At 41.5% G+C, this 57,739-nt stretch overlaps 2 protein-coding genes and 1 pseudogene across 2 annotated transcripts; 1 reads left to right on the top strand and 2 right to left on the bottom strand.

Moving 5' to 3' along the window:
* Positions 1 to 448: 448 nt before the first annotated feature.
* On the bottom strand, positions 449 to 18,649 carry LOC100977193 (chondroitin sulfate N-acetylgalactosaminyltransferase 2-like; annotated as a pseudogene).
* Positions 18,650 to 28,581: 9,932 nt separating this feature from the next.
* Positions 28,582 to 46,355, top strand: XKRX (XK related X-linked). Its single transcript, XM_003810396.5, has 3 exons — positions 28,582 to 30,136; positions 35,046 to 35,314; positions 42,975 to 46,355. The coding sequence occupies exons 1-3, from the start codon at positions 29,763 to 29,765 to the stop codon at positions 43,718 to 43,720; spliced, it is 1,389 nt and encodes a 462-aa protein (XP_003810444.1). The 5' UTR covers positions 28,582 to 29,762; the 3' UTR covers positions 43,721 to 46,355.
* Positions 46,356 to 46,471: 116 nt separating this feature from the next.
* On the bottom strand, positions 46,472 to 47,600 carry LOC117977604 (ribosome biogenesis protein NSA2 homolog). Its single transcript, XM_034949807.3, is given in 3 exon segments — positions 46,472 to 47,224; positions 47,227 to 47,253; positions 47,256 to 47,600. Coding segments are annotated over 3 exon segments (777 nt in total). The 5' UTR covers positions 47,350 to 47,600; the 3' UTR covers positions 46,472 to 46,568.
* Between the last annotated feature and the right edge of the window lie 10,139 nt (positions 47,601 to 57,739).

The raw sequence follows: 57,739 nt of genomic DNA, 5'->3' as shown, positions 1-57,739 counted from the left end.
TTAAAAACAGATTTTCAGGAGGCTAAGCAACAGTAAGTTAAGGAGTTTTTATTTCTACCTTTCTCTTGATTGATTGATTGAGGATTTCAGATGTGTCAAATAATTATCCTCTGCTTCAGTGGAAAAGGATTCTTCAAGCTATCAAATCAAGCACGCTGACTCAGGGGTGGGCAGATGAAGATACCTGTCCACACACTATGCTCATAGCACTCCATCTCCTCTGTAAGAATGTGCTGCTCTTCACCCAACAGCAGCCCAGCACATTCCATCCGCTCCACCTAGATGCAATCAGGACACCATGCAATCCCACACACAATCAGAACATGGGCACCAGGTAGAACTAACTCAAAACAACTTTTGGGACAAATACGAGATTTTAATTTGTCAATTATTCCATAGTGCAGTATTTTCACAAAACAGAGACTTTGTGTTGAAACATTTGTTTTTTTCATCTCTCATCAAGTTGAACTGCTAAAGTAATGTCAGAAAGGAAAAATAAACATGTCTTCTCCAAAAGAGGCACTGCATCCGGAAGTGGAATTAAGGCTAAATAAATAGTGCTGGTTTGCGGTTCACACAGTAACGCATTAATTATGATTTCAACCAACAGCTTGCTGTTTGTCCTGTATGCCTGTTTATGAAGATGCGTCTCTATTCCCTCCCTGAAGACCAGCATTCCCAGGTGGGAGTGAGAGGCCTCATTTATGGCTTTAGACTGGATGCACATGCGGTACTGCTCAGGGGTCAGCTCATCAGCACAGCGTTTTTCAGGCCAGAGGTGGAAAAGACCAGTAATCGGAGTCCAAATCACAATGAGGTCACCATGTAAGTATTTTTGATAAAGATGAACATCTTCTCCACCCCAACCTTTCACTTCCATGTCAAATCTACCAATGATCAGGAAATCAGATCGATACTGACAAGTCATTCCAAAGCCAAAATCTCTCCAAAAGCCAGAATCCTTTTTGTGAACCAGCTGCTGCTCCACAGGTGATGGCACTTCCTCGTTGGCATAAACAATGGCAGGATTGTAAAGACTGAACACCACAGGGTAAAACACCTTCTTACCAGGCTCAGCATTTAACTGTCAGCTGTTAAGGAATTCGGCTGAGAAATAGATATCAACATCACAGAAAAACATAAAGACCTCTCCCTTGTCCCAAGCTCGGGCACCCACATTTAGTCCTCATCCATGATTAAATTCTTCATTCAATGAGACCACAGTGTAATTGTGAAAATTAGACTCACTTGTGACAAATTCTAGGCTAGACTTGACTTTAGACAGTCCTTCGTTACCAAAATACACTACTGTGAGATGAATCTTGTCTTGATGAATACAAACCTCCCTGAAGTTCTGCATAAACTGTACAAGTGCTTCAGTTCTTTCAGCAAGTGGCATAATGATATTAATAATAATTGATCTAATGATGTCAATCATCTTGCTCTTCACTTTCATGAGAGGTCCAAAAGGGCGGAAGAGGGTCACATGTCTATATTCCATAAAATCTGCTTTCTTAAAAAAGAGTTCATACTGCATGCCCTTATCTCCAGTCTAACCCTCCTATCCACTCCCCTCACCTCTAACTTCTGACAACCAATAATCTGTTCTCTAATGACAGTGTTGTCATTTCAAGACTGTCATATAAATGGAACCATCCATTTTAGTTTAGTTTTGGTTTGGTTTGGTTTTTGCTTTAGAGACAGGGTCTCACTCTGTTGCACAGGCTGGAGTGCAGTAGGGCAATAACAAAAAAATCATAATTTTTTAAAACTTTTATGTGAAGTACAGAGGTATACATGCAGGATGTGCAGGTTTGTTATATAGGTAAACATGTGCCATGGTGATTTGCTGCACAGATCATCCCATCACCTAGGTATTAAGCCCAGCATGCATTAGCTATTCTTCCTGATGCAACTCCTCCCCCCACCTCCTCCCACATGTTCCCAGTGTATGTTGTCCTTACCATGAGTCCATCTCTCATCATTTAGCTCCCACTTATAAGTGATAATATGTGGTATTTGGTTTTCTGTTCCTACATTAGTTTGCTGAGAATAATGCCTTCCAACTCCATCCATGTCCTTGCAAAGGACATGATCTCATTCCTTTTTGTGGCTGCATAGTAGTCCATGGTGCATATGTACCACATTTTCTTTATCCAGTCTATTATTGATGGGCATTTAGGTTGATTCGATGACTTGGTGCAATCACTTTTGAGGCTGGCTTTTTTCATTCATCGTAATGGCTTTGAAATTCATCCAAGCTGTTGTGCGTATACATGGTTTGTTTTTATTGCTGAACAGTATTCCATTGTATGGATATACCCACAGTTTATTCTGTTCTTTGAAGGGCATTTGGATTGTTTCCCAATGTTTGTCAATTATAAATAGAGCTGCTATAAACATTCATATCGAGGATTTTTGTTTTTGCTTTTTTAAAAAGAAAACTCTTTATTTATTTATTTTTGAGACAGAGTCTTGCTCTGTCACCCAGGCTGGAGTACAGTAGCATGATCTCAGCTCCCTGCAACCCCCACCTCCCAGGTTCAAGCTATTCTCCTGCCTCAGCCTCCTGAGTAGCTGGGATTATAGGCGCCCGCCACTATGCCTGGCTAATTTTTTTATTTTTAGTAGAGACAGGGTTTCACCATGTTGGCCAGGCTGGTCTTGAACTCTTGGCCTCAGATGATCCACCCGCCTCGGCCTCCCAAAGTGCTGGGAGTACAGGCATCAGCCACTGAACCCAGCCACTCTTTGTTTTCAAATAATTATAGATTCACAGAAAGTTGTAAAAATAGTATAAGGAAGTCCTATGTACCCTTCACCCAGTTTTAGCTAATGGTAATCACTTGTGTAACTATAGTACAATATCAGAACTATGAAATTGGTATTGATAAAATGTACAAACTGTATTCAGATTTCACCAGTTTTGCATGTACTCATTTGTGTGTATATAGGCCTATGCATTTTTATTATTTTAAAACAATTTTTTTTCTTTTCCTGTCCACGCCCACACCAGTGGCCAGGAAGCAGGCTGCATTTTTTAAAATAACAGTTTTATTGAGACAGAATTCACATATCATACAATTCTCCCATTTAAAATGTGCAGTTCATCGTTTTTTAGTATATTAAAGAATTTTGCCTCTATCGCTGCCAGTAATTTAAAAACATTTTATCACTCCCCCCGTGCCCCAAACTCTGTATCACTTAACAGCCACTAGCCTTTTTTCCCTACCCTTGCCATAGACAAAAGGAATCTACTTTCTGTTTCTATGGATTGCCTATTTTGGACATATCATATAAATGGAATCATACAATATGTAATCTTTTGTGACAGGCACTTTTCACTTAACAGTGTTTTGAAAATTCATCCATGTTGTGGCGTGTTTCAGTAATTTCTTTTTTACTGCTGAATAATGTTCCATTGTATAGATATACCACATTATGTTTATTCATTTATTAGTTGATGGACATTTGGGCTGCTTTCATTTTTTGGCTATTATGAATAATGCTGTGATGAATATCCATGTACAAGTTTTTTATGGGCATATATTTTCATTTCTCTTTGTTATATACCTACGAGTGGAATTGCTAGGTCATATGTTAACTCCATACTTAACCTTTTGAGGAACTGCCAGATCAGTTTCAAAGCAGCTGTATTATTTTACAATCCCACCAGCAATGTATGTAGGTTCCAATTTTGCCACTTTTTTTCTTTTTTTTGAGACAGAGTCTCACTCTGTTGCCCAGGCTGGAGTTCAGTGGCACAATCTTGGCTCACTGCAACTTCTGCCTCCCAGGTTCAAGTGATTCTCCTGCCTCAGGCTCCCAAGTAGCTGTGATTACAGGTGCCTGCCACCACACCTGGCTAAGTTTTGTATTTTTAGTAGAGATGGGGTTTTACCATGTTGGCGAGGCTGGTCTCAAACTCCTGACCTCAGATGATCCGCCCACCTTGGCCTCCCAAAGTGCTGGGATTACAGGCGTGAGCCACTGCGCCCGGCTGTCATTTTGATTTTAGCAATCCTAATGGGCATGAAGTGGCATCTAACTGTGGTTTTGATTTGCGTGTTTCTGATGTTTAATATGATATTGTACATCTTTTCATGTGTTTATTGGCCATTTGTACATCTTCTTTGGAGAAATGTCTATTTCAGCCTTTTGTTCATTTGAAATTTGGTAATTTGTCTTTTTATTTTTGAATTTTAAGAGGTTTTTTTTTTTTTTTTTTTTTTTTAGAGTCTCACTCTGTTGCCCAGGCTGGAGTGCAGTGGTGCGATCTTGGCTCACTGCAACCTCCATCTCCTGGGTTCAAGTGATTCTCCTGTCTCAGCCTCCTGAGTAGCTGGGATTACAGGCGCATGCCACCACGCCTAGCTAATTTTTCTATTTTTAGTAGAGACAGGGCTTTGCCATGTTGGCCAGGCTGTTCTTGAACTCCTGACCTCAGGTGATCCGCCCACCTCGGCCTCCCAAAGTGCTGGGATTACAGGCATGAGCCACCACGCCCGGCCTTAAGAGGTATTTATTTATTCTATATATTCAAGTCCTTTATCAGATATATGATTTGCAAAAATTTTCTCCCATTATGTGGGTTGTATTTTCACTTTTTTGGTAGTATTATTTGCAGCAGAAAAGTTTTTAATTTTGATAAAGTCCAATTTACCTTTTTTTTTTTTTTTTTGCTTGTGCCTTTGGTCTCATATCTAAGAAACCACTGCTTAATTCAAGTTCATGAAGATTTATGCCCGTTTCTTCTTAGAGTCTTAAAATTTTATCTCTTACACTTGAGTCTTTCATCCATTTTAGTTTAGTTTAGTGTTTTTTGTTTGTTTGTTTGTTTTGTTTTTGTTTTTTTAGACAGTGTCCCACTTTGTCGCACAGGCTGGAGTGCAGTGGTGCAGTCATAGCTCACTGCAGCCTTGAACGCCTGGGCTCAAGTGATCCCCTGACCTCAGCCTCCAGAGTAGCTGGGACTACAAGCATGTGCCACTATACCCGGCTGATTTTCAAAACATTTTTTGTAGAGACAGGATCTCACGATGTTGCCCAGCTGGCCTCAAGTGATCCTCCCCTTGGCCTCCCAAAGTGCTGAGATTACAGGTGTGAGACACCATGCCCAGCCCTGTCATCCATTTTCAATTAATTTTTGTATGTGGTGTGAAGTAAGAGTCCAACTTAATTATTTTGCAGGTGGATATCCAGTTGTCCCAAAATTCTGTGCAGTTTTAACACGTGCATAGATTTGTGTAACCACCATCAAAATAAAGATATAGGACTTTTTGTAACCACAAAGATCCTCCTACCTCTGTATAGTCACACTCACCTCTTCTCCTCCCATGTCCCTAAACTTGGCAACCATTAATCTGTTCTCCATCTTTGTAATTTCATCATTAAGGATGTTATATAAATGGAATCTTTTGAGATTGGCTTTTCCACTCAACATAATTCCCTTTAGATCCATCTAATTTGTTGTGTGTATCAGTAGGGTTTTTTTTGTTTTGTTTTGTTTTTAATGTGTGTTGATTCTTTGAGAGTTTCTACATAAACAGTCATGTTGTCTGAGGATAGGGATGATTTTATTTCTCCCTTTCCAATATTTATTCCTTTATTTCATTTTTCTTGCCTTATTGAGCAAGTTAGAACTTCCAGTACTATGTTGAATCACCGTGGTGAGAAGCACACATTCTTGCCTTTTTTTCTGATCTTATGGAGAAAGCATTGTCTTTCAACTTTTTTTTTTAATGGAGGCCAGCGACCCCCATGCCACTGCCACTGCCACCCCTAACCTTAAGTATGATGTTAGCTCTAGTTTTTTGGTGGATATTCTTTACTAGGTTAATGAAGTTACCTTGTATTCCTAGTTTGCTAAGAGCTTTTATCATGAATGGATGTTGAATTTAGTCAAATGCTTTTTCTACATTGTTTGATATGATCATGTGGTTTTTATTTTTAAGCCTGTTGATAGGTGGATTACATTGATTTTCAAATATTGAACCAGACTTGTATACCTAGAATAAACCACAATTAGTTGTGAGGTATAATTATTATTATTATTATTATTTTTTGTACTGTCTTTGTCTGATTTTGGTCTCAGGGTAATACTGGCCTCATAAAATCAGTTGGAATTCCCTCCCTTTTTCTGGCAAAAATTATGAAGAATTTGTATTAATTCTTTAAATGTTTGGCATAATTCTTAGTGAAACCATCTGGGCCTGGAGATTTTTCTTTTAGGAATTTTTAAACTATAAGTTTAACTTCTTTAATGGTTATAAAGCTATTCACAAATTATTTATTTTGTATTGGATGAGTTGTGGTAGTTTGTGCTTTTTGAGAATTTGGTCTATTTAATCTAAGTTATCAAATCTATCCATGCAGAGTTGTTCATAGTATTCTCTTATTATCCTCTTTTATTCCTGATATTGGTGAATTGTGTCTTCTCTGTTTTTTCTTTGTCAGTCTTTCTAGAGGTTTATCAATTTTATTGATTGTTTTCCGCAAAGAATCACCTGTTTGTTTCAGTCATCATCTGTATGGTTTTTCTGTTTTCAACTTCCTTGATTTATGCTCTTAACATTGTTACTTCCTTTCTTCTGTTTGCCTTGCTATTGTTGTTCTAGTTTCTTAAGGTGAGATGGGTACTTAGATTATTTGTTTGAGTGTTTTCCTTTTCTTCTTTTTCTCCCCCCCCCACCCCCGGGGGATTCTCTTTAATTTAATTTAATTTTTAATTTTACAATCGGGGGTACATGTACAGGTTTGTTACATGGGTATATTGCATGATGCTGAGGTTTGGGCTTCTAATGATTCTATTGCCCAAGTGGCAAATGTAGTACCCAATAGGTAGTTTTTCAACCTTTGTCCCCCTCCCTCCCTCTGTCCTCCTTTTTTTTTTTTTTTTTTGCGATGGAGCCTCGCTCTTGTCGCCCAAGCTGGAGTGCAATGATGCGATCTCGGCTCACTGCAACCTCCACCTCCTGGGTTCAAGCGATTCTCCTGCCCTAGCCTCCCTAGTAGCTGGGATTACAGGCGCCCACCACCATGCCTGGCTAATTTTTTGTATTTTTAGTACAGACACGGTTTCACTATGTTGGTCAGGCTGCTCTCGAACTCCTGACTTCAGGTGATCCGCCCGCCTTGGCCTCCCAAAGTGGTGGGATTACAGGTGTGAGCCCCCGCACCCAGCACTGTCCTCCTTTTTTCTAATGTAAGTGTTTAGTCCTATAAATTTTGTTGTCACCACTGCTTTAGCTGCATTCCATACATTTTGATATATTGTATTTTTATTCTCATTCAGTTTTATATATTTTTTAAATTTCCCTTGAGACTTCTTTGACCTATGGTATATTTATGTGTGTTGCTTAATTTTCAAATGTTTGGAGATTTTCCCATTGTCTTTTAGTTATTAATTTCTAGTTTAACTTGTGCTCAGAAAATATACTCTATGGCTTTAGTTCTTTTAACATAGTTTCAGTCCTTTTGTTTAGGTTTATTTTATGACCCAGGATATGATCTGTTTTGGTGAAGATTCCATGTGCTCTTTAAAAGAACATCTGCTCTGCTGTTGGTGGGTGAAATATTCTGTAAATGTCAATTAGACCTTGATGGTTGATGGTGGTGTTCAGTCCTTCTATATCCTTTTTGATTTTGATCTGTTATTTGTTGAGAGAGAAATGTTACAAGTTTTAAATACAATTGTGGACTTATCTATTTGCACTTTCCTATCTATTAGTTTTTGCTTCATGTATTTTGCAGTCTGTTGTTTGGTGCATATAATTCCATTTTCATTTATTTATATAGGTTATGAATATATATTTTATATGGATATTTAAGTGGTTGTTCTAATTATTGCATTATACATAAGTAATTTACCACAGTCTTCTACTGTCAACATTTTAACCTTTGGGAAGTTTTCAGCTATTATTTTTTCAGAACTTTTTCAGCCCCCTAGTCTTTCTATTTTTCTGCTGGAACTCCAGTGATATGAATGTTCTGTTTTTCTTCATTGTCCTTTAGGACCCTGAGGCTCTGTTCATTTCTTTTTAGTCTGTTTTCTCTCTTGTTCAGATTGGGTAATTTTTGTTGCTCTATATTCAAGTTCACTGATTTTTTTCTTCTGTCATATTCATTCGGCTATAGCCCATCCAGTGAGTTTTAAAATTTTTATTGTTTTATTTTTTAATTCTAAAATTTTCATTTGGTTCTTTTTTATATGTTCTGTTTCTTTGCTGAGACTTCTTTTCATTTGTTTCAAGCATACTTTAAATTGCTTGTTGAAGCATTTTTATAATGATTGCTTTAAAATCCTTGTCAGATCATTCCAACATCTGTGTCAGCTCAGCACTGGAGTCTATGGATTTTATTTTCTCATTCATGTTGAGATTTTTCTGATTCTTGGTATAAGTGATTTTCTATTGTATTTTTGACATTTTAGGTATTGTGTTGTGAGACTAAACATCTTATTTCTGGCTGGGCATGGTGGCTCACACCTGTAATCCCAGCACTTTGGGAGGCCGAGGTGGGCAGATCACCTGAGGTCAGGAGTTTGAGACCAGCCTGGCCAACATCTAGTGAAATCCCGTCCTACTAAAAATACAAAAATTAGCTGGGCATGGTGGTGCACGCCTTATAGTCCCAGCTACTTGGGAAACTGAGGCAGGAGAATCACTTGAACCAGGAAGGCAGAGGTTGCAGTGAGCTGAGATTGCACCACTCTACTCCTGCCTGGGCGACAGAGCAAGACTCCGTCTCTCAAAAAAAAAAAAAAACCAAAAACATCCTGTTTCTTTTTCCTTTTTTGCAGGCAGTCACCCTGGGTTAAATGTGGTGTGCAGGTCTGTGTTGGAGTGGATATACAGCTCTCTGCTGGACCCTGCTGACACTGGCAAAAGTGAAGCACCTTGCCCCATCTTGTTGCCAATGGATGGAAGTGAAAGTTTAGTTCCCCACTCAGCCTTGCAGATACCTCCCTGGCAAAAGCATAGAACTGACTCACATCACTTTGTTGCTGCTGGGTGAGATTGTAAGTTCTGCTCCCTGTCGGGCCTTGTTGACTGACACAGGGATTAGAGAGAAGCAGAATACTGCCACACTGTTTTGTTTTACCTTGTTGGCACTGTGGGGAAGGAGGGAAGTTCACCTCATTGCCAGACCCCTTCCAGGTGGGGGAATGCGGAATGGAGGGATGACTTGCACCAACTCATTGCTGTCAGGTAGGGATGGCCCCACTAATACTACCCCAGTGGGGAAAGTGGAGGGCCATCTAGCACCACTTCTCATAGCCTGGTTCCACCTCTTTGCTACTGGGGAGATAGGGTGGAAGTTCACTCCTGTTTGGTCCTGCTGATACCACCCCTGTGGGGGAGGCGCAGGGCCTAGTTGCCCTGCCTAACTGCTGCCATATGGAGGCAGACATGGGTATCTCTGTTTGGCACAGCTGACACCACAGGGAAGGGGGAAATTTTCCTTTGATGTTTGATTAGGGTAGAGTGGATAATATCAAAAAGATTTTCTCTTCTGCTAGGCCACCCTTTTCCTAGTCATTTAACTAAAGGAAACAGAAAGGGGCTCTTTTTTGGGTCTGGGCCTATTGGCAGTTTCAGGTTGCAGGCTTCTCCAGCGCCCCATCTGGGATTTATGGTAGACAGCTCATTAGTGTAGTGTTCTTTAGGTCCTAAGGTCTCTAGGTAATCCACCTTGTCCTTTCCACCTTTCAAAGTCTTCCCATGCTTGATTGTTTTTACATCAAGGTTTTCTGTTTTATTTTAAGAGGGAGGAGTAGTGAGAAATGGGTCATTGATTTTTTTAAAAAGATACTTAATTCTTTCTACTTTCTTGGGTTATGCTATTTTGTTACTTACCTGTATTTTTGAGGTGACTGTTTAGTGCATTTATTGTCAATGAAAATAATTCATGTATTGGCTGGTCGTGGTCACTCACGTCTGTAATCCCAGCACTTTGGTAGGCTGAGATGGTTGGATCACTTGAGTTCAGGAGTTGAAGACCAGCCTGGGCAACATGGTGAAACCCTGTCCCTCCAAAAAAAAAAAAAATACAAAAATTAGCTGGGCGTGGTGGCTTGTGCTTGTAGTCCCAGCTACTTGGGAGGCTGAGGTAAGAGGATGGATTGAGCCCAGGAGGAGGAGGTTGCAATGAGCCAAGATCATGCCATTGCACTCCAGCCTGGGCAAAAGAGCCAGACCCTGTCTCAAAAAAAAAAAAAAAAATTCATGTATTATCAGTTGAAATACATTTGAATATATTGGAATAAATAAGTGAATGTAATGCTGCAACTTTCTTATGAGTACCACTTTAGCTGCATAGTATAGGTTTTGATGGGTTCTGATTTTCCTGCTGATTATTTTTACAGTTTGTAATTTCTGTTTTGATTCTCTGTTTAACTCAAGGGTTATTTAGAAGACTGTTTTTCAAATGCCAAGTGGATAGATGATAAGCAGAGCTGCGCTTTGTGCCTGTAGATTTCCACATAAGCCCAGGCAGGCCCTCAGAGAGCTAGGGTTTTCCTGAAAAGCTTTCATGTACAAATGAGATTGGAAATTTGGTTCCCTGCTATTTTTTTCCCTATCTTTATTCTTCAGGTGTTTATTGTATACTCATTATATGCAATAAGTCTAAGTTGCTTTCCTTTGATGAGGAGGAAAAGAAAGTTAATACATAGTTCCCACCCTTCAGAAGTGTAGTATTTAATTAGCGTGATGATATGTATACACAAAGCAGTTAAATAGTAGTACTTGACAATAGTGACTAATTTACTCACCACGGGAGTTCATACACAAGGAAAATCAGTGGCGGCTAAAGTAATTGGGGGAAAGACCTGTTGGAGGAGGGAGAAGTATTTGAGTTGGACCTTAAAGGGTAAGTAAGATGTAAATATGCACAGAGGAAATGAAAGGATGTTGCTGGCTGAGAAACTGGCATATCCAAAGGCTACCATGGTAGGGAAATGGGAAAGCTAAATTAGGTTGGCAGTGGAAGATGAATTCAGTTTTAGTTGTGTTGGGTTTTAGATGATATAGGACATGTAATGGGGAGATACTCTGGAAATTATTGATCTCCATTTCGTGATAAATTAGTTGAGCTTAACCTTGTCCAAAACAGTAGTCTGTTCTCTCTTGGCTTGGTCAGAGGAATACAGTGTTCTGGTTTGGATGTATTTTAGTTGAATATATGTGTCACAGGTGGTGTACCAGGTATCTTCTACTTAACCCTCCTGAGCTACTCTTCACCCTTTTATACCCTGCTCTGTGCTGCCAGAGAACAAACTATGTGGATTACATCAGTGAGTTCCTTTCCCATTTTTGGCTTCTGGTAGGGTTTGAGCAGTGGAGATCCCTGGCAGGACATCACAGGAAGGGAAGAAATTGAGGTCAGGGTGTGTATTTCTGGCTTCCTCCTTGCAGGATTGCCTCAGGCTAGCTACTGTCCCTTAACTAAAGGTCACAGCTTTCTCGTGAGGACTCTCTGTATCACATTCTTCTTTTTTCTTCTATGTGTTTCTCCCCTCATCCTCTTGTGCATTGGGTAGTAATGGCCCCAAGTTATGCATTCTCTCTCTCTGCTGGTTTTCCTACACCCTGCCCACACCTTTGTAGATAGTCCTTTTGTTAAACTTTCCACCAATTATGCTAATTTGAATGTGCCATCTGTTTCCTGCTGGGACCCTGACTGATACAGATGAGGTCTCAATTTTCAAAGAATTAGAATCCAATGAAATAAGCCTAACAAAATATGACTAAATGTGATTCAATCTGTCTCTCTCTGATTAATGTAGGCTCTTGCAGTGCTTTCAGATAATCATTCTGAACTGCAGTCTTTAGCGTATAGATGTGTTGAGAGTGACAGTTCATGGAATATTAATAATAAGTAGCATTTATTACTTACTTACTCTTTCCATGCACCATGCTAGGCTTTTTTTTTTTTTTTTTTTTCTTTTTAGACGGAGTCTCACACTGTTGCCCGGGCTAGAGTGCATGGCACCAACTCGGCTCACTGCAACCTCCGCCTCCCCGGTTCAAGCAATTCTCCTGCCTCAGCCTCCCGAGTAGCTGGTATTATAGGCACCCACCACCATGCCCAGCTAATTTTTTGTATTTTTAGTAGAGACAGGGTTTCACCATGTTGGCCAGGCTGGTCTCGAACTCCTGACCTCAGGTGATTCGTCCGCCTAGCCTCCCAAAGTGCTGGGATTACAGGCGTGAGCCACGGTGCCTGGCTGCTAGGCATGTTTTTATGTGCGTCGTTTCACTTAATCTCCACAGCAACCCTAGGAAGTGGTAATTGTATCTCTCTCTCTCTTTTTTTTTTTTTTTTTTTTTTTTTTGGAGACAGAATCTCGCTCTTTTGCCAGGCTGGAGTGCAGTGGCACGATCTCGGCTCACTGCAACCTCTGCCTCCCGGGTTCAAGCAATTCTCCTGCCTCAGCCTCCCTGTTTATCTCCTTTTTATGGGCAAGGAAACTAAGGCTCAGAGAGATTAAATAGCCTACTGAGATTTCATAGCTAAAAAACAGTGGAACTGGGATTGAAATTCAGGTCTGCCTGACTGCATAGCTCATGTTCTAAAATAAAAATGTGGTCTTCAGATTAGCAGCATTGGAGAGCTTGTTAGAAATGTAGAGTCTCAGGCTTTACCTCATGCCTACTAAATTAGAATCTGCATTTTAGGAATATCCCAGGTGATTCACATTCATATTAAAGTTTGAGAAGCAGGGCTGGGCACGGTAGCTCATGCCCATAATCCCAGCACTTGGGGAGACCAAGGCAGGCAGATCACTTGAGTTCGGAAGTTTGAGACCAGCCTGGGCAAAATGGCAAAACCTTGTCTCTACAAAATAAACTGTGTGTGTGTGTGTGTGTGTGTGTGTGTGTGTGTGTGTGTATCACCCAGGTGTGGTGGTGCATAACCTGTAGTCCTAGCTACTTGGGAGGCTGAGGCAGGAGGATCACCTGAGCCCAGGAAGGTCGAGGCTGCAGTGAGCCACGCTCACACCACTGCACTCCAGTCTGGGTGACAGAGCAAGAACTTGTCTTAAAAAAAAAAAGAAAAACAAAAGAAAATTTGAGAAGCAATACTATAAACCATGTTGTTATTACAGTCTGCCTATTACAGACTGCTATAGAAAGTTCTGTTTGATTGATGCTGGGTACAAAGAGCATTTACCCTTCTATGCTCTTTAACACTGATGTCATATGGCTTTCTAGCTGGAATCTGACAAGCCAGTGCTGCCATTTTTGAGACAAGGGCATTGAGATTCAGTTGGGAAACTAACTTGGTGAGAGATGCCAGGAAACAGCATGAACTGCTGTTGTTGTGGAAAGGAGAGCTTGGCCTCAGGTCACTGCCAGGAATTTTTTGTGGTTGGAGTTCAAGGATGCACCATTAACTGCTGTGCTTAGAAACTCCCAAATTCATGTATACTTGGCTAGTTCTCAGAAAAACTGGTGCATTCAAAAAGTTTTATTTGGCTGGGCATGGTGGCTCACGCCTGTAATCCCCGCACTTGGGGAGGCCGAGGTAGGTGGATCACCTGAGGTCAGGAGTTCGAGAACAGCCTGGCCAACATGGTGAAACCCCATCTCTACTAAAAATACAATAATTAGCTGGGTGTGGTGGCGGGCGTCTGTAATTCCAGCCACTTGGGAGGCTGAGGCAGGAGAACCGCTTGAACCCAGGAGGCGGAGGTTGCAGTGAGCCGAGATCACGCCATTGCACTCCAGCCTGGGTGACAAGAGTGAAACTCAGTCTCAAAAAACAAAACAAAACAAAAACGTTGATTTAATGTCCTTGGACTCTCCTTTCTAGTGTTCACTTCCCACCCTCATTTCATAGTCACTACCTCTCCTCCATGTCCATCATGTCACCCTTTTCTTGTTTCTGTTGATACCTGCTTTAAGAAAGCATATCAGATGATAAATCTATGAAAAGTGCTCTATCTCACTGGTAATGAGGGAAATTCAAACTAAAACCACAATGAGATACTACTGCACACCCATCAGAAGAGCTCAAATGAAAAAAGACTGACATTACCATGTATTGGTGAAGATGGGGATTTATTGGAACTTTTGTACACTATTGGTGGTTATATAAATTGGTACAACTGCTCTGAAAAGCTATTTGGCAGTGTCTACCAAAACTGAACTTAGGCATACCCCAATGACCAAGTAATACCACTCCTAGATATTTAACCAAGAGAAAATCTCCCACATGTGCATAAGGATACACGTATATATGTAGATGTCCATTGAAGGATTTTGTTTGAGACAGTAAGAAACGAAAAGCAACCTAAATGATCATCAACAGAATGAATACATCAACTATGATGTATTCATCTGATGGGATTCCATACAGCAGTTAAAATGAATGAATTATAGCTGTATGTAGCAACACAGAACTATAGCAAAATATATGAAAACCATACTGTTGGCCAGGCACGGTGGCTCACGCCTGTAATCCCAGCACTTTGGGAGGCCAAGGCGGGCGGATCACCTGAGGTCAGGAGTTCGAGACCAGGCTGGCCAACATGGTGAAACCCTGTCTCTACTAAAAATACAAAAATTAGCTGGGCATGGTGTCAGGCACCTGTAATCCCAGCTACTCGGGAGGCTGAGGCAGGAGAATCGCTTGAACCCAGGAGGCGGAGGTTGCAGTGAGCCGAGATTGTGCCATTGTACTCCAGCCTGGGAGACAAGAGCAAAACTCCATCTCAAACAAAACAAAACAAAACAAAACAAAACAAAACAAAACAAAACAAAAAACACACAAAAACACAGAAACATACTGTTGAGGAAAAAAGGTGAAAAAGTTATAGAAAATTCTGTATAATAGTATTAACGTAAAGTATAAAAACATAAAACAATATCCTATTATGTTATAGGTTATATTATTTGTGGTACATGCATAGATAGTAAAAGGAAAGTTAAGAAAAATATTTATGTTTATGGTACATGCATAGATTTAATGTTTATGGTATGCATATAGAGAGTAAAAGGAAAAGAGCTCTCAATAAATACACACACACACATACACACACACACACAGTCAGTCAGTTGCATAACTAGGATGAGAAGCCAGTTTTCCTTATTCTTCCTTAGTCTAACAAAATCTAAATGGTCTGCATGGTCATTAACTTGGCTTCTTGTCTCCTGTAGCTAGGCTTTGTATAGCTCAGAACATGTTATGGGAGCATGGTGAGTTTGGGGGGAGTGGAGTTAGTATCTCTTTTACATGAAGGCAGGGGGCAAGGTTGCTATAAACTTTTTTTTTCCACATTCAGACCCCCTGTCTACTGGCCAGGAATGCTGAGTTTCACCTGATTAAGGGTATCAGTAAACAAGGTAATATGAAACACTAGTAAGCTGGTGACAGTTCGAACCTAAAGCTGAACTCCTCTAGCACTTCTCAGTCATGTTTGACTAGCTCTGGCAGGAGCTGCTGGACACAGAGATAAACCCAGAGAACCAAAAAGCTATAAATGGCCTCCAGTGTGATTAAAATGGACTATTGGCATAGTAGTTGGATCAAAATTCTAAGTTCTGAACAACATAGGTTTTCATGTACAGGGTCTACAGGGTATAGGATAAGACAAAATTCTGGAAAATGAAAGGCAGTATATGGCCCCTGCTCTCCCAGATTGACTGTGGTTACTTTTTTCTCAATTACCTAATAATTGCCTTTAAATTCCCCAGGCTGTTAAGACCCCGAAAATCTACCAGAGGGGTATGTGAGATAGAGTAAGAAAGAGAGTTTTAGAAGGGCAGGCAAAAAGGAGGAAAATAAAAGAGGAGACTCTCTTGAATGTGTTGTTTCTGTTCTTTGATGATCTGACCTGCTGTTTTTTATGCATTTGACCTAGTAATGACTCATGAGGAGAGCCTCGGAAGATGTTTGGGTTCTAGTCCTAATACCTCTATTTCAGTGACCTTGAGCAGATCAGTTAACTTCTTTGAACTTCATATACCTCATCTGTAAAATGGAGATAATAATAGTATGCTGAGTGATAAGCCGGGCGCAGTGGCTCATGCCTGTAATCCCAGCACTTTGGGAGGCCGAGGCGGGTAGATCACCTGAGGTCAGGAGTTCAAGACCAGCCTGGCCAACATGGTGAAACCCCATCTCTACTAAAAATACAAAAATTAGCCGGGTGCGGTGTGTGTGCCTGTAATCCCAGCTACTCGGGAGGCTGAGGCAGGAGAATCGCTTGAACCCAGGAGGCGGAGGTCGCAGTGAGCCAAGACCAAGTCTCAAAAAAAAAAAAAGAAAAGAAACGCTGAGTGATATTTACATTTGAAACCCATCTTCTGAGCTCCTTATTTTTACTGGAAATGGGAATCAGAGTTTAAGAAGAAATTCCATCACTTTTTGTTCTCAGGATACATATTTAGTTAAGTTCACAGGAAGCAATGTTTATAGGGAGAATATGTAAGAAGGTAGCTGCAGCTGTGACAGCCACAGCAGACTCTTTATGCTTGTCCATTAGAACTTTCTGTCATGTGGACATCTTCTATATCTGTGCTATCCATACATGTGTGGCTATTGAGCACTTGAAATATGCTAGTGCTCTAGTGTGACTGAGGAAATGAAATTTTAATTTTTTTTTTTAAGACAGAGTCTGGCTCTATCACCCAGGCTGGAGTGCAATAGCGCAATCTCGGCTCACTGCAACCTCTGCCTCCTGGGTTCAAACGATTCTCCTGCCTCAGCCTCCCAGGTAGCTGGGATTATAGGCGTGCACCACCACGCCTAGCTAATTTTTGTATTTTTAATAGAGATGGGGTTTCACTATATGTTGGCCAGGCTGGTCTTGAACTCTTAACCTCAGGTGATCCACCCACCTTGGCCTCCCAAAGTGGTAGGATTACAGGCATGAGCCACCACACCAGGCCTGAAATTTTAATTTTATTTAATCTTAATTAGCTTAAGTTTAAATAGCCCTATGTAGCTTGTGGCTACCCTAATGGACAGCTCTAGCTGCCCTGAAAAAGCCATCATTGTTATTAGGGAAGCAAGGCATATACTCTGGAGACCAGTTAAATACCAAAAGAATTGGGGTCAGACAGTAGAGACTTAATTATTCAGAAAACAAATATCCACTGGGCCGGAGAATTTAAAGAGAGTCTTATAAAGTAGGTGAAACTTGGGCTTGAGCTAGAGGGATGTACAGTGGATAGGAGAAAAGAAGGCAAGAGGTTATTCTGATGGGTTGGAGGGGGTGGGCAAATGTTTGCAGTTAAAAAATATCTCCTACATGAGAAGTTTGAGGACAATGACTATTCTAAAATAGAGCACTCATATTGGGAGTTAGGCGTGTTTGGGCCAGGTCATGGACAGTCTTGAATGCTAGCACACAGAGTTTGGGCTGTCCACATAGGCTGATGTTTTGCCAGGCTTGCTTAAAACATAGATTCTCAGGCCCCACCTTGACCTACTACATCAAATTTTCTGGGTTGGAGCCTAAGAAATCAGTATTTTGAGCAAGCTCCCCAGATGTTGATGATGCACATTCAAGTTTGAGATCTATTAGATAGACAGAAAGGAGCCCATGGGAGCTTTTGCTGAAGGGAGTGATGTGATAATAGCAGTATCTTTGGAAGCTCAATAGGGTGGGACAGTGTAGGATGTAGAAACTAGAGTAAGGAAACCAGTTAGGTGACTGTTAAAGTAGTTCAGATATGAACTTCACAAATTCAGATTTTCTTTCTGGCTGGTACCCTTGGAATTGTCAAATTGACTCCTAAAATTTCCCTGCAGGCCATATTTTAATTTTCAACACAATTTGTTTGCTGTTTTAAATGACTAGGGCCCAGGGACCAAAGCCTGACTTCCTTGGTTCAAATCCGAGCTCTACTACCTAAGTGATTTTAGCTTAGACAAGTTTTCATAACTTTTCTGCGTTTCAACTTCCTTTTCTATAAACTGGAGATGATTATAGCTCCTAAATCATAAGGACATTACAGGTGTTAAATTAGATCATAAAGGGCTCACAACAGTACTTGGCACATAGTAAGCACTCAATAAATGTTGGTATTAATATTATTTAAACTAAAGAGCCCCTTAGTTTATTACAATTTGTATAATAGTTAAAACCAGTCAATTACCTTTCACACACACAAAAACATGTTAAATGTGCCCATTTGGTATGTTAAAACTGAGTGCTAGGCTTTTTGCTGAATGAGTTGTATTTCAAAGCATAGTGCTTCAGTTAATTTTATATATGATTATCCTTCATAAAATAAGTCTAAACAGGATGAATTGTTTTTCCCACTGATTGTGTTAATCTGTGATTAGTTCTTGGCTATGAATGATATATCTTTTTAAACTTTGTCCTTTTTAGATTGCTACTAGCTTTCAGTGGATGCTATTTGTGATATTTATTTCTGAAGAAAAGAATGGACACTCTTTTGCTCTTCAGGGGGACTGATAGTGGAAATAAAATTTGATTTGTTATCTGGGCATGTGGCCTGGTGTCAGCTGATCCCATGACTTACCCTGGAGGTGTGGCAACAGGTTTCTGAAGGGGTGAGAAAGTCTCTTCAGGTGCCTTACTTGGGAATACGTGAACTTCCGGTTGCTGCTTCACTCTTCTTCCAGGCCTCACTGACACAGAGGCTTCTAGCCTCTCCAGTTTCCTTTGCATTGTCAGCTGCCTGAAGCAGCTCTCAAGATGCACCTGCAAGTCAAGGGCGGGGAGGGAAGGAAACAGCTAAGACCCACGATAGCTACCTACACACTTCTGAGCCAGGCTGAGCCAAAACATTGCCTCAAAATCTTCTTTCTGCTTTAAGAAACAAAGTCACTCCTAACTTTGATCTCTTAGGTTCTGTTAGATAGTTGAAAAAGAGAGGTCTATGGCACAGTTGGTTAAGATTCTTTTTTTAATGTTTTGACAAGATTAATACATATATTCCCTGCCATCTCCCTAGTTGTCCATTTCACTTCCCTGGAGGCAATCAGCTACCAGTTTCTTGTGTATCCTTTCAGAGATCTGCTATACATGTATGTATATGTATAACCTTATATTTTTTCTTTATATCCTTAAGTTTTATACAAATTGTAGCATACCATAAATGATATCCTGCACCTTGCTTTTTTCCTTTAATATATACTGGAGACTGTTTCATATCAGCACATACAGAGCTTCTTTATGGCTATAGGGCAGCACTATGTGGAATCTAAGTATTTCATAATTACTGCAGATGTACCAGAATGTATTTTAGCAGTTCTTTATTGATGGATATTTGCATTGCATCTCATCTTTGGTGATTATCAACATGATTATACATATTTCACATGTGAGAGTATATCTTTAGGAGAAATTGGTTAGGACACTTTGGTGATTGACCTCTTCAAGTGGCTGTATAACCACAGTGCTGTGTGTAGAATCAATTTGCCATGCTTAAATAGGGAGTCACAGGATGTTAGAGCTAGAAGAGATCTTAGAGATTCCAGAGAAACCCAAGATTACATGAAGACTTAGAGGCAGATTCAAGACTAAATCCCACAGTTGTTTGTTTGTTTGTTTGAGACAGAGTCTTGCTCTGTTGCCCAGGCTGGAGTGCAGTGGCATGATCTCGGCTCACTGCAACCTCTGCCTCCCAGGTTCAAGCAATTCTCCTGCCTCAGCCTTCCGAGTAGTTGGGATTACAGGAGCATGCCACCACGCCCGGCTAATTTTTACGTTTTTAGTAGAGACGAGATTTCACCATGTTGGCCAGGCTGGTCTCAAACTCCTGACCTCAGATGATCTGCCCGCCTCAGCCTCCCAAAGTGCTGGGATTGCAGGCATGAGCCACTGCACCCGACCAATCCCACAGTTTTTTACTCCAGTCCATAATGTAGCTCTTTGTACTATACCACACTGCTGTTTGTGAGAGAGATTTGGCATGGCCTGATTTCTGTCCTAAAAAGCAGGACTGTGCATTTTCCGGCCCACTGTGATGTCACTATCCTGTCTACCTGATTTCTCTTTCTAGGGTCTGACTCTGTCAGCCTAACTTCCCCTACTTTCTCTGCTGCTCTGGACACTACTAATAACTACTCTAATAATAACTACTTTTTTCTTTTAAAATTAAAACCAAAGTCATTTATGGTTTCGGGATCCTTTCTTTAGTAGTAAAGGCAAATAAGTGAGGCAGGAGTGCTAGGGAGGTGATCTGGTAATGGCCCAAGATTCATGATCTTTCCCATTGCTTTCTACTGTTAGCTGGTCCATTGAGTCATCGTGATGTAGTCTAGAGAGAGTCCTTTTCTTCTCTTGGCACTGCTGGAATATCTCCTTTTCTTGACCATAAGATTGAGCACCTTAAGGTCCAACAAGTGCTTAATGTACCCAATAAGGAAGAATATGAAAATGTGTGCACATAGTTTCATTATTACTGAATTATATTAGGGAAGTAATATTCTTTGTTTGCAGCCCAAGGAAATCAAGAGCCTTGGTGTCAGGGACAGACCCTTGTGTGCGAATGACTCTGAAGTCGACCTTAACTCTGGCCCAGGCCACAGAGGTGTAAACTGCTACAAACGTTTTTGAAATCAACACTAGGATGATGGATAAAACTGTACTAGGAATAGACTGTAGAGCTATCCCTAGGACAGTTTTTCTCGAAGTATAGTCCTCTGACCACCTGCATTGTTCAAAAGTTGGCACTCTGGAGTCTACAAGTAGTCCTTCTCTGCCCTCAAGTTATTCTTATATGAACTTAACTATGAAAACTACTGCCTAAGAAATGGTAAACTGGGGAGATGGTCACAAGTCTTTCAATTTGAAGCAGCTTATAAAATTAGTGATAAGAGCTGACTAGCAATTCCAGGTCGTGTACAGTTAATGTCATTTGGGGAGATGTAAATACTACTTTTAGGTGGCCGGGCGCGGTGGCTTATGCCTGTAATCCTAGCACTTCGGGAGGCCAAGGCAGGTGGATCATTTGAGTTCAGGAGTTCGAGACCAGCCTGGCCAACATGGTGAAACCTCGTCTCTACTAAAAATACAAAAATTAGCTGGACATGGTGGCACGTGCCCATAATCCCAGCTACTCAGGAGGCTGAGGCAGAGAATCGCTTGACCCTGGGAGGCAGAGGCTGCGGTGAGCAGAGATCTCGCCACTGCACTCCATTCTGGGCAAGAGAGTGAGACCCTGTCTCAAAAAAAAAAAAAAAGGCTGTGTTAGGTGCCCCATGTGCTCCCACAGACCCTGTGCTTCTGTTACAACCTGACATGGTTTGGCTCTGTGTCTCCACCCAAATCTTATCTCGAATTGTAATTTCCACGTGTGGGGGGTGGGGGGACCAGGTGAGAAGGGATTGGATCATAGGGGTGTTCTTGTGATAGTGAGTTCTCATGAGAGCTGATGGTTTTAAAGTGTGGCACTTCCTCGTTCCTGCACTCACTCTTTCCTGCCGCCTTGTGATGAAGGTGCCTGCTTCCCCTTCTGCCATGATTGTAAGTTTCCTGAGGCCTCCCCAGCCATGTGGAACTGTGAGTCAATTAAACCTCTTTCCTTTATAAATCACTCAGTCTTGGGCCAGCCGGCCTGCCTGCCTTCCTTCCTTTCTTCTTTTTCTTTTCTTTTCTTTTCTTTTTTTTTTTTTTGAGACAGAGTCTGGCATTGTTGCCCAGGCTGGAGTGCAGTGGCGTGATCACAGCTCACTGCAGCCTCTGCCTCCTGGGTTCAATCGATTCTCCTGCCTCAGCCTCCCAAGTAGCTGGGACCACAGGTGTGCGCCACCATGCCTGGCTAATTTTTGTATTTTTAGTAGAGATAGGGTTTCACCATTTTGGCCAGGCTGGTCTTGTACTCCTGGCTTCAAGTGATCTGCCCACCTCAGCGTCCCAAAGTGCTGGGATTACAGGTGTGAGCCACCTTGCCCGGCCATGGGTATTTCTTTAATAGCAGTGTGAGAATGGACTAATACACAACCTTTATCATGCTGTATTGTGATTGAATGTTTTTGTCACTTCCCTGTATAATCCAGAGGGTTTTCAGTTGTGAGCAACAGAAATTGACTGGCTAATTTAGGCAGAAAACGTATATATTGAAAGCATATTGAATAGCTCACAAAATCACCAGCTGGACTGGAGAACTAGACTCAGGCCTATATAGCCAACATCACAGCTGCCACTGTTACTACCACCAAGAGGAGAAAGGGACTCTCCCTGGACTACATGATGACTCAATGGACAAGCTAAGAGTTGAAAGCAACAGGAAAGTTCATGAATCTTGGGCCATTACCAGATCACCTCCCTAGCACTAGTGAGTGCCTACCACCACCACTCTAACTGCCATCAGTGTTAACTCAGATTCTCCAAGGAGCAGATACTAAGATGGAATTAGATATGCAAGAGATTGATTGAGGGAAATGCCCATGACAGAAAGCGTGAGAACTGGAAGAGGCTGGAAGAACTGTCAGATTGCAATGTAAATCTGACATTTATGGATAAGAGAAGGCAAGAAGAAGTTTCGGAAGGAAGAGTCTTGGCCTGAAGAGCAGTTCTAATAAAATTTGCCCTAGCTGATGGGAGTCCTTTAGCCAAAGCTGCCTATTGGAATAGTTCTGTCTTCCAGAAATGGATCTGACTTAGTATCACTGCTGTGCTCAGTCATTGGCTGGAAGCAATGTGGCCTCAAAGAAAAGCTGTGAATATTGGGGTGAATTTAGAACCTAGCAGCTAGCTAGGGCCAAGGTCATTTACATTCCCCATGCTGGGAGAACTGAAAGGCACATTTTCGTAGCTGTCTCAATCAGAGATTTTCCACTGCTTTGGGTCGCTGGCTCCCAGTCCAAGGGATGGATCCTTGGATTGGGTGAGCCAAGGTCATGTGCCTGTGTTCTGACTGCAAGGGGGACCTGCTTCCCACCAAGATTCCTAAGCCCCCTCTCCCAAATAAAGGGGTTCATATGCTGGACAGCAACCCCCACAAAGGACAAATGTCCACTATACTGTGTGACCTCCTTAAGAGCAAAGATCTTTGTCTTGCTGATTGCAATTATAAATATTTACAAATAAATGTTTATTGAAGTAACTGAATGCCCCACAATGCTATATCTGACTAAGTAAAGAAGAAGAAAAGTGAAATAACTGAATGAACGTAACCAGCTGGTGTTCAAATGCCCTTACGTACTCTCTCTCTCTCTCTGTCTGTCTCTCTCTGTCTCTCTCACACACACTCTCTCTCAGTCAATCAATTTAGCTCTCAGGGAAATGCAAACCAAATCCACTAGGATGACTATAATTAAAAAGACAGATAAAAATTGTTGTCAAGTATGTGGAGAAAGTGGAACCATCATACACGGCTGAACACGGCTGATGGAAATGTAAAATGGTGCAGCCACTTTAGAAGAGTCTGGCGATCCCTCAAAACATAGTTACCATATGATCTAGCATTTTACTCCCAAGTATGTACCCAAGTGAACTGAAAACACATATTCATGCAAATGATCCTCATAAGAGCCAAAAAGTGGAGACAATCCTGTTGTGGTTAATATTATGTGTCAACTTGGCTAGGCTATTGTGCCCAGTTGTTTGGTCACACACCAGTCTAGATGTTGTAGTGAAGGTATTTTTCAGAGGGGATTAACAAAATCAGTAGATAGATTACCCTCCATAATGTCAGTGGGCTTCATCCAATCAGTTTAAGGCAATAAGAGCAAAGGCCGAGGTCTCCTGAAGAAGAAGGAATTCTGCCTTCAGGCTGCGATATAGAAATTCTGCCTGCATTTCAAGCCTTTGCATCCAAGACTGCAACACCATCTCTTTTCTGAATTTCCAGCCTGCCAGCCTGCCCCAAGTTTCAGACCTGCCAGTCCCCTAAATTGCATAAGCTAATTTCTTAAAATATATCTCCACCCATCCCCTTGTGCCAATTGGTTGTTTCTCTGTGATAGATCCATACAGTGTAGTATTACCATAAAAAGGAATGAAGTACTAATACATGCTACGACATGGATGAACCTTGAAAACATCATACTAAGTGAAAGAAACCAGATACAAAAGGTCATATATGATCATATATTGTATGATTCTATCCAGAATAGACAAATATATTGAGATGGAAAGTAGATTCATGGTTGCCTAGTGCTGTGAGGAGTGGGGAATGGGGACTGAGTGCTTAATGGGTATGGGTTTCTTGGGGTGATGAAATGTTCCGGCACTAAGTTGTGGTAATGACTGCATGACTTTGTACTAAAACTACTAAATTGTACACTTTAAATGGGTGAATTGTATGGCATATGAGTTATTTCTAAATAAAGGGTATTATTTAAAAAATTAAATAATATCATTATATTCCCCTCCCTGACCCTTCTCTTCCACCAGGCAATATAAATAGAGCTTGCCAGCTGCCTGGCAACACCCAACATCCCAAATGCCATGCTGCACTTCTTTCCCTTCAAGACTAATTTAGATGTCATTTCTAACCAGATTTGTTGAAGAAAAATGCTAGGGGTGAGGGCTGCAGGGAAGTTACTTCTGTTTTAACTCCAGGCCCAAATCCCAGCTATGGATGATACTGATGAGGGAGTGGCTCAGAACTAACAGGCAAGGGTCTTTGTTCTCAGGGAGTTTATAGCGAAAAGAAAAATAAGACCTAGGTGATACGACTGGTTTTGCATTCTGTTTTTTTTTTTTTAGACGGAATCTCACCATCACCTAGGTTGGAGTGCAATGGCACAATCTCGGTTCACTGCAACCTCTACCTCCTGGGTTCAAGCGATTCTCGTGCCTCAGCCTCCGGAGTTGCTAGGATTACAAATGTGTGCCACCACGCCTGGCTAATTTTTGTATTTTTAGTAGAAATGGGGTTTCACCATGTTGCCCAGTCTGGTCTTGAACTGCTGACCTCAGGTGATCTACCCACCTCGGCCTCCTAAAGTGCTGGGATTAACAGGTGTGAACCACTGCGCCTGGCTTTTTTTCTTTTTCTTTTTTTTTTTTTTTTTTTTGAGACACAGTTGCTCTGTTGCCCAGGTTGGAGTGCAGTGGCACAGTCACAACTCACTGCAGCTTCAACCTCCCGGGCTCAAGCGATCCTCCCCACTTCAGCCTCCAGAGTAGCTAGGACTACAGGTGTGTGTCACCATGCCCAGCTAATTTTGTTTTTACTTTTTTGTAGAGACAGGGTCTCACTTTGTTGCCCAGGTTGGTCTCAAACTCCTGGGCTCAAGCAATCCTCCCACCTCAGCCTCCCAAAGCGCTGGGATTACAGGTGTGAGCCACCATGCCTGGCCTCTAGATATCTTTTAAGCATTCTAACAGCCCAAACTGAGCATTCTTTAGAGGGAAGCCATCTTCCATTCTGGCTATTGATTCTCTGGGCCTTGCCCATCACCTCCCACCAATAAGTGTTCTGTGACTGGACTGTCAGCCACTTGCTGCACATCTCTGTCCTTCCTCTCCTCTTTCCTCATGGATGCCACGCACCTCTTACACATCCATTCCTTGGAGGCTTTTGGGCAGTCTTCAGGCTGCAGAGGCTTGGAAAGCTCAACCCCATCCCTGAGCCTTATAGAGGGATTCTGAATGCTGATAAAGATGCCAAGAGCTTTTAGACCACATGGCTTTTAGATGCGCTCTTTGTTCCTGTTGAGTCAGTGTTTGGAAGTAGAGTGGTAAGGAGTCAGATCTTGTTCTTCCCCTTTCTTGCAGAATTCTAGTGCTTCTCAGGAGGAGAAATTTATGCATGAACACTACCTGGCATTCAGGAGGCAGCCTAGGTGTCACCTCAGATGACTAGTCTGTGGGAGATCAGTGCTTTTAATGGGACAGGGGTTCCTAGAGCCTCAGCAGCCTTATGACTGCCAACATTTCCAGCATCTTTAGTCCCAAGAAGAGTAAAGAGCTGGAATCTTGAGATGGCCTGAGAGAGCAAAGAGTGTTTGGACAGAAACAGCAAATTCTCAGTTAGCTACTCCCAGCAGGGCAAAGGAACGGGGAAATAAGAGACCAGAGGATTTAGTGACCTAAAGCGCCAGAGAATCCTAGGGCTGAAAATAGAGAAGTTGGTGGGTGAGGGGGATCAGATAACAGGAACTTTACAGGTCTATACCAGTCATGGGGGAGTCCAACAAAAGTACAGTAATAAGGGCTCTGCCCTCAAGGAGCCCGTGATAATTTAGTTGGGGAATAAAAATTAATACACTTGAAATAATTTTGGTGCTACACCCTGGTATAAACAAAAGAATGCTATAGAAATCCTTGAGAAGGGACAGATCATGTGGTCTGGGAACCTCTGTGAGCTGATGGCTGAATGAGACAGTGCTCATTCAGCCAGAGGAGTTTATGCCCCAGCTACAGTGGCCACAGCTTTTAGAGATGAGCGTGTCTGAGTCTTGCATGGTTTCATGGAGGAAGTATGGGGGAGGAAGCGTCATCATCATCACCATTTGTCAATCACCATTGTCATCAACAAGTGCCACAATAAACAGTCATTGAGCATCCTTCCCTCACTAACTTTACATTTTTGGGGGGAGGCAGGACAAACACAGAAATAGTTGAAGGACTAGTATGAGAGAGCATGTGCCAGTAGCATGAAGAGAGAAAAGTGAGGGTTGAGGAGGTGACAGAAGGCTTCTTGGAGGTGGGAGCACTTGGGCTGACCCTTGAAAGAAAGTTATGGTTTGGACTAATGGAGAAAAGGGTGAAGGGGGTTGTAAATCGCATCAACAAGGCAGAGGTGGGAGTGAGCAAGGCAAATAGGAGAAGTGAGAAAACCGGCTGGCCTTGTGGTAGGAGTAGTGTGGGCAATAAAATCTGAGAGGGAAGTAGTGTGATGATTATATAGAGCCTTGAATGACAGACAGAAGGAGTCATTTTGGAACAAAGTAGGAAGGCATTGTAAATTTTTGTATTTGGGGAGAGACAAGGCCATGGAGAAGAAGGAGGAAAGGCTAAAAGGTAAATGTTGGGATTCTACATTCTTCTTCTTAGCTTTACTCTCCCATGTTTTTTTTTTATTTTTAATTTTTATTTTTTTGAGATGGAGTTTCACTCTTGTCACCCAGGCTGGAGTGCAATGGTGCTATCTTGGCTCACTGCAACTTCTGCCTCCTGGGTTCAAGGGGTTGCCCTGCCTCAGCCTCCCGAGTAGCTGGGATTACAGGTGCCCACCACCACGCCCAGCTAATTTTTGAATTTTTAGTAGAGACAGGATTTCACCATGTTAGTCAGGCTGGTCTCAAACTCCTGATCTCAGGCGATTCACCCACCTTGGCCTCCCAAAATGCTGGGATTACAGGCATGAGCTACCGCGCCCGGCTGACTCTCCCATGTTAGGGGGACCAACTCACCCTATCCCAGTGAAATGGGATTAATTGGTCACCTTGCCTGAGATTCACCTTGTGAACAGTTATCTAGAGCAGCCCCAAGAGGTTCTGCACCATATACTGGTGGTGGAGAACCTTGTCCCAGTTGGAATGTCCCAACTAATAAGAAAAAGAACACTCTCTGAAGTTGTTCTCAATAGTGTTGACCTCCTTCATGAAATGGGAAGGAGAAAGGTGCAGCCTCCTAGCCCAGCTGCTAGCATAGGTGCAGACCAAGGTGCGGAGTCTGCTTCAGAAGGTGACAACCTTTAGATGTTGAATCTGTCCCTGAATCAGCCCTGGGGAAAGGAGGCAGCAATCATGGAAACCTTAAAAAAACAAAAAACAACATAATGACAGGACAACCTGGAGGCCATTATTTTGGTGGCTGCTACTTGGCCACTCCTCACATAGATTTGTTTTACTGACTTCCTGCAGCAAAAGGAGATTGGCACAGGCTCTGCTACATCATCATCATCATTATTATTATTATTATTATTATTATTATTAAGACGTAATCTTGCTCTGTTGCCCAGGCTGGAGTGCAGTGGCGTGATCTCAGCTCACTGCAACCTCTGCCGTCCGGGCTCAAGTTTTTCTCCTGCCTCAGCCTCCTGAGTAGCTGGGATTACAGTCACGCACCACCACGACCAGCTGATTTTTGTATTTTTAGTAGAGATGGGGTTTCACCACGTTGGCCAGGCTGGTTTCGAACTCCTGACCTCAAGTGATCTGCCTGCCTCAGCCTCCCAAAGTGCTGGGATTACAGGCGTGAACCACTGTGCCTGGCCTTCATCTATATTATTACCAGGAGGCAGATGTGTTCTCTTTTTCTCTGAGGTTTAGAATTATGCAAATGAAGATATGAAAACAAAAGCTCAGTGAGGTGGGGAGGATTACACTTAAGAATACAGGTAATTTTCAAAGCTCTTTAAGACACCCCTCTCAGTTTTTACTAACAGCTCTCTCTTGGCTCTTTGCCAGTCTGTTTAGAATTTGGCACCTCTTCATAACCTTTCAACCAAAGACCTGTAAGTTCATTCTAAAGCTCCTATCCTGGCCTCATTTTGCAAGTGGAGAAATCAAGGCATAAAATATGAGCTTTCAGTGTCTGTGGGCTGACCTTGAGTCTTGACCTTTATCCTGTTCTATCTTCCCTCCGCCGAAAACTCTGACCCTATTCCTCCCAGGTCCCCCTTCATGATATTATCTGGAGGGCAATAGGACCTAGGGAGGTTCAACCCTGCGGCGGAGGGAGACACACCTGCCTAACCGCGTGGGTAGAGTGAGTATTGGAGCAAGTCACTTAACTAGTTAGGGAGGGCGGGGTAGAAGTGGGGGCCTGCTGCTCTTAGGGAAGAGTAAAGCTGTGGCTCCTGCCTGGGTCTGGAGGTCGTGGTCAGAAGTGCTTCTGAAGAGCGGCCCAAGCCCCTTTTTGTCCCGCCACTTCACAACGAGCATCCCTCGGCTGGCCGCCTGCCCGGGAACTCTCCGGCTGGTTTTGTTTGGCCCCAGCGGTCCCGCCCATCTCGCCCGCCCCCGCCGTCCCGGTGCCTTAGTTTTTGAAGCTGCCGACCTCTCGCAGCTGGAATCGCAGACCAGGCAGGACCCTGGCAGCAGACGGCGTCCAAGAGTTTGGCGACATCCGTCCAGCCAGGTTGGCGCCCCGCACGTCGTGCCTCTCACTAGCAAAATTTCTCCGAGGAGAAGCAGCCCCTCCAGCCTTTTCTTGATCCTGTAGAGCGAGCGCGCTCTGCTTCTGTCCCTCAACACTGCATTCGGAGACAGGGTGGTGACAATACTCCACTCCCGGGCCAGGCGGTCTTGGGGGCGGGGCTTGGGGGAATCCGAGGAGCTATCCTGAGAACCCTGGACTCAGGAAAGGTCCTGAGAGCGCGCAGGTGAGCGGACGAGCTAATAGCTACAGCCTAGCAATAGCTAGTATACCTAGGCACTGAACTGAATCCCCTCTTCTGCCCCCCTTCTTCTGCGCCCCCTCTTCTGCCCTGGCTCAGCTCTCCGCTGACTTGAGAGGACACACTGGTCAGGACTCTTTGTGAGGAGCTGCTGAGTGTCGGTGCCCCCGACAGATCGGCTACACCCTGCCTGAGGGGCTGCGAAAGGAGCCGCCACGGAAGCCGCTGTTCTCATGACTCTTCACGTCCCTGGAGTTGGACTCTGGATGGGGCGCTGGGATGCTTGCTTTTGTCTTGTTCAAGTTTCACAGCAAGTATGTTGACGATTGGAATCGGGGCCAATCAAGAGTCAAGTTCAAAGTGGTACTCCTGGGCTTTCCATCCCAGACTCCAAGTCGAATCTGAGTCTAGAAGAGAGCGGTTTCTTCCTCTAACTAGTGAATCTCTGTTCCCAAACTGGACTTGACAGAGCTCTCCTCACCTATACTTGGACTGTAGCGGCCATAGGGTTCTCTTGGGGATGGGTGGGAGGGTGCTATGAACACCAGACCACAACATTCAGAAAGAACCTCGACAATGGACAGAGTTTATGAAATTCCTGAGGAGCCAAATGTGGATCCGGTTTCATCTCTGGAGGAAGATGTCATCCGTGGAGCCAACCCCCGATTTACTTTTCCATTTAGCATCCTTTTCTCCACCTTTTTGTACTGTGGGGAGGCTGCATCTGCTTTGTACATGGTTAGAATCTATCGAAAGAATAGTGAAACTTACTGGATGACATACACCTTTTCTTTCTTTATGTTTTCATCCATTATGGTCCAGTTGACCCTCATTTTTGTCCACAGAGATCTAGCCAAAGATAAACCGCTATCATTATTTATGCATCTAATCCTCTTGGGACCTGTTATCAGGTGAGCAACTTTTAAATCTTTTCCTTACCCCCCTAACCCCACCCCAGACTTGGGCAGAGAAAGATGAAAGATTTACAAGATGGATACTATGGCTCTAATCAATTCTCTCATTTCCTCCCACTCTCGGCTTCCCTGTCTACCATTCAGAAAACTTACTTGAAATCTTAAATGCCACCATGATGAACATGTGGTATGTACCTGTGTTCCAAAACAATGAACGATGCTATTTGGGCTGTGTAAACTAGAATGGGAACAACAAGACGTGATCACCCTGTGCATGAAGGCCATAGCTGCAGAGTGTGTAATTTTATTTAAAAAAATTTTTTTTTCTAAGACAAGGTCTTGCTCTGCCTCCCAGGCTACAGTGCAGTGGTGCAATCATGGCTCACTGCAGCCTTGATCTCCTGGGATCAAGCGAACCTCCCACCTCAGCCTCCAAGTAGCTGGGACCAAAGGAATGTGTCACCATGCCTGGTTAATTAAAAAAAAATTTTTATAGGCCGGGTGTGGTGGCTCATGCCTGTAATCCCAGCACTTTGGGAGGCCGAGGCGGGTGGATCACCTGAGGTCAGGAGTTCAAGACCAGCTGGCCAACATGGTGAAACCCCTGTCTCTACTAAAAATCAGCTGGGTGTGGTGGCACATATCTGTAATCCCAGCTACTCTGGTGGCTGAGGCAGGAGAATCACTTGAACCCGGAAGGTAGAGGTTGCAGTGAGCCAAGATCGGTGCCAGTGCACTCCAGCCTGGGCGATAGAGTGAGACTCCATCTCAAAAAAAAAAAAATTTTTTTTGTAGAGACGGGATCTCGTTATGTAGACTGGGCTCAAGTGATCTTCCTGCCTCAGCCTCCCAAAGTGAGCCACCGCGCCTGGTCTGAGTGTGTAATTTTGACTCTACCTTTTGGATGCTTTGTAAATTGGATAAAAGTTTCTTTACCCTGAGCTGCTTGGGCTGGTGCTACTGCCATTTTCAAATTTTCCAGAGTAATGTGACATCTGGAAAATATTTTAAACCATCTGTGGTAATCTGTACCCCAACCCAATATAGTTCAGTTCTCTGTCGGTTTGTCAGTTTCCTGTTTATCTCTTTGTATATTTCTGCAATAAAGATACGAAGTTGGGAGGGGGCAAAGGAAGGCAGTTCATCTCTCTATGTGGATGCAGTAGCACAATTTAATAGTATCAAGTATTTCCATTCAGATTGCCTTGAAGTGGAAAGAATGCACTTAATCCTAGCGAGATAGGCACCTGTGTCAACAGTCTCATCTGGATGCTATGGGGTTTTCAAGGTAGAGAGATGTTGCAAAACTTATGAGTTCAGGAGTAAGGAATGGACCAAGTTTGTCTTGATTGCAAGAGAGGCAGACAACTGCAGTCAGCCGAGGAATATGGGTCAGAGTGTTGCAATGGGAAGATACCTCATCATTAGACAACTAAAAAGTCTGTGAAACTAATTAAGGATGGAACTCACTCCTTTATAAAATTTCATATCTGTACACATGTATAATTTTTATTTGTCACTTATACCTCAATAAGGCCAAAAAAATTTTTTATCAATAAATTTTTAAGTGGGGAGGAATCGATTAGGCTCTATCAGAGAGAATATGGGATATCAATGGAAACAGTGGCCTGAAATTTGGAGTCTAGTCTTCCCCCTGTCATTGACTGGTTGTGTGTTCTTGGTAAAATCTCTGAAGATGCCTTCACAGGAAGGCATATAGAGTTCCCTCATCTGTAAAGCAAATGGGTTAGTCTAAATCATGGGTCTCAAACTCAAACACTTGCAGGGACCAGGCAGGTATCATAAATGAATGAAGCAGGCCTAGTATAAGAAAAAACAGTAGCCTTGTGTGAGATGATAAATGAAAACAAAGTCTCAGAGAAATACTGAGGAGTAGTGAGTACCATGGTAATCTGAAATCTTCATGACCTGCCTGAAGGAGGTAGCCCCTCTAGAGTCCTGGCCCATTGTTTCCATGTTGGAATTCAGACCCAGTATTGCCAGATCCACTAACTTTTCAGGAGATGCTCCCAAGACAGGATTTTTATATGAAATGTCATGATTTTAAATTTTCACAGCTGACTAAAACAATAACAACAACAACAACAACAACGCAGGATGGACCAAACCATATCTGTTGGTCAGATATAACTCAGCTGGCCTATATGCATCTTTGGACTGGGTGATCTAAAGGTCCTTTACGGTTCTAAATCTTTGAAGTTAAGCTGTAAAAGGAAGACCTCATCTTGACCTTGAAACCAAAAAATTTAAAGTTGTGACTACAGGAGCAAATAAACCATTCGTCCCTCCTTTTTCAAATACAATATATTGAGTTAACCAATCGAAAACTCTCAAGATACAAATTTCAGAAAGTACCCAGCTGCACCCTCCCCTCTTTTTGACTTCCTTTGTTTGCTTTGTGAACCCTCTGTGTAGAATGTTGAGTACTGTTTTTCATTTTTGTTGTTTAGCTTCCACTAGAAATGATTGGGAAGCATTTATAACCTCAGGCAGCTAAGCCCACAGCAGAGAAAAGATAAAAACTCATAAATTATACTCTGGATTCGCTTATTTTCAAGGCCAATTACTTGTTAGATAGGTAGGAACTTGATTAGTGGTATCGGGCACATGAAGGTGCTTGTAGAGTCTGGGTGCCTTACATGAAATGCAAGCATACTTCTGAAATGAAAATGTACTCTAATTTATTGAAGCTTATAAATGGGCAAACACCCTTACTTAAACCAGAAAATAGCCCTGAGAATAGAACCAGAACATTTATGTAAATGTAAACGGAACATTTCATGCCACCACCTTCTCCAATACTGTTCTCCAATTTAGCAATAGTACTGATGGGTTGGGGTTAAAATCTAAAATTTTTCATTGAAAATGCTCTTATGCAGAACAAGAATAGGAAAAAAGTGTTGCTTTTTCTTCTCTGTTCTTTCTTTATATCTTTTTCTTTCCCAGGTCTTAGAGTTTGTCCCTAGAAGGTGAAAATTTCAAACTACATGCTTCAGAGTGGTACACATGCATCAGTCTTAGGGTGATCTATGGAGACTGGCAGCCAGCATATGTTCCAAATTTTCCTATCAGGAGCTAAAGGCTAGAGAGCATATCAACCTCTGGGCTTGTCTTTGGTCTACTTTTCTGTTAAATTTCATTGTTGTTTTTATTATCCTCTCCTCCCATAATTGCTTACCCTGTATTATTTTCTTCCTTCTTATTCTTTCATTTACTCAGCAAATATTTCTCAAATACCTACTAAGTGATAAGAGCTGAAACAAGATAAATACAACCCTTGACCTCAGTCTCTTGGGCAAGATGTCTTAATGTCCACTACAAATGTTCTTACTAGTCATAAGTAGTCCACAGTTTTTATTCATTCAAGGTGAGTGGCGAAGTGGTAACTCAGGTGTTCCAGAACAAGATGTTCTAGTTGCTTCTCTTCCACTTACATCAGAACTGCTAAAGACTTCTGATTTGTATGGGGGAGGTGGGAGGGGCAGAGCAGGAAATGTCATCTTACCCTTATTCCAAGGATGATAGGCTTTCATAAGGATGTTTTTCTCTTTGTAAAGAAAGAATCCAGTTTAAAAGGCTTTTGTCCACAAACAGGTCAAGAGGCACAAAAAGTAACTATTACAGTGATCTTTCGAGGGCCTAGTTATGTAGTTCATTCAGGTTTGAGTTGTCGTCTTTTAAGTACTTTTGTTGCTTTGATGGCTTCCTGTGTATATGAGATATTTTTTTTTCTCTGATCTGTCCCAAGACTTTTTGGCTGAGATATGGTTGTGAGCCCTTTCTTGAAAAAGCAGAATCTGGCCAGGCGCAGTGGCTCATGCCTGTAATCTCAGCACTTTGGGAAGCTGAGGTGGGTGGATCACCTGAGGTCATGAGTTCAAGACCAGCCTGGCCAACATGGTGAAAACCCGTCTCTACTAAAAATACAAAAAAAAAAAAAAAAAAAAAAACCTTAGCCGGACATGGTGGCACATGCCTGTAATCCCAGCTACTCAGGAGGCTGAGGCAGGAGAATCGCTTGAACCCAGGAGGCAGAGGTTACAGTGAGCCGAGATCGCGCCAGTGCACTCCAGCCTGGGCGACAGAGCAAGACTCTGTCTCAAAAAAAAAAAAAGAAAGAAAGAAAAAGCAGAATCTAAAACTTTGGTTATGGAGCTGAATGCTTTGAGGGAGGAATGCTTTACCTCACGAATTTGAGGTAAGAAAACAGGGCCTTTGGAACCTTCATTATTTTGCTAGGAAAACAGTATCGACTTAATACCTTTGTGTTCAAGGCACTTTTCTACCTGCCACAGGCCTATTCTTAAAAAGACAAAACAATTCCTCGAGTCCTCAAACAAGTACTTCTGAAACAGTGTTCTTAGGTCAGTCGATGACTGAACAAAAATGGATTTAGATTCATGTAACTTGTAGAAGGCAAGATCCACCCTTTGACTTATGAGAAATGATCAGAACAGAAGAGAGAAAAAGACAAAAAGTAGTGCAGGCTGGCCATGGTGTCTCACACGTGTGATCCCAGCACTTTAGGATCCCAGCACTTTGGGTCAAGGCAGTAGGATTGCTTGAGCCCAGGAGTTTGAGACCAGTCTGGGCAACATGTCTAGATCTCCTCTCTACACAAATTAAAAATAGCTGGCATGGTGGCATGCGCCTGTAGTCCTAGCTACTCAGAAGGCTGAGGTGGGAGGATCATTTGAGCCTAGGAGGTCAAAGCTGCAATGAATTATGATTGTGCCACTGCACTCCAGCCAGGGTGATGGAGTAAGACCTTGTCTCAAAAATAAAATAAAGTAGCACAACCTCCCCAAGTTATTTTTTTCCCTCATTACAACCTCCCTTCCCAGGACAGCTTTAGATAAGTTTGCATGATGCTTTACTTCTGCAGATGTTTGGAGGCCATGATTAAGTACCTCACACTGTGGAAGAAAGAGGAGCAGGAGGAGCCCTATGTCAGCCTCACCCGAAAGAAGATGCTAATAGATGGCGAGGAGGTGCTGATAGAATGGGAGGTGGGCCACTCCATCCGGACCCTGGCTATGCACCGCAATGCCTACAAACGTATGTCACAGATCCAAGCCTTCCTGGGCTCAGTGCCCCAGCTGACCTATCAGCTCTATGTGAGCCTGATCTCTGCAGAGGTTCCCCTGGGTAGAGGTGAGTGGGGTCAGGAGAGGGGAGGGCTCCAGTTAAATCAAGGGTCTTAGAAGTCTAGACCCAAGCTGTCTAATAAACTGGCCACTAGCTTCATGTGGCTATTTAACTTAAAATTAAATAAAATTAAAAACTTGTTCATTAATACTAGCCACATTTCAAGTTCTCAGCAGCCGTGTGTTGCTAGCAACTACTGTATTGGATGGCACAGGTATAAACATTTCCATCATCACAGAAAGTTCTATCGGACAGCACTGGGAGATAGTTAAAGAACTTGTGGAGTCAGACATCTCAAGCCTGCCAGATTTCTTAAACAGGTAAGCTGTTTAGACTAAAAATGTCACAGATAAACCTTCTCTGGGCCCAGAAGAAGCTAGTAATACCAGCAGTCAGTAGGATATTTTCCCTTGCCCAAAATGTTTAAATTATGCTGTTGTTTTGTTTGTTTAAGGATGGCAGTCTTTAATAAGAGGTTCCCAAATAGTACTGATCATCAGAATCATGTGATGAGCTTCTTTTTGAAATTATATTCACTCCCCAGACTTGAATCAATCTTAATATGTATTTCTAAAAGGTACCCAGTTGATTTTGATCAGCCACATTTGGGAACCAATGATTTAATCATTTCTGCTAATGCCAGTGGAGAGAAAGAAAAGGAACGTGGGCTGGGCATGGTGGTTCAAGCCTGTAATCCCAGCACTTTGGGAGGCCAAGGCGGGTGGATCACAAGGTCAGGAGATCGAGACCATCCTGGCTAACATGATGAAAACCCGTCTGTACTAAAAATACAAAAAATTAGCCGGGCGTGGTGGCAGGCGCCTGTAGTCCTAGCTACTCGGGAGGCTGAGGCAGGAGAATGGCGTGAACCTGGGAGGCGGAGCTTGCAGTGAGCCGAGATCGCGTCACTGCACTCCAGCCTGGGTGACAGAGCAAGACTCCGTCTCAAAAAAAAAAAAAAAAAAAAAGCGTGGGGTTAATACTAATGAGAGTCAGGCCTGGACCAAGTTCTGACCTTCACTGTGATCTTTGGAGGAAGTTACAAAGCAATCACTGACCTAATTTCCCACTTGTAGAAGAGTGATCCTGAAATGAGTAAGACCTCTAGCAGAAGATGAAATGTGAGTCAGTGTTTTCAAAGTTGAGATAAATTGTTGTTAATGAATTTTAACAGCCTGAGATTTGCTTCATCTGCTTGGGCAGGCACTGGTATAGGTGTGGGTACAGGTTTGGACCATTTCCTATTAGATTCTAACCCTGTTTGGCAAAGTCCCATGTCTCAAATAAGGTAAGGAGAAAATTTGCCCTCTTTTGTCTTTTTTCCCCACTAAGAATTGTTCTTGAAGTTCTGTTGGTCTTGAAGCTTTTCACATACATAGTAGTTTGAGGAGAAAACTCTTTGGAAATGATGATGCTTTTCCTTTAAATCATCTAATAAAAATAAGTGTACATTACGGCTGGGCATGGTGGCTCATGCCTGTAATCCTAACACTTTGGGAGGCCAAGACAGGTGGATCACTTGAAGTTGGGAGTTCAAAACCAGCCTGGCCAACATGTTGAAACCCCATCTCTACTAAAAATACAAAAAAAATCAAGGATGGGCATGGTGGCTGATACCTGTAATCCCAGCACTTTGGGAAGCCGAGGCAGGTGGATCACCTGAGGTCAGGAGGTTGAGACCAGCCTGGCCTGGCAAAACTCTGTCTCTACTAAAAATACAAAAATTAGCTGGGTATGGTGGTGGATGCTTATAATCCCAGCTACTTGGGAGGCTGATGCATGAGAATCACTTGAACCTGGGAGCCGAGATCTCACCGTTGCACTCCAGCCTGGGCAACAGAGCGAGACTCTGTCTCAAAAAAAAATTCAGCCAGGCGTGGTGGTGGGTGCCTGTAATCCCAGCTACTTGGGAGGCTGAAGCAGGAGAATTGCTTGAACCTGGGAGGTGGAGGTTGCAGTGAGCTGAGACTGCACCGCTGCACCCCAGCCTGGGCGACAGAGGGAGACTCCCGTCTCATAAATAAATAAATAAATAACAAAAGTAATACATGCACAAACTGACATATAAGTAATTGTATTTGCACAGAAAATTTCTGGAAACTATGCAAGAAACTACCTCTGCGGAGTGGGAATGAAAAGTCAGCAGTCTTACTTTTTAAAATTCTTCTGTATGGTTTGAAAATTTTTTTTGTGATCATGCATTACTAGTTTTGGTCTTTATCTTTTTTTAATTACAAAAGTCAGACATGGTTATAGTAAAAATTAAAAACCATACAGAATAGATATAAAATAGGAAACGTAATCTCACTCCCCAAAGATAACCTCTGTTAATCATCCAGTATATATCCTTCTGGACTTATTTTTACTATGTAAACATAAACATACATACAATATATATTGTACATGTTTTTGCCCCAAAATGGACTGTATGAAACATTCTGTCAACAAAGTATTTTTCAAAAGTACAGTATGCCAGTATGTCTTTTCTCAAGTTATTTATATATACATGTATAACAATAATAAATATATAATATACATTTCCTTTATATGAATTAGACTATTTTTATTCTCCTAATTTTCTATCGATAGGATTCTATTGATTGTCTCAAAAAGGAAAAAAAAAGGTAGCACAACCTCCCCAAGTTATTTTTTCCCCTCATTACAACCTCCCTTCTCAGGACAGCTTTAGTTAAGTTCCCATGATGCTTTACTTCTGCAGATGTTTGGAGGCCATGATTAAGGACTTCACACTGTGGAAGAAAGAGGGGCAGCAGGAGCCCTATGTCAGCCTCACAAATTTTAATTTTTCACAAAAAAGTTGTTTCCTAATTGCAAATTATGCCACAGTAAACATCTTTATAAATGCCTGTGTACATGAATGAGACTTTGTAGGATATATTTATAGCAGTAGAATTGCTGGGTGGAAGGATATGTATGTTTAAAATTTTATTGATATTGCCAAATAACTCTTCCAAAAAGATATATGAATTTATACTCTCACCAACAGTATACAAATGTGCCTGTTTCTGTTTCTTCATATCTTAAACTCAATATTCTTTATTTGTATAATTATAAAATAATTGGCTTTTAAAATAATTCGCTTTCTTTGGTTATGAATGAAGCTGAGCATCTTTTTGTGTTTGGTCATTGTGTGTTCTGTGAATTGCTTGTTTATATATTTTACTCGCTTTTTCTAGTGGGTTGTCTTTTTCATATTAATTTTTAGGAGCTATTTACTTATTCTTGTTATTAATCCTTTCTCTGCTGTGAATGAGTATGTATGCATATATTTGTATAATTTTTTGCTTGTACATACACACGTTTTAAATATGTATATACATGTCATACATGTAATATGTGTGTGATATATTTAATATCCACAATACACTTTGTAGTATCTTCTGGCATTCTGAAGTATTACATTTTTATGTATTCAAATTCTTTATTGCTTTTAGATTTTGTGCCTTTCTTACAAAGGCCTATCACATCTCTCATCTGGTAGAACAATTTTCCCCAATCTTTTAAGTAGATTAATTTTCAAGATAATTTTTTAATTCATCCTACAAAAAACAAAGCAAAATAATAACAGCAAAAGAAAAAAACATTTCATTGAGATTCCGATTGAGATTTGCATCAAATTACTTAGGTTATTTTGGGAGAATTTACATCTTTATAGGATTGTTGGATTTCATATTGTGAAATGATAAATCTCTCCATTTTATTAAATATTTTAAAATGTATCTCAGTAAAATTGTATAGTTTTCTTCAGTAAAGTTGTATAGTTTTCTTGCTATGAGTCTTACATTTTTATAAGGCTTACTTTCAGATGTTCTATCAGTTTTAAAATGACCTGATTTTCTAAGTAGCAGGATAGTATCCAGGTAAAGTAAACCCACCTACCATACTTTTGGAAATAGGGGGATGATGAAGATGACAAAGAATAGGAAGAAAGAGGAGGAGGGGGAGGAGGAGAAAAAGGAAAGAAAGAAGGGAAGAAGGAAGAAGAAGAAAGAAGAACACAGCTAAAAGAATTTACTAGGTTCTAGGCATTTCTCTAAGCCCTTTACATGTAAATGTTTATTTAATCTTTACCACAACCCTATGAGATAATTATCATTCTCATTTTACAGACGAAGAAACAGACGCACTGAGAGTTTAAGTATATTCCCCCAAGGTCCCATAAGCAAAGATTGGATTGGAATTCAGGGTGTTTGCCTCCAGAGCCTGTGTATTTTGTTCTCTTATGGCATGAGTGTATTTGTAGGGACACAGACTGAAAATGTTTTGACATTTATTGGAAGCAACAGGTTTTTTTCCTTCTGTTACACTACTAATCAATAAATGAGTTCTAATGTAAGGGAAAGCATCGCCACACAGCTGGATGTATGCTCTCACATTCCCAGTTACATAAGATGCATCAGCTCTTGAGGATGGGACTGAGAATGGTTGAGAAAGACAAGAGTCACCACTTCAAGAGTCTCCAATTCCAGTCTCTGAGACTCCAACACTCTACTTAAAACTGAAGAACTCAGAGCTGTGCTTCCTTTTGGGTTTACATGGGGGAAATCTTAACTTTTCCTCCACTGAAAGTAAAAGATTAAGTTGACATCTCTATGGCCACCTTTTCCCTAGATCAAGTGTTTTAATAGGAACAGAAAACTCCAGCTTTCCTTTTGGATGAGTATTCCTCAGCCCTCCCACTTCTCTTGAGAGCACTGGATTTTTCTTAGTAATCAGCATCCTTTGACATAAAGGAAGAAAAGGAAAGGGCCACCTGTGTCATCTATAGTTGAGGCTTAGGTAGGTTAGGGAGCATCCTGGCTCTTTAGGGCCACTACTCTAACATATGGTTCCATGGATGTCATGGGTGAGGCAACAGGGTTTGGAAATTTTTGAACTACTCTGCTGCAAACTCAGAGATTCCTAACATATGGGGGTAATGAATTGACATTGCTGATGACAAATATAAGCAACTCTTGAGTATCTCAGTGAATTGAGAACTGAGGTACATAGATATTCAGTGACTTCCAAAAGTTCCCATACAGCTGAACCAAGGATTTCTTTCTTTCTTTCTTTCTTTCTTTCTTTCTTTCTTTCTTTCTTTCTTTCCTTTCTTTCTTTCTTTCTTTCTTTCTTTCTTTCTTTCTTTCTTCTTTCTTTCTTTCTCTCTCTTTTTCCTTTTCTTTTTCTTTCTTTTCTTTCTCTCTTTCTTTCTCTCTCTCTCTTTCTGTCTTCCTCCCTTCCTCCCTTTCTCTCTTTCTCCCTTTCTTTCTTCCCTTCCTCCTTACAGGCATGCACCACCATGCCCAGCTAATTTTTGTATTTTTAGTAGAGACCGGGTTTCACCATGTTGGTCAGGCTGGTCTTGAACTCCTGACCTCAGGTGATCCACACACCTCAGCCCCGCAAAGTGCTTGGGATTACAGGTGTGAGCCACCGTGTGCACGGCTGGAACCAAGGATTTCTAATTAGTTTTATTTTTTATTTTTTTTCTTTTTGAGAAGGAGTCTCACTCTGTCACCCAGGCTGGAGTGCAGTGGGGCGATCTCAACTCACTGCAACCTCTGCCTCGTGGGTTCAAGTGATTCTCGTGCCTCAGCCTCCTGAGCAGCTGGGATTACAGGCATGCCATCATGCCTGGCTAATTTTTTTTTTTTCTTTTTGAGACAGAGTCTCACTCTGTTGCCCGGGCTGGATCGCAGTGGTGCAATCGTGGCCCACTATTACCTCTGCCTCCCAGGTTCAAGTAATTCTCCTGCCTCAGCATCCCAGGTAGCTGGGAATACAGGTGCACGCCACCACGCCTGACTAATATTTGTATTTTTAGCAGAGATGGGGTTTCATCATGTTGGCCAGGCTGGTCTCGAACTCCTGACCTCAGGTGATCCATCCGCCTTGGCCTCCCAATGTGCTGGGATTACAGGCATGAGTCACCGCACCCAACCTAATTAGGTATTTTATGCACCTCTCTAATCTCAGAAGTCTTCATTAATTCCACAAACATTTATTGAGCACCTGCTATGTTCCAGGTAATATGTTAGGCTCTGGGAATACAGCAGTGAAGAAAACATGGTCCCTCCTGCCTTCATGGAATTTTCAATACACATTTTGACACATCACTGAAGCTAAGTGTTCTAGAAACACACAAACAATGTTAGTTCCTTGAAGAAGATATACATCAAAGAAGGGACTTCTATTAGCAAGAGCGTTCTCTATGAGTCTCCTAAGACTGGATTTTTTCAGATAGAGTTCTTTCTGCCTTATTCAATGTTTGCTCCGAAGCCTGCTTCATCAGCAAAGTCTGCCTGATACCTTTATATGTACTCTTCTCACGTTAGTGACTTCTCAATGTTCTAAGACCCATGCTTTTTAAGGAAGTTTATTTTGTATATTTATATGATTATTAAAGTGTTACAGTATATGTTCATCATGAGAAATTTAGAAAATAGAGAAATGTAGAGAAAAAGATTTCTAAAACTGATATAAGACTATCACACACAAAAAAAGATATTTTGGTTCATTTTTTCAATTTTTTGTGCATCTATTTTGTTTTATTGTATATATTCAAGGTGTACAATGTGATGTTTTGATGTATGTACACATTGTGAAATGATTACCACAACCAAACTAATTAACACATTCATCACCTCACATAGTTATCATTTTTGTACGTGTGTGTGTGTGTGTGTGTGTGTGGTAAAACTTAAGATCTACTCTCTTTAAAAATTTCAAGTACACAATACATTATTGTCAACTATAGTCATCATGTTGTACATTAGAGCTCTGAAACTTATTTATCTTATAACTCTAAATTTGTAGCCTTTGATCAAAATCCTTCTATTTCCCTAAATCCCCATCCCCTGGTAACCACCCATTCTACTCTGTTTCTAGGTGTTCAACTTTTTTAGATTCCACATATAAGTAAGACAATGCAGTATTTTTCTTTATGTGTCTAGCTCATTTCACTTAGCATAATGTCCTCTAGGTTCATCTGTGTTGTCACGGATGGCAGGGTTTCCGTAATTTTATGGTTGAATAATATTCATACACACACACACACAGACACACCCACCAGATTTTCTTTATCCATTCATCTGTCAACAGATACTGAGTTTGTTTCCATATCTTGGCTATTGAGAATAATACTACAATGAGCATGGGAGTGCAGATATCTCTTTGAGATACTGATTTCCTTTAGGTATACACCCAGCAGTGGGATTATTTGATCGTTTGGCCGTTCTGTTTTTAATTTTTTTGGAGAACCTCCATGCTGTTTTCCATAATGGCTGTGTCAGTTTATGTTCCCATAAACAGTGTACAAGGTCCTTTTTCTTACATCCCCACCAACACTTATTTTTTTTTAATAATAGCCATTCTAACAGGTGTGAGGTGATATCTCATTGTGGCTTTGATTTGCATTTTTGTGATGATTAGTGATGTTGAACACCTTTTCATATACCTGTTGGCCATTTGTATACCGCCTTTGGAGAAAGTCTATTCAAGTGCATGCTATTTGTTTACATAGCTGTGATCATATTTGCATTTGCTCTTAACTGGAGCTCTCAAGTCTCACCGTCATCTCTCTGGACCTCTGGGTTATAAGTACAGCCTTCATTACCAACATTGACTGATTGCCTGTTTTTGTTTTTCTTTTTGTTTTTAACAGTTGTGCTAATGGTATTTTCCCTGGTATCTGTCACCTATGGGGCCACCCTTTGCAATATGTTGGCTATCCAGATCAAGTACGATGACTACAAGATTCGCCTTGGGCCACTAGAAGTCCTCTGCATCACCATCTGGCGGACATTGGAGATCACTTCCCGCCTCCTGATTCTGGTGCTCTTCTCAGCCACTTTGAAATTGAAGGCTGTGCCCTTCCTAGTGCTCAACTTCCTGATCATCCTCTTTGAGCCCTGGATTAAGTTCTGGAGAAGTGGTGCCCAGATGCCCAATAACATTGAGAAAAACTTCAGCCGGGTCGGCACTCTGGTGGTCCTGATTTCAGTCACCATCCTCTATGCTGGCATCAACTTCTCTTGCTGGTCAGCTTTGCAGTTGAGGTTGGCAGACAGAGATCTCGTCGACAAAGGGCAGAACTGGGGACATATGGGCCTGCACTATAGTGTGAGGTTGGTAGAGAATGTGATCATGGTCTTGGTTTTTAAGTTCTTTGGAGTGAAAGTGTTACTGAATTACTGTCATTCCTTGATTGCCTTGCAGCTCATTATTGCTTATCTGATTTCCATTGGCTTCATGCTCCTTTTCTTCCAGTACTTGCATCCATTGCGCTCACTCTTCACCCATAATGTAGTAGACTACCTCCATTGTGTCTGCTGTCACCAGCACCCTCGGACCAGGGTTGAGAACTCAGAGCCACCCTTTGAGACTGAAGCAAGGCAAAGTGTTGTCTGATTCTATTTTCTGGGTATTTTAGGAAGAGTTGGGAGTTGCCAAGAGTAACCATGAAATTGAACGAAAGGATGAGGTTCATGGGTGAGATACCCATCAGTACATTTTCTTGACTTTTCTGTTAAGCCTATCAGAAGAAAGAGCAACTCCCAAATAGGTTTTATTTTCTTAAGAGTTACCACTATGTTTGGAAACAGGGGGTATCCACTATATAGTTGAAAGGGTCAGAAATACCATTCACACCCTTCTTACCCAAGTCAATTGGAATAACTTGCCTTCAAACACTTTAGGCTCTCTAAAGTGACCTTCTAGCTCTGCTCATTTGCTTGATGCATTTCTGAGCTTTCCTGGGCTGAGCTGAAGGCCCAGAATCCCGCTAGAATATATCCTGACTGATCAGAGGATATGACAGCTTACCAGCTAAGAGTACCTCCCAGGAAACAGTCTGACTAATGTGGAACCTGCAACTGTCAGTGTGGCTGGGGTCTTTTTAATTCCAGTGAGAAGCTCTGGCTGAGAAGAAAATCACCACTATTAAAAAAGCTGCTCCCCAAGCAGATTAGCTCTCTGTTAGGATTTTACTAGTGGCCACTGAGCAAGGACCTCTCTTTACAGTGGCACTTCATAGGCACACTCTAAGGAGAAAGTGCAGACTAGAATTCCTTCAGGGCATAAGCCAAAATGACTCTTTTTCTCAGGGACCTGCATGGGCCTCCAGCTTGTCTATTGGAATTGTTAAGTGAAGCCTCTCACTTAGTGCCTCATTAGCAGAGATTTCCTCCAACCCAGCTTTTCTGTGCTCTTGGTATTTTACTACTTGATGTGGACCTCAGAGAAGCTGAACTGTAATTGAAAATGTTTCCGATGTGTGGAAGAAATGAAGACTACTTTGTGTCTGCTGTTGTCCTGAGTATTTCATTAATGTGTGTGTGTGTGTGTGTGTGTGTGTGTGTGTGTATGTGTATGTGTGTAGGGAAGAAAGTAATAATGGCTGAGACATCACCTTCATGTTGTTTGCGATTGGGATGGGTGACTAACACTCCAAGGTAGAGTGAAGGCAGAGGAGGGAAACAAGATCACATTAAATCATCATCAGTACTGGTTTCTGCCTACAGGAGTTTACTTTTTTTTTTTCTTTTTTGAGATGGAGTCTCGCTCTGTTTTCTAGGCTGAAGTGCAGTGGTGTGATCTTGGCTCACTGCAGCCTCTGCCTCCTGGATTCAAGCAGTTCTCCTGCCTCAGCCTCCCGAGTAGCTAGGATTACAGGCGCCCGCCACCATGCATGGCTAATTTTTGTATTTTTAGTAGAGATGGGGTTTCACCATGTTGGCCAGGCTGGTCTCGAACTCCTGACCTCAAGTGATCCACCCGCCTCGGTCTCCCAAAGCACTGGGATTACAGGCATGAGCCACCTCACGCGGCCAGGATTTTACTTTATAACAAGGAACATATGTTTATCAACCCTCTGTTCGTTCCTATACCCCCAGTGGACGAATGCATGTCTCCTTTTCTCCTATATCTCAATGTTTACATCTCATATCAGTTGGGTATTTTGATAGGAATGTCAGCCAGCTACCTCTGAGGTAACCAAGGGATTGAAGTTACTATGGCCACTGCCTATTGGGACCAAATATCCCAGCATTTACCTAACTAATGATTGCCCCTCACAGACCAGGAAAATTAAAAGAACTCCTAGTCGTGGCCACCACAACACTTCAAGAAATTGTGAACAATCTGACCTAGGGCTTCCTGTCCTCATCCAATTTTGCTCTTGGTAGCATGCTAAGAATTTATCTTTAGTCATTTCCTCTCCTCTTATCCAATGTCAGGACATTATGTTGAGGGAGTTCTCTCTTCTAAGTAGCAGGGCTGTTAACCAAAGTATCTTATTTCTTGGCATGGCTAGCATGGTTTTCCCTTCATCAGCCACTGTTTGGGACTAAAAGGATTATATACTTAATTTGGGAGAGACTGTATGGACTTGCTTTGGAACAGTGGAGAGCTCCTTTCTTCAACCCCAACTCCCCCATTCCATTTTTCATGATGAAGAGACTTAGGTTATTGTCATATAAAGCTCACCTGCTGTCTTCTAACTATGTTATTCAAGGTGAGGCTTGAAAGAACTAATCTATCAGACCTCCAGAAGAACACACTACTTCTTTGGAATTCAAGCAAGAATTTCTCCCCAATAGTCACTGTACCCTCAAGTAAAATCAAGAGCAGCATGGAACAATAATTTGGTCCATAAAAGCCATGTGAATCAGCTACTTAAGGAGTGGGTGCTATGGAAACATATAGACACATACTGATCTAAGGAAGTCAATTGGAGATAAAATGACGCTACACAGGGCAAAAAGTGTGCCTCAGTACTGGACCAGGCAAAATTTTCCTTCCGTATATTCTCCCCAGCTTCCTCAGTGACTTAACATCCTGGGAATGCAGAGAGTTTAGGGGTGTGGAGCAGTTTCTGACCTGAAAAACCTGCTGCCCTCACCCAAGGAGAAAAGACTCTAGTGATACATTATGTAAATGAACCCTTAGAACTTCCTACAGATGGTGGCCTTTTGGTTCTGTAAAAATCCTCCAGATACACAGGAGAAGATGGAATTGTGAAATATGGTAGTGGGGCAGGGAACTTGCTCCCTTCCATTTGCAAACACTTTTAAAATTGACTACTCTCTTTTTACTTTCTGAAATCTTTTTTTAACCATTTTAATGTTTGCAATTTAATAAATAAATCTCTTGATGATTGCAGACATATAAGGCTGTTTGGTGGTATTCAGAAACATCACAGTAATGGCAGTTTTTTCAATTGGTTTGTAGTCCTCAATAATTATATATTAAATTGCTGTCAAACCAGTAAGACTGCATTTATGCATCCATCATTTTCAGGATTGTTGGTAACCTGGGCATATTTTCCCCAAATAACTTTGCCTCTTTGCGTCACAAGTCCCAGTTTGCTCACATTTACCTCAATGACAGTACCTTTGGTAATAACACCCAAAGTTGTATACAGTGGGAATGAGGGATTCTTCTTTACACCAAGTATTGGTAAGCAAAAGGTGGCTTTCAGTTCAGGATGTGTTACATGGGCTTTCTTGAAACGCAAGCCCATTGGCCTGATGAGTCTTTCATATTTAGGTGGTTTTCTTATAAAGCCATCTCCAACAAAGCAGACTTTAGTAACCATCCTCTTCCATGCCTTCTTCTTTCTCTTTCCTGTTCGAATAACTTTTAATACTTTTGTTTCTCCTTGGGCACATACTTCAGGCAGAGGGACTTCCCATTTTCCCACCTTCTCTTTTCGTTTCTGTTTAATCATATTGGAAAGTACTGTAGCTCGAGATTGTGCCTCTCTGTCCAGCAGATAGGCAGGTACTGATCCCCGTGGAGTCTTTTCATTATTCTTGTGTTTGGTGTTTCTCTTTTCATGCATCTTGATAGTCTTTTTCATTTGTATTTTCTCAGCATGGCACGGTTTATGGTAAAGCTTAGCCTTCAGACCATCATTTTCTTTGCCTTCTTTGAACGTTCGTAGCCTCTCGACTTTCCTTCTTTCTCTTTTTCTCATGGTAATCCAAACGATATCCATAGCGTTTACAGTGTAATTCAATATATTCGTTCTGTGGCATGGTGAAGGCCGCAGAGCTGCCAGTAGCAGCCTCTGGAGTGCGAAAATGCTCTCAATTTTCAGGTCTCAGAGACCCACGAGCCGAGGCCGCGCAGTCCTCTCTGAAATCTTTTTTTTTTTTTTTTTAAGATGGAATTTTGCTCTTGTTGCCCAGGCTGGAGTGCAGTGGCATGATCTTGGCTCACCGCAACCTCCACCTCCCGGGTTCAAGTGATTCTCCTGCCTTAGCCTCCCAAGTAGCTGGGATTACAGGCATGTGCCACCATGCCTGGCTAATTTTGTATTTTTAGTAGAGACGGGGTTTCTCCATGTTGGTCAGGGTGGTCTTGAACTCCCGACCTCAGGTGATCCGCCTGCCTCGGCCTCCCAAAATGTTGAGATTACAGGCATGAGCCACCACGCCTGGCCTACTCTCTTAAATCTTAAAGCAACATAGGGTACATGTGTAGGGACAAGTCTTGCTGAGTGGAGAGGAGGCAGAGACAGGGCCAGAAAATGGTTTCTGGAAAAGGCAGACATCACTATGAAGTTTGGGGAAAAGAAGTAGGCCATTGTAACAACAGCTATTCTCATATTATTGGAAATTTGGTAGGCTAAGTATGGGCAAATTTGCATGTTAGGAAAAGAAATAAACTAATAGTTTTCAATTTCATTTGCTCCACAAGAACTTCAAAGACTATGGGCATAGGACTGTGAGGCACTGTGGGAGAACTAAATAATAGCTTATATTTATGAGCACCTACTATATTCCTGGCACGGTACTAGGTGTTTTATATGCTTTTTTTTTTTTTTTTTTTGAGATGGAGTCTCGCTCTGTCACCCAGGCTGGAGTGCAGTGGTGCGATTTCGGCTCACTGCAACATCCGCCTTGTGGGTTCAAGTGATTCTCCCGCCTCAGCCTCCCAAGTAGCTGGAATTACAGGCACCCGCCATCATGCCCAGCTGATTTTTGTATTTTTGTAGAGACGGGGTTTCACCATGTTGGCCAGGCTGGTCTTGAACTCCTGACCTCAGGTGATCGACTTGCCTTGGCCTCCCAAAGTGTTGGGATCACAGGCGTGAGCCACTGTGCCAGGCCTATATGCATTATTTCATTCGATCCTCACAACAACCCTTATGAGGTAGGTATTGTTATCTCCCATTTTACAGATGATTCTAAGGCATAAGAAGGTTAAGAGGCCTGTCCAAGGTCACAGCTAGTGTCAGAGACAGGATTCAGTCCTATGCCCTTAGGCTCCAGAGCTTATGCTCTTAATCATGGTACAAGCCTCTAAGTCCTCTTAGGTCCTTATGAAAGCATTTTAATGTGTTAGTGGTTTCAGCAGTATTTTCTGAGCTATGGTTGGGTTCATCCCAAACATTTTTTCCCCTTAAACACTCCTTATCAGGAGGCACCACTGAATTCTCTCTAGAGAGAGAAGTCCTAAAACGCCTGGGATGAAAGCTGAGCGTATGCTCACATGTACTTATAGATTCGTACTGGGATAGTGAGGAGAAGGATGGTAGAGGGGCCCATTTCCTTTCTAATTTCAGGACATTAACTCCTGTATGCTCTTCCTTACACACCTTTCAAACCGTGGTTATGGGAAGAAAACTGGAGAGGGCAGTTCCTGCTAAGGGTTGTATGAACTCTGACTCCAGGAACAACCAATCAGGCCAGTGCTGAAGCCCATTCCCTTCCACTTCATCTTGCCAGCACTGCTCTTACTCCTGCTAGGAAGCTGACTTCTAGTTCTAGAGCAGGCCAAGGGAAGTGGACAGTAGAGAATAATGCCCCTCCTAGAGCCTAGGTCAACCTTCAGTGCCCTTTCAGCTAGCCCCTTCATGCCTGCATCTCATATGGTCATGGTCCTTAACATTACAGAGTTTATTGTCATGTTCCAGGGTGAGGGTGGGGCAGGCATCTGTGGGGTAGGGTACTCACCAGGACTTTCCATCTAAGCCCATGGGGCTTTATATCTAGGAAATTCTTTAGTACATAATCAGCTGACTCTACCCTGTGAAATACTTACCTACTTAAGAGTGGGAACCCTTGTTCTCTGAAGCCTTTGCTATTGGGCTGTCTTACTATCTTCAGAGGACACATATGTCCATAATCTTACCATGTCTTTCCTCCTGAAGGATTGGCACAATCAGTCACACACTTTAGACCTTAGAGCCTCTGGGGTACATAGCGGAAATATGTTGAGTCTTGGCAAAAGAACGTACACTGTGTGAAACTGGCAAGTAGTGAGGCCAACCTGTGTGAGATATGTGAACTAAGTATGAAAAGAACACACATTCTGGCCGGGCGCAGTGGCTCACACCTGTAATCTCAGCACTTTGGGAGGCCAGTGCAGGCGGATCACCTGAGCTCAGGAGTTCGAGACCATCCTGGGCAACATGGTGAAACCCTGTCTCTACTAAAATACAAAAAATTAGCCAGGCATGGTGGCACGCACCTGTACTCACAGCTACTTGGGAGGCTGAGGCATGAGAATCGCTTGAGCCCAGGAGGTTGCAGTGAGCCGAGATCATGCCACTGCACTCCAGCTTGGGCTACAGAGTGAGACTCCGTTTCAAACACACACACACACACACACACACACACACACACACACACACACACACACACTCCATGCATGAAAATAATATCTGAATAGCACTTTATAATATGAAAAGCACATTTACATACATTATCTGTTACCAATGAATCATTGTTAGGATAAGCCCTCTGAGTTATACATATGGATTCGCATTGTTTTAACATTCAATTCACCAAGGATTAAGCTTTTATTTTTTGCCAAGAAAACCTATATGGATATCTCAAAATGCTGTGTAGATCCTGAAAGATTTAAAAATGAATTCCATATACCTAGTGTAAGAGATGTGGGAGATAAACAGTTACTCTCACACATTATTGGTATGAGTGTAAGATATTGATGTACATTTTGAAAGGTGATTTGTTAATATTTGTGAAAATTAAATTGACATACATTGTGTCTCAGAATTTTAACCACCAGAAAATTTTCCTATGGAAACATAGTCACAATTACACGAAGAATTATGCATAGGGGTGTTCATTGCCCCTCTATTTATCATGGTGAAAAACTGGTAACTTAAATTTTCATCTATGGGGAAATGACTAAACTGTAACAGTTCCATAATTGGAATACTATCTACCCATTAAGAGGAATGGGGTAGCTGCATACAGCATGTGCTGAATGAAAAGATAAGGGACAGGTCAGGTGTGGTGGCTCACGCCTGTAATCCCAGCACTTTGGGAGGCCAAGGCAGGAGGATTGCTTGAACTTAGGAATCTGAGATCAGCCTGGGCAACAGAGTGAGACCGCGACTCTACTAAAAAGAAAAAGAAAAATCAGTCAGGCATGGTGGTGTGTACCTGTCGTCCCAGCTACTTGGGAGGATCACTTGAGATCAGAAGATTGAGGCTGCAGTGAGCCATGATCGCACCACTGCACCCCAGACTGGGTGACACAGCAAGACCCTGTCTCAAAAACTAAAAAAAAAATTTTTAAGTGACAAAAGCAAGTTGAAGAATAAAATGTCTAAGATGAGGCTATAAAGAATCATTCAAAATTTGGAAGCAAGAGTAAGACGGGAAGAATAATGACTACCCCTACTTAAGATCTCCATGTCCTGCTCCTCAGAACCTGTGAATATGTTATGTTACATAGCTGGGGGAATTAAGGTTGCAAATCAGTTTACCTTGAAATAGGGGAGTTACCTTGAATTATCCAGGTGTGCTTGATGTAATCACAAGGATCCTTATAAGAGAAAAGGTGATGCGAAGATGGAGGCAGAGAGATTTGAGGATGCTATGCTGTTGGTTTTAAAGATGGAGGAAGAGGCCACGAACCAAGGAATGCGAGAAAGCAGCTTCAGAAGCTGGAAAAAGCATGGAAATATTCTCTCATAGAACCTCCAAAAGGAACATGGCCCTTCTGACATGGCTGTTTCAGCCTTGTGAAACAGATTTCTAACTTCTGATCTCCAGAACTGTTAAGAGAATAAATGTGTGTTGTTTTAAGCCACCTAGTTTTTGGTAATTTGTTACAGCAGCACTAGGAAACAAATACAAAAGGAAAGATGACTACTTGATGCTTTAATGTCATGTTAAGATAATTTTTTTAACAGGCCTCTCTGAGGGTCATCTGACTCTCTAGGTCTAGATAATTGCAATTTAACACAATTGATGAGATTCCAGTCATTTTACAATTCTGTAAAACTGGCAAGATGCAGTGACATTGTTTTCTGTCCACCTAAAGAAGACACCACAGGGAGAAGGGGAGGGATGAATAAGTGGAGCACAGAGGATTTTTCAGGGCAGTGAAATTACTCTGTATGATACTACATTGGTGGGTACATATCATTACATATTTGTCCAAACCCATAGAATGTACAACATCAAGAGTGAACCTTAATGTAAACTATGAACTTTGGGTGATTATGATGTGTCAGTGTATCTTCATCAATTGTAACAAATGCACTACTCTGATGAGGGATGTTGATGAAGAGGGAGGCTATGCACTTATGGGGGGAGGGGATATATGGAAAATCTTCCTACCTTCCTTTCAGTTTTGCTGTGAACCTAAAACTGCTCTTAAAAGTAGTCTTTTTTAAAAGAAAAACCTGGAATATAACATTATTGGATGAAACAATCAATTATGTTAATATTGACAATTGATTTAATAGAACTGTCTTGGCTCTAAAATTGTAATTTTAAATGCATCTTTGTAGAAATGAAACTATATCTTAAACTATATGTTCATTAAATTATTTTTTAAAAGACACCACTATTTTGGTTCTTATTGCCCTGTAGAACATTAACCAGCTTTGATTCTAATTTAGCAATCTTATTTTAGCATTCCTTTGGTGTTTTTACTGACTATATATAAAATACCTGTTTTCATATCCTCTTTTGAGTTGGCTGCCACCTTACTGGTTTCCTCCTCAATGAGTTAAATAAATCTTTGATACATATGAATTCTCTATTTGTATGAAACTTATGTTTATTTGTTTTAGATTTATTTTGAGAATCATATGTTAACAATGATCCCATTTTTGTAAAATACAAAACCAACAATATGAGGGGGTAGAGGAAAATGTTTCAAGCTTTTTTCAGCAGTTCTGTTTGGGAAGGTGGGAGAGAATACTAGAGATTTCTCCTGTGTTTAGTGTTTTGCAACATTTAGATTCTGTATAAATTTACACGATATTTGTAATCAGAAAAATACATTGCTTTAAAAAGTAAATATGTATGAAAATGATTCACACACAGTGTGTGCCCTCAACAAGTTTAAGATCTGGCTAAAGATAGAGACATGCTTCATTCAACTAAATAGAAATACAAGGCCAGTTATGATAGGTGCCTTTGAAGGAAGAGGGCTATCATCTGTTGAGTGCTTATGAGATACCAAAGGCCATCTTGGATCATTAATATAGATTCATTTTATCATCACAATGACTCTGTGAGGTAGATTCTGTCTCTCTTTTTCATATAAAAAAGCTGAAGCTGAGAGTAACTTGCCCACGGTCACATAGCTACTAAGACAAAGAGCCAGAATTTAAGCCCTGGTCTTATTCCAAAGCTCATATTCTTTCCATTTTACTATACTACCTCCCATAGATGTTGGGACCCATGGTCTGGACTGGGTAGGACTGAAGTCAGTGAGCATTTTATACTCATTGTTGGTTCTTTAAATTGGGGCAGATCTATTCATACATCACACAGAAAACAGGCAAAAGGCCTCTGTTTCCAATATTTATCCAAACCAGCTCATGGTTTAGCCTTCTCTATATGGTTCCCTGCCCTCCATGTGCTTATATTCTTGGCTTTGGGCTCCAGCCCTTCTTCCTTTCCTGACCCGTTTGGCTCTGCTTCTCTGGTTTACCAACTTCTACCTGCCTCACTTGATTTTCCAACTTGCTCTTCTCCATTGGATTGGCTCACTTACCCATAAGACCTTCCTTCTGCCAGCCTCAACCCCCAGGTATCAACACCTGCTGGACAAGCTTCCTTGTCTCCCAGCCAGGAGAGTAGGATTAAACAGGCATAGCCAGGTCAGAAAACTTGAACTTCCCTGGGAGTGGCATGGAAGAATCATGTGCTTAGGGGGCCAAGCCAGGAATTCAGCACCAGAGCAGGAAAGCAGGAACTTATTTAATTAAGAATGAAGTTGAAAGCTTTTTAATTTTAATGAAGTCCAGCTTATCAATTATTCCATGGATCATACCTTTGGTATTGTATCTAAAAGGTCATCATCATATCCAATGTCATCTAGATTTTCTCCTATGTTATCTTCTAGGAGTTTTATCATTTTGTGTTTTACATTTAAGTCTCTGATCCATTTCGAGTTAATTTTTTGAAGGGTGTAAGGTCTGGGTTTTTTTTTGTTTGTTTGTTTGTTTGTTTGTTTCTGCATGTGTATGTCTGGTTATTCCAGTATTATTTGTTGAAAAGACCATCTTTGCTCCATGGTATTGCATTTGCTCCTTTACCAAACATCAGTTGACTATTTACGTGAGTCTATTTCTGGGCTATCTCTACCGTCCCATTGATCTATTTGTCTGCCCTTTCACCAATACCACACAGTCTTGATTACTGTAGCTTTATAGTAAGTCTTGAAATTTGGTAGCATCAACCTCTTTGTTCTTCCTTTCCAATACCGAGTTGGCTATTCTGGGCCTTTTGCCTCTCCATAAATACTTTAGAATCAGTTTATTGATATCCACAAAATAATTTGCTGGGATTTTGATTGGGATTGTATTCAAGCTATAGAAGAATTTGGGAAGAACTGACAGCTTGAAAATATTGATTCTTCTTATCCATGAACATGGACTATTTCTTCATTTATTTAGTTATTATTTGATATCTTCCATCAAAGTTTTGTAGTTTTCTTTATATAGAACTTGTACTTATCTTGTTAAATTTATACTTAAGTATTTTATTTTGGGGGGTGCTAATGTAAATGTGCATATGAAAAGATATTTGACATCATATGTCATTAAGGAATTGCAAATTAAAACAACAACAAGATACTACTACACACCTGTTAGAATGTCCAAAATCCAAAACACTGATAATACCAAATGCTGTAGAGCAACAGGAACTCCATTTCATTGAAGGTGGGAATAAAAATGGTACAGTCAGTTTGAAAGACAGTTTGGTAGTTTCTTACAAAACTAAATATACTCTTACCATACAATCCAGCAATCATGCTCCTTGATCTGTTATAAATTTCAAATTCTACTTGTTCATTGCTGGTATATAGGAAAGCAATTAATTTTTGTATATTAATTTTGTATCCTGCAACCCTGCTATAATTGTTTATTAGTTCCAGTTCCAGCAGTTTTTTGTCAATTATTTCAGATTTTCTGCATAGAAAATTATGTTAACTACAAAGACACTTTTATTTCTTTCTTCCCAATCCATATACAGTTTATTTCCTTTTCTTGCTTTATTGCATTATCTAGGACTTCCAATATGTTGGAATGCAGTGCTGAGATGAAACGTTCTTGCCTTTTTTTGTTGTTATTTGTCTTTTTGTTTTTTTCCTTGTTTCTGATCTTAGCAGAAAGCTCCAAGTTTCTCACCATGAAGTATGATGTTAGTTGTAGGTTTTTTGTTTTTGTTTTTTAAATAGATGTTCTTGGCCAGGTGCGGTGGCTCACGACTGTAATCCCAGCACTCTGGGAGGCCGAGGTGGGTGGATCATGAGGTCAGGAGATCGAGACCATCCTGGCTAACACAGTGAAACCCCATCTCTACTAAAAATGTAAAAAAATAGCCGGGCATGGTGGCGGGCACCTGTAGTCCAGGTACTCGGGAGGCTGAGGCAGGAGAATGGCGTCAACCCTGGAGGCGGAGCTTGCAGTGAGACGAGATCACGCCACTGCACTCCAGCCTGGGTGACAGAGCGAGACTCCATCTCAAAAAAAAAAAAATAGATGTTCTTTATCAAATTGAGGAAATTCCCCTCCATTCCTAGTTTGTCAAGCATTTTTATCATGCATGGATGTTAGATTTTGTCAGCTTTTTTCTGTATGTATTAATAGGATCATATGGTTGCTATTTAGTCTGTTAATATGATGAATTACATTAATTGATTTATAAATGATAGAACAGACTTTCATTCTTGGGATGAATCCCACTTGTTCTTGATATATTATTCTTTTTTATATTGTTGGATTAAATTTGCTAATACTTTGTTAAGAATTTTTGCACCTATGTTCATGAGAGGTATTTGTCATTTTCTTGTAATGTTTTGTCTGGACTTGGTATTACGGTAATGCTGGCCTCATAAAATAAGTTGGGAATTGTTTCATTCTTTTCCACTTTCTGGGAAAGGTTATAGGCAGTTGGTATCATTTTATATCTTTCATTTCTAATATATGCATATAATGCCATAATTTTCCCCCTCAGCACTGCTTTCACTGCATTCCACAAATTTTGATAAGATGTATTTTAATTTTCATTTAGTTCAAAATATGTTTTAATTTCTAGACTTATTCTTTGACCTGTGAGTTATTTAGAACTGTATTGTTTAATTTCCAAATATCTGGGAACTTTTCAGCTATCTTTCTGTTACTGATTTCTAGCTTAATTTTTTTTTGTCTGAGAATGCATTTTGTATGATTTCTATTCTTTTAAATGTGTTGAGTGTATTTTATCATCTAAAATGTGATATCTTTTTTTTTTTTTCAGATGGAGTTTCGCTGTTGTTGCCCAGGCTGGAGTGCAATGGCACAATCTCAGCTCACTGCAACCTCCACCTCCTGGGTTCAAGCAATTCTCCTGCCTCAGCCTCCCAAGTAGCTGGGATTACAGGCATGTGCCACCATGCCTGGCTAATTTTGTATTTTTGGTAGAGACAGGGTTTCACCATGTTGGTCCGGCTGGTCTTGAACTCCTGACCTCAGGTGATCCACTCGCCTCAGCCTCCCAAAGCATTGGAATTACAGGTGTGAGCCGTCATGCCCAGCCTCAAAATGTGATATCTTGATGAATGTTCCATGTGCACTTAGGCAGAATGTATTCTGCTGCTGTTGGGTGAAGTGTTTTGTAAATGTCCATTAGGTCAAATTGGTTGATAGTACTGTTAAGGTCATCTGTATCTTACTAATTTTCTGTCTGATCTTTAAATTACTGAAAGAGGGGTATTGAAATCTCTCACTTGTGGATTTTTCTGTGTCTCCTATCAGTTTTACTAGTTTTCTTTCATGGATTTTTAGGCTCTGTTGTTGCATGCATGTTTAGGATGGTATGTCTTCCTGGAGAATTGACCATTTTATTATTATGTAATGCCTCTTTTGTTCAAAGACTGTTTTTTTCTGAAATTAATATAGCTACTCCAGTTTTATTTTGCTTAGTGTTTGCATAGTATATCTTCATTCTTTAATTTTTAACCTAATTCTTTAAATGTAAAGTGAATTTCTTATAGACTGCTTACATTTGGGGCTTTTTCTCCCATTATTCTTTCTTTATTATTTACACTTATGACACATGATATATACACACATATGTATATAGATAGATACATATACACAAACCAATGGCACCAACTTTGGTGTACATCAGAGTTACTTAAGGAGCTCGTTAAAAATGGAGATTGTGGGCCAGGTGCGGTGGCTCACGCCTGTAATCCCAGCACTTTGGGAGGCCAAGGCGGGCAGATCACGAGGTCAGGAGATTGAGACCATCCTGGCTAACACAGTAAAACCCCGTCTCTACTAAAAATACAAAAAAATTAGCCGGGCATGGTGGCACGCACCTGTAGTCCCAGCTACTCGAGAGGCTGAGGCAGGAGAATCGCTTGAATCCGGGAGGCAGAGGTTGCAGTGAGCCGAGATTGCACCATTGCACTCCAGCCTGGGTGACAGAGTGAGACTCCGTCTCAAAAAAAAAAAAAAAAAGGAGATTGTGAAGCTGGGTCTCGAGGATAGGGGCCAGAGGTCCTACATTCTCAAACCCCCCTTCCCCTTAAGGTGTTTTTATATATATGATAGATTCAGTCTTTGAAAACCAGTAGGACATACATTCTTTTTTTTCTTTTTTTTAATTTTACAGAAGCGAGGTCTCGGTATCTTGCCCAGGCTGGTCTCGAACTCCTTAGCTCAAATGATTCTCCCACCTCGGCTCTGCAAAGTGCTGGGATTTTAGGTGTGAGCCACCATGCCCTGCCAGGACATACATTCTTAAAATGATATCAAATATTAAATTATGGATATGATCATTCTTTATTACTTGAGGACAAGAAAAAGTAATTGTCAAAGACAACTGAGATTTTGAGTCCAGGTAGCTTGGAGAGGAAAGGTAATATTAGTGAAAAAATAAGGACTGGGGCTGGGTGTGATGGCTCACACCTGTAATCCCAGAACTTTGGGAGGCC

The sequence above is a fragment of the Pan paniscus genome, chromosome X, assembly GCF_029289425.2.
Source record: "Pan paniscus chromosome X, NHGRI_mPanPan1-v2.0_pri, whole genome shotgun sequence".
In the NCBI taxonomy this organism is placed as follows: Eukaryota; Metazoa; Chordata; class Mammalia; order Primates; family Hominidae; genus Pan; species Pan paniscus.
This window is presented reverse-complemented; position numbering and strand designations above follow the sequence as displayed.

Bases quoted from the DNA above. Each gene is read 5' to 3' on its own strand.
- XKRX (XM_003810396.5), top strand. From the start codon at position 29,763: ATGAACACCAGACCACAACATTCAGAAAGAACCTCGACAATGGACAGA. The intron at 30,137-35,045 runs GTGAGCAACTTT...TTACTTCTGCAG, and splicing joins CTCTTGGGACCTGTTATCAG to ATGTTTGGAGGCCATGATTA. The intron at 35,315-42,974 runs GTGAGTGGGGTC...TGTTTTTAACAG, and splicing joins AGAGGTTCCCCTGGGTAGAG to TTGTGCTAATGGTATTTTCC.